This window comes from Stegostoma tigrinum, chromosome 41, assembly GCF_030684315.1.
Source record: "Stegostoma tigrinum isolate sSteTig4 chromosome 41, sSteTig4.hap1, whole genome shotgun sequence".
Taxonomy (NCBI): Eukaryota; Metazoa; Chordata; class Chondrichthyes; order Orectolobiformes; family Stegostomatidae; genus Stegostoma; species Stegostoma tigrinum.
Window position 1 is genome coordinate 6,278,041 of NC_081394.1, and position 56,441 is coordinate 6,334,481.

At 43.6% G+C, this 56,441-nt stretch overlaps 1 protein-coding gene across 8 annotated transcripts; it reads left to right on the top strand.

Annotated features, from left to right (window-relative positions):
- The first annotated feature begins 17,631 nt into the window (after positions 1-17,631).
- LOC125448549 (sialic acid-binding Ig-like lectin 10) lies at positions 17,632-45,133 on the top strand. 8 transcript variants are annotated; one of them, XM_048523925.2, is made up of 12 exons: positions 17,632-17,698; positions 18,403-18,470; positions 24,016-24,372; positions 25,152-25,439; positions 30,303-30,584; positions 31,918-32,199; positions 38,968-39,249; positions 40,163-40,438; positions 41,120-41,413; positions 42,932-43,028; positions 43,315-43,396; positions 44,868-45,133. In XM_048523925.2, the coding sequence occupies exons 2-12, from the start codon at positions 18,431-18,433 to the stop codon at positions 45,099-45,101; spliced, it is 2,514 nt and encodes an 837-aa protein (XP_048379882.1). In that variant the 5' UTR covers positions 17,632-17,698; positions 18,403-18,430; the 3' UTR covers positions 45,102-45,133. The 8 variants fall into 8 exon arrangements, with proteins under 8 accessions (XP_048379882.1, XP_048379883.1, XP_048379886.1 ...); XM_048523926.2 differs by having other exon boundaries at positions 18,406-18,470; XM_048523924.2 differs by having other exon boundaries at positions 17,640-17,817.
- The last annotated feature ends 11,308 nt before the right edge of the window (positions 45,134-56,441 follow it).

Sequence of the window (56,441 nt, forward strand, 5' to 3'; positions counted from 1 at the left end):
TGCCCTCATCTACGTCATTGATGGCAAATATAATAAGCTGGTGCCTCAGCACACATCCCTGTTGGACCCCACTTCTCACTTGCTGCCATTCAGAAGAACAACTATTACGCAAACTCTCTGTTTTCTGCTCTAGCCAATTGTCCCTCCATGCTTATGTTTACTCCCTGTACAATACAATTCTGTTATTTGCAATGACTTTTCAAGTGGCACATTGCCAAATATCTTCTGTAAATCCAAGTACAGTTTGCCTGAAGGATTCTCTTTATCCATCACACATTTTGTTCCTTGAAAGAACTGCAATATAGGATCATGGAGAATATTGTATGGAAATAGGTCTCTCAGCTCAATGGATCCATTGAACTAGTCCCATTTGCCTGCATTTGGCCCATATCCCTCTGAACCTTTCCTATACATGTACCTATCCAAATGTCTTTTAAATGTCCACTGGCAGCTCATTCCATACATGCACCACCCTCTGCTTGAAAAAGTTGCCCCTCAAGTCCCTTTGATCTCTTTCCCCTCTCACCTTAAACCTGTGGCCTCCAATTTTGGACTCGCCTGTCCTGGGGAAACGACCTTAACTATTCACCTTATCTATGTCCCTCATGATTTTGTAAACCTCTGAAAGGCCATCCCTTCTATAGTCCAGGGAATAAAAGGTCCCAGGCTATTCAGTCTCTGCTCGTGACCAGTCTCGATAACATCCTTGGAAATCTTTTATGCATTCTTTCCAATTTTATTCCATCCATCCTATGATAGGGCAACCAGAATAATATTGGCCAACATGACTTCTCTTTCACACACCAGGCTGACTCTGGCCAACTCATTTAGTTTGTCTCAGCACACAATGTCACGATCCACTTGGGAAAGTGGACTGTTTTTCGAACATAGCAATCTTGTACAGTTGTACAGCCTGAGAGTCAGAAAGGTCACTTTTCGAGGGCCTGTACTGAGACAGTGCCACAGTACTGACCCTCAGAACTGACCCGCCGACTGCAGCACACCCTCAGTACTGACCATCTGAGAATGTTGAACTCCCATAGCACTGACCGACCGAAGCTACGGTACCACCTCAGCACCGACCCTCGAACTCTCTCAGTACAGACCATCGACATGTTGCACACGCTCAGCACTGAATGTCTGATAGCGTTGCTCTCCCTCAGTAGATACACTCCAACAGAGTGGCACTCCCTCAGCACTGACTGCTGACCGTGTCACGCTACCTCACTACTGACCCATTGACAATGCAGACAACCCTCACTACTGGCGCTCTAAGAGTTTGGCACTGCCTCATTACAAACCCTCCAAAAGAGTAGCACTCCCAAAGCACAGACCATCTGAAGGCGAGACGGTTCCTCAGTGCTGACCCTCTGATTGTGCAGCACACTCTCAGTACAGACACGAACAGTATGGCACTCCCTCATTAGTGACACTCTGACAGTGTGACACTCCCTCAGTAGTGACACTCCGAAGGTGCGATATTCCCTTCGCATTGATCCTCTAATAATGTGGCACTCTTTCAGTATGGACCCTCTGATTGTGCGGCACTCTCCCAGTACTGACCTGCCGACTGTGTGGTAATCCCTCAGTAATGTAACCTCTAACAGAGGGTCAGCACCTCACTTCTGACCTTCTGACAACAGCATTCCCTCAGCACTCACCCTCCAACAGTGCAGCACACCCTCAATACTAACCATCTGATACTGTTGCACTCCGTCAGCACTGACCCTCCGAAACTGTGGTATGCCCTCAGCACACCTTCTGAGAGTATGGTACTCCCTCACTTCAGAACCTCTGTAGCGCGGCGCACCCCGATTACTGGTCCACAGATAATATGCTCTCCCTCTATAGTGACCCTCTGACAGTGAGTTACTGCCTCAGTACTGACCCTCTGACAGTGCAACACCTCCTCAGCAGTGACCCACTGATAGTGTTGCAGTGCTTCAGCACTGGCATTCTAATAATGCAGCACTCCTTCAGTACAGGCCGTTTGAAAGTGCGGCGCACCTTCAGTACTGACTCTCTGATAGTGCAGCGCACCCTTAGGGCTGACCCTCCAAAAGTGTGGCACTGCCTCAGTAAAGACATTGCGACAGTTTGGAATTCACTCAGTAGTGACCCGTCAACTGTTCAGCACAGCCTGAGTGCTGACCATCTGATACACTCGAACTCTCTCAGTACGGGCCATCAGACGTGTTGCACACCCTCAGCACGGAATGTCTGGCAGCGTTGCTCTCCCTCAGTAGTTACCCTCCAACAGAGTGGCGCTCTTTCAGCACTGACTGCTGATCGTGTGGCTCTCCCTCAATACTGACCGTTCGACAATGCACTACACCCTCAGTACTGTCTGTCTCACAGTCTGGCACTGCCGCATGACAATCCCTCCAAAAGAGTTGTACTCCCTCAGCACAGACCATCTGAAGGAGAGGCAGTTCCTCAGCGCTGACCCTCTAACAGCGCGGCACTCTCTCAGTACAGAAAGTCTGAAAGTGCAGCACTCCCTCAGTTCTGAAACCTTTAACAATGTGTGGCACACCCTCAGGATTGACACTAACAGTATGGCCCTCCCTCATCAGCGACAATCTGACAGTGTGACACTCCCTCAGTAGAGACACTCCGAAAGTGCGGTATTCCCGTCGCTCTGAACCTCCAATACTGTGGCACTGTCTTAGTATGGACCCTCTGACTGTGCGGCTCTCCCTCAGTACTGTGTGCCACTCTGTTGGAGGGTCACTACTGATGGAGTGCAACGCTGCAAGATATTCAGTGCTGAGGGTGAGCAACATGTCAGATGGTCTGTACTGAGACAGTGCGAGGGTATCAGATGGCCAGTGCTGAAGGGGTGCTGCAGCTTAGGGGGGGGGGGGGGGGGGTAGGTCAGTGTTATAGGAGTTCAGCATTCTCAGATGGTCAGCACTGAGGGTGTGCTGCACAGTTGACGGGTCACTGCTGAGGGAGTTCCACACTGTCGGAAGGCTGAGGCAGTGTCAGACTGCCAGAGGTACCAACACCCTATCAGAGTCAGTACTGAGGGTGTGCCGCGCATTCAAACGGTCTGTACTGAAGGAAGGAGCGCTGCAGTATCAGAGGGGCAGTGCTGAGGCACTCCAACACTATCAGTGTGTCAGTGCTATTGAAGTGTTGCACTAACAGAGGGTCAGTACTGAGGCAGTAACTCACTGTCAGAGGGTTAATACGGAGTGAGAGCACATTATCAGAGACCAGTAAGCAGGGTGTGCCACACTATCAGAACATCAGAAGTGAGGGAGTACCAGACTCTCAGAAGGTGTGCTGATACACCAATAGTACAATACTCCCTCAGCACTGACTCTGCCACACTGTGGCCCACCCTCAGTACTGACACTGACAGGGATGGTACACCCTCAGCACTCAACCTCTGATTGTGTGGTCCTCCCTCAGTACCGGCCCACTGACAGTTTGGCACTGTCGCACTACTGACTCTCCCACAGTGCGCGCAACCTCAATGCTGACTCTCGGACAGTGAAGTACACCCTCAGCACTGAATCTGATAGTGTGGTGCTCCCGCAGTGTGACCCTCTAACAGCGGCACTTTGTCAGTACTGACGCCACGACTGTGTGGCACAGCCTCAGTTCTGACGCTCCGACACTGCTGCACTCGCTCAACACATCTCCAAATTTGATACTCAAACTATGACATTAACACTGAAGTGAGAAAGTGTAGAAACTCGGAGGTGGAGAGAGAAATGAAACAGGGATTGACAGAGAAAAACAGGGAGAGAAAGGGTTGAAGGAGGTTAAAGCCCTGGTTAAACCTCTGAACCAGGGCTGCCTCTCACGAGCCTGTACAATAATTCAAAGCTATGTTTACTGTGCCAGTAAATGAACATAGAACATTACAGCACATTACAGGCCCTTCGGCCGTCGATGTTGTGCCGACCTGTCATACCGATCTCAAGCCCATCTAACCTACACTATTCCATGTACGTCCATATGCTTATCCAATGATGCCTTAAATGTACCTAAAGTTGGCGAATCTACTACCGTTGCAGGCAAAGCGTTCCATTCCCTTACTACTCTCTGAGTATAGAAACTACCTCTGACATCTGTCCTATATCTTTCACCCCTCAATTTAAAGCTATGCCCCCTCGTGCTCGCCGTCACCATCCGAGGAAAAAGGTTCTCCCTATCCACCCTATCTAACGCTCTGATTATTTTATATGTTTCAATTAAGTCACCTCTCAACCTTCTTCTCTCCAATGAAAACAGCCTCAAGTCCCTCAGCCTTTCCTCGTAAGACCTTCCCTCCATATCAGGAAACATCCTGGTAAATCTCCTCTGCACCCTTTCCAAAGCTTCCACATCCTTCTTATAATGCGGTGAAGGTCTTCTGTTTCCATTTCTCTGTAGGGTTCGCAGGAGAACATGATGGTTACTGACCCTTAGAACACAACCAGGGACACAACTAGAGATGGGGAGACACCAGCTTCCCCAGGATGTCTTTGAGAGTCCAGTGGGAAGAGATGCTGGACAGCAAGACAGAACTAAAGACCTTCTCTATGTCAACATCAACATATCAAAGCCACCCGGCAGAGACAGGGCTGTGCACAGGGGTGAGACCAAAGAATATGAAGACATCAGATTCCACCCAAAGTGAGAGAGAAAAACAGGGACAGGGTGTTAGAGATGTGTGTAGTCATTATGATTTAGTAATAATGAAGAGAAAATGACAATGCTCAACTTTGTTGTTCATTCTGAATATGCTTTCCAAATGCTGCATCTTTTTCATGCGGTCAGAGATTGTACGAAGCTTACGAATTGTGTATAATTTTACAGATACTAAGTGAAGCAATTATGATGAAGCTTCACAATATCTGATTGTCATTTGGGAAGGTGGATTCTGATGTGTAGGGCTTATGTTTGATTTGCATTTCTATTCTGTGTGTTGAGAGGGGGGAGGATAGGCTTTTAATTTCATTTTGGACATTCTCTGTAAGTGGCTTCATGGTGCCTGATGATTTTGAGTTTTCCCAGCACTTTCTGATTTTATTTCTTATTGTCCGCATCTGATTTTCTTTATTTTTTTTAGCTTAGTAAAAACCTGTTTATTGATCTGGACAGCTCTTTGCCACGGAGAAATTGTTGAAAATAATTGTGAATTGAGAAATCAGTACAAAAATTGAATGAAGTGTGCACTGGATCCAAGAAAAATATTGAGAGAAGGTGCTGCAGGAAAAAGGTGTCATGAGCTTTATTGAATGGGAATCTGCTATTATAATATCAGATTAATATCTAGAATGATGATGTAGGTCATTTGGGGATTTTGAGAATCACTTTTTTTTTGTTCTGGGTTAAGAACAAAGCCAAAGCCTGGGTAAAGACAAAAAATGTGAAATTCTGAGAGAAATAGGAATGAGTTTGAGGTTTTGGTGTTGGAATAGGCAGCCTTAAACTGAGCCAGTGAGTGCAAATGTGAGGGAGACAAGAAAAAAGATGATCTGGAGAAGCTGGTGGAAAGCAAGAGTAGATGATTCGGGAAAGTATCCAAACTGAAGAAACAACCACAGAAGATTGAGTACAGTTTAAAAGTGTGGCTGAGACTCAACTGTTTTTGAGAGACTGTACTCTAATATAACCAGATTTTGTTTGAGTTCATCACCATTGCAGAAGACCTCTTTGGACACATCCAAGTTTTTGATCCATTTGCACTGGACAGCCTTTTAAAATTTAAGTTAAATTGCGTAAATTAAATAAACACTCTTTGTTGAATCCATTGCTTTAAAAGTAGAATAACCTCATAATTTATACAATAAACAAATCAAAGGAGCCCCTCCAAAGCATATCACATCGTGATAATGAAATACATTCAATAATATATTCAAACATAATAAATATCTTAAATTTTGAAAACCTCTTCATTCTCTTACCATTACACTTTTCCTTAATTATAAATGCACTGGAAATTTTACAATTTCGTTTGGTCGTAATTCTTGCTTATTGTAATACTGGACATAAAAATTTGAAAGTGTAACATGGTTTGATGGATCACAAGTTTTATTTTCGGAGCTATTTTACTGTGATCCTTAGTTAGACAAAATTTCATTTTGAGATTGCAGTTCTTTATCAAGGCATCACATACAGGAAAGTAACAAACATATGTATATTGCAACATAAACAGCAAAAAACAATAGTTTCTCAGCAATATCCTTAACAAACATTCAGTCCCAGTGATATCTATTTCTAACTTTAACTTTCTTAACAGTTGGTCTGGAGATTTCTTTCCAGTTCTGGGGTTCCAGTTCTGAAAGCCACTCCTACAAACTCTCTGAACTTGGAGAGTGTACAAGTTAATACATTTATTTTCTTCTCGGATGAAACAATGCTTCTAACGGAAATCATACTCTGCTGAAATCAGTCTACTATGGACCCCAACTATTTGTTTTTTTCTACTTGTGATAGAAATGCAAAGTAATCATAATCCTACCAGATTATGGGACTGCTCTTTCATTTGACAGAAATGACTTGTGGTGGTTTAACCTGAGAGTCACCACACCTCAGGTGAAGGGAGAAGTTTAGAAGGAGAATCTTACACCGTAACCTCAGCCAGCGTGTGAGTTGAACTCAGGCTATTTGCATCACTTGCATTGCAAACCAAGTATCTCGCCAACTGAGCTAACAAACCCCAAAGCCATAAAAATCAGCACAGTAAATACTTTGATATAGTAAGTGCTGCAGATTCTGGAGTCAGAGATAACACAGTGTGGAGCTGAAGGAACGCAGCAGGCCAGGCAGCATCAGAGGAGCAGGAAAGTTGACATTTCAGGTTGGGACCCTTCAAATACTTCGGCAATTGACTTCATTGTGTCTTGTGAGACACTCAGCCTAAGTCCTAATGCCATTGGAAATAATATATTTATTTCACTTTTCCAAACTACACTCTAACCTTTAAAGAAAATTGTTTCTCAGAACAGAGATCACAAATTTATTTCACCACTACTTTAAATTAAAATTCCCAAACGATCTTTGCATGCTCAGCAGAATTTTGTCTCATTAGTAATACTGATAGAACTCTCTCATTCTTTGCATCTGCTTTCTCACCCGACCCTCCCTTATCATTAACATTTCGTAACTATTTCTCTGTCATGCCTTACTGTAGCCTTTTTGCACTGTCACTAATTGCTTCCTTCTGACTATGTACAAATCAATATTGTTGTTAATATGTGATAGTGATAATGGGAACTGCAGATGCTGGAGAATCCAAGATAACGAAGTGTGAAGCTGGATGAACACAGCAGGTCAAGCAGCATCTCAGGAGCACAAAAGCTGACATTTTGGGCCTAGACCCTTCATCAGAGAGCTGATGAAGGGTCTAGGCCCGAAACGTCAGCTTTTATGCTCCTGAGATGCTGCTTGGCCTGCTGTGTTCATCCAACTTCACACTTTGTTATATTGTTGTTAATATCCTGTGTTTGCCTCTGTTCACCAGCTCTGTGATCATTGATTCTAATCTCATGGTCAGTTTGTTCAAAGTTACAGCCTCTGTGAATACTTGAATGTTGCTAGACATCACCCAAGATTCCACTTATTCACTGATACTGTTGCCTGCTATCATCTACAACATGGGATTGAACATATATGAACGTCTCTTCCAGATCCATCTCAGAAGACTGGAAATTCCTTCTCCTGTAGTTATAAAGTGTAATGCTAGATGGCGTCATTGATTGATAAATGATACACAATAGCAGCACTGCCATTTATAGGTGATATAATTCCAGCAGATGTGATGCAAAGTGGTAGAACATCACCAAAATCAAGGTCGAAGTAGTCACAAAACAAATGAGTGATGAAGAATAAAGATTTTGGTCCAGAGTTGGTGCAAGAATAAAGGTCAGCTCTGGCTGAAGGCAAGAGCATAAAACAAAAATAGAGACAGGGATGAACGATCAAGAATGAGGCCAGCTTATAGTCTGAAGGCTCAACAGCTTCTGATGGTCTTGTTTCTCCCCTTGGCACAGAGATGTGATTCTAATTCGTCCAGGCAAGAATAACCCAGTAAGTAACTGTTCCATGATCAGATCAACAATAATCATCACTATTGTGAGGCAGATCCTGCAAGGACGGAAAAGGGGATTCCACAGCAGTAACAATGAAAAAAAAAAGTCTGAAATAATACCAAGCACAGCAGCAAAACAAAATGACACTGACATAAAACAGTGCCAATTGTGATAACAACTTACCAGTAATTCCAACAGCTGCACACACAGGGAAGTAAATAGCTTGTATCCAAATGATGACAAAATCTCCCATTCCTGTGAGAAGCAGCTTCTGTGTGCCAGCAGCCCACTGCATTGGCATGCACTCGATTTCAATTGTTTATAATGGGTCCTGACTTATACAGAGAATAGCTCTTCACTGATATGGATATATCTCTGAGCATTGTTATAAATTACATTCACTTGAACAAACAGCTCTGAGTTAATGTCGTAATTTGCTGACTGCAAAGTAAACACTACAATGTTGAGGATATTTTTCTATTTAAACATCTCTTGGGAACAAACTCAAACGTTGTGCTCTTACAGGAATGGTTTCACTCACAGTTTTACATCAATGTATTTACAATGTTCATTTCTGCGCGTTACATTGTGAATATTACTGGTTTCTCTGTAGTTTATAATGAATCTGATGACATAAGCAGATGCATTTCACTCTGTTGCTGCAGTTCTCCCCTGTTAACATATGAGCTTTGATTCTCCAACCCTGTGAAGTTACAGACCATGTGCAGGATTACTGTGGCTGATATGAAGGTATGGAGGATGGATGAGTTCCCAAGACATTTCTGTCTTCACTAACACCAGACATGTTTCCTTCTTCGTCCATGTGTTAAACACAGGAGTAGGAGTAAGCCACTCAATCCCATTTTGGTATCCAATGAGATCATGGCTGATCTGTTGTCTAACTCCACATCCCTATGGCATTTGACCCCAGTCCCTTGACACCTTTGCTTTAGGTATCTCTCTCAGATGTAAAACAAACAACTGATCCTGCATCATCTGCCATTTGTGGAAGAGAGTTCCAAACATATCCCACACATTGTGCCTAGAAGCGCTTTCTAACATCTCTCCTGAATGTTCTGGCCCTAATTCTGAGATTGTGGCCCCTAGTTGGAGAATCTCAAAGTAGTGGAAATAGACTATCATTACCTACCCTGTCTTTTCCTGTTAAAGCCTTCAATCAGATTTTAAATCCTCAAGTAAAATTAGAAATAATGCCTTACAAAATTTGCTGATAATGCCAAACACAGCGGTACAGCAACACGACAGAATCCCTACAGTGTGGAAACAGGCCATTTGGAAACAAGCCCACACCATCCCTCCAAAGAGAATCCCACCCAGACCCATTCCCCCCTACACTTTCCCTGTAAGCCTGCATTTTTCATGTCTAACACGCTTAACTTACACAGCCCTGGGCACTACGGGCAATTTAGCATGGCTAATCCACCGACTTGGCATATCTTTGGACTGCGGGAGAAAGCCTGAACACCCAGCAGAAACCCACGCGGACATAGGGAGAATGTGTAAACTCCATATAGACAGTCTCCTGAACGTGGAACTAAAGCCGGGTCCCTGGCGCTGTGAGGCAGCAGTACTAAATACTGAGCCACTGTGCTGCCAATCAACTGCTGCAGGGTATAGACAGATACATCGGGCACTGTAGCTCACTTCTTGCATCAGGAGCGACTTGGAAGAAATCCATTTTTTTCAGGTGGCAAAGACATTGAGACATCTGCTATGCTCAGCTCTGGTTCTCAGGTAAATTCAATGCTTAGTGAAGGACAAGACCCCAAGGGTTCTGGAACAGTCAGAAAGGCCGCTGAGTTGCTTGGCACACTTTGCTACTGCGCTGTTTGTGCGTTTGCGGCTTTCATATGGTCCACATGCTTTTTCAGGGCCATCACACCTAGCTGAACTTTAAATATCATCAGCCTGTCCTCACACTGACCATGTCTGTTACCCATGCGGGGCTATTCCTGTCGTTTCTACACCAAGCTTTATCCCCTGAACTAAACTATCTCTCTCACTTAATGGAGTCTTGTGTCTGCCATTGGTGTTTCTGAAGCCCTTTCGCACTCTCCCCACCCCAGGTCCAAGAAGATCATATTTAACCTGGTGCAGAGTCTTCTCCCCATTAACTCTGCTGGAGCTATTCCTGTAGTTGCTTGGGTTGGGGGGGTGGGGATGTTGATCCTATAAACAAATAGGAAGTAGGACAGTTTGGTGTCTTGTGAAACTGTAAATTGTTTCTTTAAATCTGCCTTCAAAGTTTGGACTGCTGTTTCTGCCAGACCATTGGATGACGCATGGTTTAGAGCTGTCCTTATATGTTGAATACCATTAAACTTTAGGAAATACTCAAATTCCCTGCTGAGGAATGATGACCTGTTATCTGGGACCAACTCCTCTTGGAGTCCATGTATTGTATTGCAAAAGATGCATACAATTTTCTATCATCATCCCCGTGTTAGATGAATGAATTCATCAGTGTTTCAGAGCAAAACAGCTACCCCCATTTCTCTCAAGCCTGCTTCACATTTTCACAAAGATAGTCCATGAAGTTGAAGACCTTGAGAGATGTACAGTGTGAATGCATTGATAGAAAATGCTACTTTGTACAATGTCAGTAAACTCGGCAAAAGTATAACGAGGACATAATGAGAAATACTGCAAGTAAGTGAGAACAAGAGACAAAAGTAGAAATTACTGGAAAAGCAGGTCTGGCAGCATCTGTGGAGAGAAATCAGAGTTAATATTTTGGGTTCAGTGACCCTTCCTCAGAACCAACGGTAGCTAGGAAAATGTCAGTTTATATGCAGAAGACAGGATGGTGGGAGGGGCTATGGAATAAACCATAGGTGAGGATAGAGCCCAAAGAGAGAAAAGAAGTCAGACAGACAAGGGTGTAGATAATATAGATAATAATCTGACTAGGAAGGCGAATAGCTGTTAATGTGAACTGTTAGTGGTTCACAGTGGGTAGTGTGTAATGGCAGGCTATGTGATAACAAGGCCTGGTTGTAGGGGTTGCGGTAAGGACATGGGAGAGCTCAAGACCTAATGTTATTGCAATCAATATTGAGTCCAGAAGGTTGCAGGGTCATAAGGCAGAAAATGAGGTGTTGTTCCTCCAGTTGTGCTGAGCTTCACTGAAACACTGAGAGGTGGCAAATGGAGTTTAATGCAGACAAGTGTGAGGTGATGCACTTTGGTAGGAGTAACCAGAAGGCAAAGTCCTGGGCTAATGGTAAGATTCTTAGTAGTGAAGATGAGCAGAGAGATCTCGGTGTCCATGTACACAGATCCTTGAAAGTTGCCACCCAGGTTGACAGGGCTTTTAAGAAGGCATACAGTGTTTTAGCTTTTATTAATAGAGGGATCGAGTTCCAGAACCAAGAGGTTATGGTGAAGCTGTACAAAACTCTGGTGCGGCCGCACTTGGGGTATTGTGTACAGTTCTGCTCACTGCATAATGAGAAGGATGTGGAAGTTTTGGAAAGGGTGCAGAGGAGATTTACTAGGATGTTGCCTGGTATGGAGGGAAGGTCTTACGAGGAAAGGCTGAGGGACTTGAGGCTGTTTTCATTAGAGAGAAGAAGGTTGAGAGGTGACTTAATTGAAACATATAAAATAATCAGAGCGTTAGATAGGGTGGATAGGGAGAGTCTTTCTCCTAGGATGGTGACGGCGAGCACGAGGGGGCATAGCTTGAAATTGAGGGGTGAAAGATATAGGACAGATGTCAGAGGTAGTTTCTTTACTCAGAGAGTAGTAAGGGAATGGAACGCTTTGCCTGCAACGGGAGTAGATTCGCCAACTTTAGGTACATTTAAGTCGTCATTGGAGAAGCATATGGACGTACATGGAATAGTGTAGGTTAGATGGGCTTGAGATCGGTATGACAGGTCGGCACAACATCGATGGCTGAAGGGCCTGTACTGTGCTGTAATAGTCTATGTTCTCTGTTAAGTCCGAGACAGACAATAGACAATAGACAATAGGTGCAGGAGTGGGCCATTCGGCCCTTCGAGCCAGCACCACCATTCATTATGATCATGGGTGATAATCCACAATCAGTATCCTGTTCCTGCCTTATCCCCACAACCCTTGATTTCACTATCTTTAAGAGCTCTGTCCATCCCTTTCTTGAAAGTATCCAGAGGTGTTGGCCAGAGAACCGGGTGTTATGTTGAAGTGGCAAGCAACTGGAGGTTCAGGGTCTTTTTTTACAAACAGAATACAAGTGTTCTGCAAAGCAGTCACCCAGTTTATGTTTTGTTTCTTCAATGCAAAGGAGACATTGTGAGCAGTGAATGTAGTGGACTAGATCATGTGACGTTCAGTGTAAAGTGCTGCTTCAATTGGAAGGTGAGTTTGGATCCTTGGATACTGAGGGAGGAAGGAAGCAAATAGGTGTTCAAGCTTCAGCAGTTGCAGGGGAAGGTGCTGTGAGGCTGTGGCGAGGTGTTGGGAGTGAAAGGAGAGTGGACCAGGGTGTCCCAGAGGGAACAGTCCCTGAAGAAGGTTGACAAGGGAGGGGACAGGAATATGTGTTTGGTAGTGACATCTCACTGGAGGTGGTGGAAATGATGGTTATTGATCCTAAGGGAGAAAACAGATGATTGAATTCAACCAGAGGTTCTGTAAAGAAATAGAATTTTCCATGGGGGAATATCCGTACAACAAAATCTGTAGGAGTGAGAAAACTGCTTTGTTGAAACTGAAAATAACATAGATAAATACATAGAAAAGCTGCAGAGCTGGGCTGAGAGGTGGCAAATGGGGTTTAATGCAGACAAGTGTGAGGTGATGCACTTTGGTAGGAGTAACCAGAAGGCAAAGTCCTGGGCTAATGGTAAGATTCTTAGCAGTGCAGATGAGCAGAGAGATCTCGGTATCCATGTACACAGATCCTTGAAAGTTGCCACCCAGGTTGACAGGGCTGTTAGGAAGGCATACAGTGTTTTAGCTTTTATTAATAGAGGGATCGAGTTCCGGAACCAAGAGGTTATGCTGCAGCTGTACAAAACTCTGGTGTGGCCGCACTTGGAGTATTGCTTACAGTTCTGGTCACCGCATTATAAGAAGGATGTGGAAGCTTTGGAAAGGGTGCAGAGGAGATTTACTAGGATGTTGCCTGGTATGGAGGGAAGGTCTTACGAGGAAAGGCTGAGGGGCTTGAGGCTGTTTTCGTTAGAGAGAAGAAGGTTGAGAGGTGACTTAATTGAGACCTATAAGATAATCAAAGGGTTAGATAGGGTGGATAGGAAGAGCCTTTTTCCTAGGATGGTGACGGCAAGCACAAGGGGGCATAGCTTTAAATTGAGGGGTGAAAGATATAGGACAGATGTCAGAGGTAGTTTCTTTACTCAGAGAGTAGTTAGGGTATGGAACGCTTTGCCTGCAATGGTAGTAGATTCGCCAACTTTAGGTACATTTAAGTCGTCATTGGAGAAGCATATGGATGTACATGGAATAGTGTAGGTTAGATGAGCTTTAGCTTGGTATGACAGGTCAGCACAACATCAAGGGCCGAAGGGACTGCACTGTGCTGTAATGTTCTATGTTCTAAAATGTCTCTGTTCATATATTTTCGCTTTCTTCATCCATGTCATTAATATATACTAACAAAATTATGTCTTCAGCATGGACTCTTGTCAAATACAGTCATTGTAGGTTGCCATCCTGAAAATGGACCCACTATTCCAACCTTTTGTCTTCTATCCAAGTTCATGTACAACCACCAATACATAGGCTCTTATCCTTTTAAGTGGCTGAATGTGATAATTTGCTACGTGGCTTCTGAAAATCTAAATATATTCCATTCAGTGTTTCACCTTTACCTATTCTGCTTGATACCTCTTGAAAAATAGGAGCACTTGTCATGGGGAGTACTGTTACTTCCAAATCTGCAGGAATGAGAACATTTCTCTGATCACAAAACAGAGTTTGCATTTTTCATTAAAGGCATTTAAAGGCCTTTGCACTTCAATAGGCATTAAAGTCTTGAAGCACATGTCACACAGATCTCCTTGAGTTTATCCGAATGACAACACTGACTTTATTTGCGCTTAAAACAAAATTAAACAGATTTCCAAGTTCTGTAATGCGCATGTGCATAAACAAGCGCATACACACTGATATATAAGCAGTGTGAAAGGGCACAGGGAAAATAGAACGATTGGAAATTTGAGGGGAATGTACTGAAAGTCGGTGTTGTTTGTTCAGATACTGAAAGTAGTATCCACCTTACAGAGACTGCACTGGTTAAAGAAGCTTGTTCACTAATATCATTCTTATGAGCAACTCTGAATGGACAAGCAATGTTGTTCCTTTCATCGACGATCACGTTTAATAATGAAAGTAATGATGAAGTAGTCATTGAAATGTTAAAGTGATTGCATGAGGAGGTCATGACACCAGGAATCAGCTGTTTAAATATTAAAATAATAAATTTGAAATTGGCTAAGCATGTTGTGCTGAATATTTATTTTTATCATTCATGCTATGAACTGTGAAGGTCAGCATTCTGTAGGAATATAGCATTCAGGGTAGAGTCAGTCGCAACTGTTTGTTACTTTGGGATGTCCCAAAACATCAATTATGTATCGTTTTGCCCAGAAATGGAAGCTGGTCTAATTGCAAATTTTTGTCTGATCTGTTCAGGACGGGTCTTGGAAAGAGAGTTTCGAGATGGAAGGCGGTGAGGCTGGAAGTTATTGAGTCCATCACAATGAATTGTATTTAGCTGTATGTCCGGGATGACAAATGAACTATTGAATGCTGGTGTGTGGAACACCGTAAGAAGGCCCAAAGGCAGCTGGCTATCACACTTGTTAGAGCTCAGGCAAGAGGTTTGAGGAGTTGTCTGGCAGCTGATGATGTTGACGGGGTGCCTGACAACCTAATCAAGCTCTAGGAGATCAGCGGGAATCTGTGTATCTCATAGTTCAGTGCAAGAGAGAGTGGGTGAGGAAGCATAAGATCATTTTCTTGATGCAACTGAGCAAGAAAAGAAGATCCTCGGTGGGGAGGATTTTGATGCAGCCCTCTGTCAAGGAGAAAAATGGCTGATCTGTACTTGTGAAGCAGCGCAGCAGTATCATTTTAGATTTACTCTGAAGGAAGGCCCAGAAGGTTAGGGTACTCAATTCAAATGGAAACATTCATTGAGGTATAGCATGATGCAATTTCTCGGCAGAACATTTCAAGGTAAGGTTGGCAAAAGTGAAGAATTGCAAACTCTTTGAAGATAAATCAGATGTACCTTTATCCAACATATCTATACAGTCTGTGAGCATAAATTTAGAAATGTGTGCATCATGATCACATTTATGAGTTGATTATCATATCTTTTTTAATATAGTTAGATTTCATGTTATACAGGTATTGTACTATTTCTCAAATGTTGCAAAGTAAACTTTATTTTTACCTGTCTAAAACGATGTGTTGTATTTTATTGGTGTCTTAAGACTGCTGCATACCACCCTTTGTCTCCTGTAAAACAAAAATTGTTGCCCCTCCTTAGATTATAGCATTCAGTTGGCATGCGTCCATGAACATGCTGAAAAAGCTTTCTTGTAGAAGCAGATACATTTGTTTTCTATTTGTAACTCAATTGTCATGACTTAACTGTTATCCTCCAACAGTGCAGCACTCCCTCAATACTGATCCTCCAACAGTGTGGTATACCCTCAGAGCTGACCCTCCAACAATGCAGTAATCCCTCAGCATTGACCCTCAGTGCAGCACTAACTCAGTACTGACCCTCTGACAGTGCAGCACTAACTCAGTATTGACCCTCCGTCAACGTGGTACTCCCTCAGTACTGACCCTCCAGCAGCGAGACATTCTCTTAGTACTGACCCTCCAAAATTATAATGTTTCCACTGTTTGGTTCACACCCGCTTAGTTCTGCACCAATGCTCCTTAGACAGCATCATCGAAACCCATGGCCACTTCCACCTGGAAGGACCAGGACAACAGATACACGGGAACATCATCCCCTGCATGTTCCCCACCAAGTCACTTAGGGAAATGGCAATAAAGTGGTTCTGCGGAATGTGTGATCGGCCATGTTCTTTTTGAATAGTGCAGCAGGCTCAAGGGGCCAAATGGCCTATTCCTGTTCCTATTGCTGATGGTCATAGATCATTCTCCGTTTTGAATTGGAAATAAATCACTCTTCTTTAAGTGTCACTGTTGAAATCCTGCAACTTCATCTCCAGCAGGTATACCTATAGCACATGGTCAGCAGCTTCACAGGGACAATTATGGACAGGCAGTGATGCTCATAAAACTTGTGAATAAATATTCAAATAGCCCGTGTGGATTGTTAATTTGGATCTCATAAGCTGTTACGTGGCAAGATGGCAGTAGTGTGGGACACTTCGGTCGGAGTTCCTCTGCTTGGTGTCTCTTTACATCTTTCCCCTTTTTATCCCTCTCCTCTCTGTGGTTTTCTGTTTCTCCCCCCACCCTCTGGAGGGTGGAGTCGCAGACTGGGCATGGGGCGAGTCCTGGGGCAGACTGAAGCGGTCATAGGTTGAGTCTCACAGCGGAACCAGCACAGGCAGCTGGCGGTCTGCAGGCTCGCCCCGTGAACGCCAGAACACGGTGAGCAATGAGCCCTGGAGCAGCGCGGGGGTGAAGCTCTCCAGCAGTGCATGGGAAGCAGCCTCGGAGCAACGTACAGGCAGAGAGTCCTGGATGGAGACTGCTGTGAGGGGACAGTCCCTACCTTACAACTTACCTTAGAATACTGTAATGCTAACCCTTAATGTTCTCCTATTTTTAACTTATTTTCAACGCTGTAATTTAGATAAGATTAGATTAGATTACCTTCGGCCCAACAAGTCCACACCTCTCCTTGAAGCATCCCACCCAAACACATTCTCCTTCCAGCTCAGCGAGCAAACTCACATCCAGAACCTCAACCTGAGCTACAAATCTTCTTAAAACTCGCTAACATTCTCCTGAACCCACACACCCCTGAACACTACGGGTAATTTAGAATGGCCGATCCACCTAGTCTGCAAATCTTTGTACTATGGGAGGAAACCGGAGCACCCGGAGGAAACCCACACAGACACGGGGAGAATGTGCAAACTCCACACAGACAGTCACCTGAGGCTGGAATTGAACCCGGGTCCCTGGCACTGTGAGGCTGCAGTGCTAACCACTGATCCACCGTGCCACCCCAAATTAAATTAAACAACTGTTTCTATTTCTCTGCTCTATCCAAGAATTGTACTTAGGTACTTGTACATAAGATATCGCCATAAAAACGCAGACATTGTAAAAGTTTTTCATTGTGTAAGAGTTCCATTCTTACAATGGAATACGCATTACAATAAAAGGATATTATAAAAGAATATTATATGCATTCAGATTCTGGACTGGGGGCTGTAGCAATTGAATTTCCACATCGGGGCTAGGTCAGGTATTCCATGTGAACAGCTGCCCAGCTCTGAGCTTGGGTCAGATGGTTCAACAATTTGCTTATAGTGCAAACTATCATGGAAGTGATCACTGGTATCCTACTTCCTCATTTTGACCTGGTGTATCAGCCCTTTCTAATAAAAAAACACAGCAGAGGAAAGTGGCATTCAGTCCAAGCAGAGCATCTCAGCACTTACTCCCCAGGCAAACTGTCAGGCCGGACCTGGGTAAGGAACCTAACGGTTAGAATTCACTTCCATGACCAATGTCATCCTTTCTTTGGAGGTACATTCACCTGGAAGATTCCCAGTGTGGAGGGACTGTGTTCTGAGCAACGACTAAACAGGTTGGGACTGTGCTCATCTGAGTTTAGAAGAATGAGAGTTGATCTGATTGAAATGTATGGGATTGTTAAGGGGCTTGACATGGTAAATTCTGGGCATATGTTTCACCTCATGCGACAGTCTGGGACAGAGGGCACAGTCTCAGAATAAAGGGGCACACACTTAAACTCTGATGAGAGAAGAAATTCCTTCTTATGGGGTTGTGAGTCTTTGGATCTCTTTGCCAGAGAGAGCTGTGGGGGAAGAGTCCTCTTGTATGTTCAACACTGAAATATATTCTTGATCATTCAAAGGATCATGGTTAATGGACAAAACGCAGGAACGTGGTTGAGAAATATTGGGTCAGCCGTGATTGAATTGAATTACGGAGCAGGCTCGAGGGGGAAAATCACCTGCTCCTGTTCCTAATACTTGTAGTCTTAATTTTAAAATCAGATTCCAACAATTGATGTCTTTGACACATTTTTACTCACAAGTAAGATCTGAGAATATGGCTCAAGTCTGCGAGGGCAATGTCTCAAAACAGTTCTGATCTGTCAACAGCTGTCAGAAAAAGGTGAGGTCTGATTAATTCCCTTTTCTTTCAGAAGCTGATGAAATATCTGGGAGTGGACAATGATTGGGAAATCTTATGTCCTGCTGTTTCTTCTTCAAGGTAATGTCATTGTCAGCTCGAACAGATTTATGGTTAATAGTTTTTTTTATAGATCGTTTTTATTGAACTATGATTTGGAACTAATTCAGCAGTGAGCCAGTGTACAAACTCATACCATGTCCTGTTCACCAACAACCCTGTGCTCACTGACATACACTGGCTCCCAGTCTGACAGCAGCATTGGAGGAGCAAAGAGATCTTGGAGGGTTCAAGAGTTGGTGGAGATTACATAGGTAGAGAGAGAGAGAGAGAGAGAGAGAGAGAGAGTGGAGGGTTTAGAAACAGATGGAGAGAATCATAAAACCAAGGTGTTGATGGATAAGGTACTCAGGTCTGTCAGTGAGTGTGGGATGACTGGGACATTTCAGAAGTCTGGATAACAACTGGATGGTGATGTAGATCTAGACACCAGGACTCTGATGGCAGTGGCCTGGAGTTTATGTCTTTTCCTGATTTTAATCCAAATATCCCACAGCAACTCTAGGACAGACAAGATAAGAGAAAGCCTGATTGTCTCTGATCTGTTGCACTTTATAAATTACACAGACTCTGAGAACATTGCAGCTCCAGAGGAGATCAATTCATTGCAGATGATTGCAGAGGAAATTTGAAAAGCAGGAATTGGAGGAAAATTGCAAAGGGAAACATTTTCATGCTGTGGGGAAAACAGGAGGTCACGGGGACTAATTCGAGAGATCTTTCAAAGAGCTGACCCAAGCAGAATGGACAGAATGGTCTCCATCAGCGATGTACAATTCTGCAATCCAATGATTTGATTTCCTTCCCAGAGACCGTTCAGTTTGCTGATGAAGTCAGAGTTGTTCCAGATGGACAGGAAACAATTGGCTTCCAGTATCAGCCTCGTGTGTGGGGCCAAGTTCCGTTTGAATGACAAAGACTGTGAGACCATCTGTGAAAGCTGTGCACCCAACACAGAGAAAACTCCATCACATGAGGAGCTCAGACTAGAGGCACTTTGGTTGATTGTTTCATAGTGTCTGCTGGAGTAGGGTCGATGCTGAGCTTGGGGACAATTCAGTCTCCAACATTGCATCAGAATCACCAATACAGCAATGTGAGGTTTGGAACAGATACAATCCCTTAAACACTGAGGATCCAATGAGACCACTCAGTCAGTGTGGAACTGAAAAGTAAACGGAAAAGTAAATCCCTCAGACAAAGGGAATCCAAAGGGATCTCTTAAGCAACAATGATGCAAAGACAATGATGATTCAAATAGTTCTCTTAGACAATGGAGTTCCAAAAAACATCCTCAGACAATGAAGACCTAAAAATTCCCTTAGAAAATGAGGATCTAAAGCAATTCTTATATTATCAATCTGAGGGCAATAACTTCTTAAGAGTCTTCAACAGATTCATTCCATCACTCGCTCTCTCTCTCTCTCTCTCACACACACACACACACACACACACACACACACACACACACACACACACACACACACACACACACACAGAAAAAACAGAGAGTGAATGTAAAACAGCTTGGGGCTGAGTGGCTTGGAGGGGAACTTGCATCTTGCTGATGGTACACACTGTTGCTTCTGAGCACCAGTGGTGGAAGGAGTGAAGATGCCATTAAAACTGAAATGAAGATGAATTTTGAATGTTTGGAAATCTCACCTGAAAATGGAAGCAGATGGGTCATTTGGTATATTCAATGCTGAGAGGAGACTTCTTATTGACATAAATAAAGACATTAGAAGGGGTGGGCAGGAAGGTGGAGTTCAGTTCACAATCAGATCAACTTATTAACTAGTGGATCAGGCTGGAGAGGCTAAATGGCAGACTCCTGCTCATATTCCTTGTTAAATATAAACAGAAATTACTGAAGAAACTCAGCAGGTCCAGGCATATCTGTGGTAAGAGAAACAGAATTATCATTTTATTTCCAATATGACTCTTCCTCAAGATGCCTTTTATCTGTGGTCTTGATTTATCAATGACTTATCGAACCTTTCTCCCTCATTCACAAACATGTAGATCTCCGATGATCACCGTCACATGTTCCTCAGATTGGCACATTTCTGTTTGTGGTCAGTCATAGTGTTAGTGAAAAGGAAACTCGACTTGTGAGGCAAACTTATGTTCTTTAAAATTAAAATTGAAACATTCTTTGCGTCTATTAATCATCTCCATGGGGCGAAATTACTGTAAATGTAGTTTGACACAGACTAATGCAAAGTCCTATATTTTGTATGGCGGAAAAGAGAGACATTTTGTTGGAACTTTTCATCTCAGACTTATCAGGGCACATTCAAGAACAGCAAATTTCATACGGTAAAAACGGGCCTGATTGGTTGACAAATAAATAATCCATCAGAGGTGACAGGGTGTAGAACTGGATGAACACAGCAGGCCAAGCAGCATCAGTGGAGCAGGAAAGCTGACGTTTCAGGTCTAGACCCTTCTTCAGAAATGGAGGAGGAGAAGGGGATTCTGAAATAAATCGGGAGCAAGGGGGAGGCAAATAGAAGATGGATAAAGGAGAAGATAGGTGGAGAGGAGACAGATTGTCTGAAATATTCGATCAGAGGCAACTTGTCATTTTTTTCAATTTAAACCATCACTGACAGGCACATCAAAATCACTATTTTGAAATTGCCTTCAATTCCACCAGCTGCACAACAACAGTCAAAATGATATCTCCTTAAAAGACCCCTTTTCTGTCGATCCAATGTTTCAAACTAGTGATTTCATGAGTCATGCTCATCAGGAAAATTAAAACTCCACACATGTCTGGAGAAACTCATCGAAGAACAGTCTTCCAGTTACTACTTATATCAACATGGAAATGATGATGAGGCACATAGCTAATTTGGCATATCACACAAATAACGGCAGCTCTGAAAGTGTGCACTCACTTAGTACTGACCTTCTGAAAGTGTGACACTCCTACAGCACTGACCTTTCAACAGTAGACCACTCCACAAGTACTGATGCTCTGACAATGCAACCTCCCTCAGCACTGACCCTGCGATTGTGCAGCACTCCATCACTACTGATCCTCCGACACAGCGGCACTCTCTCAGCATTGACCCTCTGACAGAGCAGCACTCCCTCACTACTGACTGTCCGACATTGCAGCACTTACAGTGCAACACACCCTTACCACTGATGTTCTGATGGTGCAGCACTCCCTCAGTTCTGACCCTCCAACAATGCAGCACTCTCTGTACTGACCCACTGACAGTGCGGCGCTCCTACAGCACTGATCCTCTGACAGTGCGGCGCTCCTTCAGTACTGACCTTTTGACATTGCAGAACTCACTCAGTACTGAGCCGTCCGAGAGTGCGGCATTCCCTTGGTAATGAAATTCCAACAGTGCAGCAGTTATTCAGTACCGACCTTTTGGCAGTGCAGCACTCCCTCAGCACTGACCCTCCAACAGCAGTCTCTCAGTACTGAAACTCCCACATTTCGGCCCTCCTTCAGCACTGACACTCCGACAGCGAGCAACTCTCTCAGAATTGATAGTCTAACCCTAAGCCTAACCCTAACCCTATCGCAAGTGCAGCCCTTCCTCAGTACTGACCAATTGGTAGATAGCACACTCTCAGTACTGACCCTCCAATAGTGCAGCTCTCCTTCAGCACTGACCCTCAAGAAGTGGGCAACTCCCTCAGTACTGATGCTCTGACAGTGCATCCCTCCGTCAGCATTGACCTACTAGTAGGGCAGCATTCTCTTACTACTGACCCTTCAACAATGCAGCACTACTTCAGTAATGACCATCCAACAGTGCAGCACTGCCATCAGTAATGACCCTCCAACAAGGCAGCACTCCCTCAACACTGACCCTCCGACATTGCAGCACTTCAGTACTTACCCTCTGAGAATGCAGCATTTTGTTGGTAATGACCCTGTGACAGTGCAGCACTCCCTCACTACTGACCAACTGACGCTGCAGCACTCAGTCAGCATTAGATCCTCCGACAGTGTAGCACTCCCTTCCTACTGATCCTCTGATGATGCAGCACTCCCTCAGTACTGACCCACCGACAGTGCGACTCTCCTTCAGCACTGACCCTCTGATAGTGTGGCACTTCCTCAGTACTGACCGTTCGACACTTTAGCACTCGCTCAGTAGTGAGCCATCTGAGAGTGCAGCACTCCCTTGGTAATGAAATTCCAACAGTGCAACATTACCTCAGTACTGACCCTCGAACAGTGTAGCACTCCCTCAGTACTGATCTTCCAACATTATGGCACTCTGTCAGCACTGCCTCTCCGACAGTGAGCAACTCCCTCAGTATTGGACCCTCTGACAGCGGCATTGCTTCAGCACTGACCCTCCCATACAGCGCCGCTCCTCAGCACTGACCCTCCAACAGAGTGGTGCTCCCTCAGCATTGACCCTCCGACAGAGTTGCGCTCCCTTAATACTGACCCTTCAACAGTGCGACAGTCCCTCAGTACTGGCCCTCTGACAGTGCAGTACTCCCTCAGTACAGATCCTATGACAGAGCAGTGTTCCCTCAGCACTGACCCTTCAACACAGCGGTGCTCCCTCAGCACTGACCCTCCAACACAGCAGCACTCCCTCAGCACTGACCTTCCGACAGAGCGATGCTCCCTTAGCATTGACCCACTGACAGCTACCTCATCACTGATCCTCCCACAGTGTGGCACTCCGTCAGCCCTGACCCTTCGACAGTGTGGCACATCCTCAGCACTGACTCTCCGACAGAGTGGCGCTCCCTCAGCAGTAACTCACTGACAGAGCGGTGCTCCCTGAGCACTGACCCTCCAACAATGTGGTTCTCCCTTAGCACTGACCCTCCGACAGTGCGGCACTCCCTCAGTAGAACATCCGACAGTGCGGCACTCTGGATCTCAGGATCTTCCCAGTCTCAACAAAACCCCAATGAGCTATGCTCCCAACCTGCTCAACCTTGTCTCAAGGTCTGTCATAATCATCAGGGGCTTTTGTGACCCAGTAACTGCATTGCATTTTATTCATTTTAGTTTTGAATTTTTTAAGTATCTCTTGCAGTGTTGACAAACTTTAATCTGCTTTAATTTAGCCAATTAAATCTGAATAAAATAGCTCAAAACACTCACTTTATAAGACCCTTAAAATGGAAGAGTCAATGATGTATCCTCTTGTGGACAAGTCCAGAACTAGCTAACTCGAAGTTAAAATTACAGGTCACCTTTTAAAAACAGAGCATGTGTGACTTTGGGACTCTCTGCCTCAGAAGGCAGTGAAAATGGGAACAGTGAATATTTTTAAAGTGGGGGAAGGGGGTAGATTTTTGATCAGCCAAGAAATCAATGGCTATTGGGGAGAGATGGGAATGTGGAATTCTAAACACAAACTGATCAGACATGACCTTATTGATTGGTGGAACAGGATTAAGGGGATGAATGGCCTACTTCTGCTCCAGATTCAGATGTTCACACACACTATGTGCTGTTATCCATGTAAACAGTCAACCAGATTACCCTGTATTCTATTTCCAAATACAATCATAATCGGTTCCGTAATGTCCGGTACCTCTCCCTGTCTCTCTCACTCAGGCGTGGCAACAGAAGAATGGACCATGACAACTGCAGCTCGGAAGGCTATCAGTGGTTCATGTGTGGTTTTACCCTGTACCTTTGACTTTCCTTCGCACCCTTACAAGGCCGTGCAGGGAGCTTGGTTTAAATACTGGTATTACTGGAAATACGCTGTCGTCTACAGCAAAGACCCCAATTATGGGATGCCCACCTTTGTTGGACGTACAGGTATAATTGGAGACTTGGAGCAGAAGGATTGCTCCTTGAAAATTAACAACCTCAGGCCTGAAGACAGTGACAACTATTATTTTTATGTGGATGTGGAAGGATTCGACGTTTACACCTTCAAAGAACCAGCCCATCTAAAGGTTCTTGGTAAGTCCCAGAACATGTGACAGTCCATCAGTTCAGGGGGATATGGGCCATACCTCTTAGGCTGAAAGTTGTGAGTTCAGGTCTTACTGCAGGAGGTATCAACATGAACTTCAAATGGGTGTGATCCCAGACTGCTGCACTGTTGGAGGGTCAGTACTGAGGATGTGCCCCACTGTGGGAGGGTCAATACTGAGGGAGTGCCACACTGTCGGAGGGTCAGTGATGAGGGAGTGCCGCACTGTCAGAGGGTCAGTGCTGAGATAGTGCCACACTGTCAGAGGGGTCAGTACTCAGGGAGTGCCATACTGTTGTTGGGTCAGTACAGAGGGAGTGCTGCACTGTCGGAGAGTCAATGCTGAGGGAGCACTGCATTATTGACAAATTGGTAGATGAGTCTAATAAGTGCCGATTATGTTGGTTCCCACTTCTGCCACATCACTGAGTGATCAGCCATGATCATACTGAATTGTAGGGCAGGTTTGAAGGGCTGACTCCTGTTTTCTAAGTTTCTAAGAGGAGTTGTAATCTGGAACTCGCTGTCTGCAAGGTGGGGTAGAAGATGTTTTGATCAATCATTCCAAAAGAAAACTGGATGGACACTTGAGGGAAATAAATTCACAGAATGATGGGAAGTGGTCAGGATTGCTTGGGCATGGATTGGATTGGGCTATTGCCCTTGAGTTTTTAAGAGTCCAGATTCCAATCCCAATACAAAACTATAGAATCAACCCAAATACATTTCCAAAGAATGCTATCATCTGGCTATTTTCATTTTACAGATGTTCCTGACCGTCCTGAGATGTTACTCCCGAGGGATTTACGGGAAGGGACGTCAGCTTATATAATCTGTAAAGCCCTCCACACTTGCCCTGATAACCCTCCCAAACTGACCTGGAGTGAGCTGCCATCTTCCTCAGTCAGTGACACCACAGAGAGCGAGGGCGAGATTTTTACAGTGCTGACCTTTAACCCTTCACACATACACCACCATCAAACTGTCCGCTGTACTTGTGAATACCCTCAAACCAACCATCGAGTGTTCAACTCGGTCACCTTGAGTGTGAAGTGTAAGTTATTGCTGCCTGTGACTGAGATGGTGTCAATCTTGCATTGAATCAGGTATTGGGAAAGGATTTATAAAGGGTGATCCCAGAACTGACAGGTTACAGCCGTCAGGAGAGACTGAACAGTCTGAGGCTCTTTTCTCTTGAAAAGCGGAAGCTGAGGGGATGACCTTTAAAATTCTGAAAAGGATGTTGTTCGAGGAGACAGAGAGAAGATGGTTCCATTTGTGGGGAGCGGGGGAGACCAGAATAAGGGTCATCAATAGCAGACAGTCCCAAATAAATCCAATGGGGCAATTCAGGAGAAACATCTTCCCTCTAGATAGTGGCTTGAGAATGTGGGACTTGCTGCCCTCGGGAGTTTGCAGGGGGTAATGTAGGACTCACTGCGTAAGGAGTTGGGGGAATGTGTGACTTGCTCCCACAGGAAGTGGTCAAATTCAATCGTGTTGATATGATGAAATAGGGGATGCTGGAGAAGCACACGAATGGGCGAGAGATGCAAGGAGCTGGTGTGAAACAGATTAGAGGGGGCGTTCCTGCTGTGTGGTCTCATTGTAAAGTAATTTGAGAGTCAGGAACCAGCACAGGTTAAACATTGAGTGTCTGCAGCTCGTGAGTATATTCAATTCCTATCTAAATCCGGCTGTTATTCCCTGTCCCTAATTGCTCCTTCAGAAGGTGGCACAGAGCCACCATCTTGAACCGTTGCAGCCCTCATGCTGTAGATGGACCCACAAAGCCCTTAGGCAGGGAATGTCAGGATTTTGACACCAGAGTTCCTGAAGGAATGGTGATATATTACCAAGACAGAATGGCGAGTATCTTGGGGAACATGTAGCTCCTGCTGTTCCAATTGTCCTTGTGCTTCCAGATGGAATGGCTGAGATTTTGGAAGGTTCTGCCTACAAAGCCTTAAGTGACACGGTGACCCAGTGGTTCGCACCGTGTCGGACAGGGGTGGACAAGGTCAGAAGTCACACCATGCCAGGTTATAAACCAGCAGGTTCAATTGAAATCTCAAGCTTTCTGAGTGCTGTCCCTTCAGCAGGTGAAGTGAAGAAAATCACATAGGCACAGAATTTATAGGCAGAGAGATGAATATGCAGACAAATCAAAAGATTCAGGCAGATGGTGTGAGTGGAGTGTCGAATAATGAATCTCTGCAGGTGATCAAAAGTGTCAACAGTGTGAGGAAAGCGTCAACAGCTGAATAGTAGGTGAAGTGGATGATCAATAATCCAATTAATTGAGGCAGAGAGATACAAGAAAAAATGAAGTGGTGCTGGTGACAAACCAAATGGCTGGAATAACATAATAGGTATAAGAGACACATGCCAGCGGTCTAACTAAAGTAATAAGTACTCCAAAACCATACAAACTAATTAAGGTAGTGAGATCATAATAAGGTGATGCTGTCAGAACAGGACAATAAGGAAGGTTTTACAAATATAGATCAGTATGGTGGGGTTATATGTAGCGTAACATGAACCTGAGATCATGGTTGAGGCCATCATCATGGATGTGCTGGTCAGTTTCTGCTCATCAATTCTACATTGTTGTATATCTCTTTGACTGCTAAACTGGGAGGGAACATTTCTCTCTGGCAATTGTTGCACTGTATCCATTCATCCATTGAGTTTTTGGGGAGGATGCGGGACTTACATCCACATGAGTGGGGGAAATAAAGCTCTCACTCCCATGGGAGTGGTTAAGAGAAAGTTGGACTAATTCTCACAAGGAGTAGAAAGGAGAATATGGGACTCATTCTCATAGGGAGTGGCGCGAATGTGGGCCTCACTTCCACAGAAATATCGGGGGCGGGGGGACGATAGAATGTAAGAAGTGGCCAAGGTGAATCGTGTCAATATATTGAAGTGGTGGTGGCGGCTGTATATGTGGGATAAAGGAATGGATGGAAATAGTGATAGGAGGAATATAAGGAGGAGTGAGAGAAGGTTTTGAATTTCTGAAACACTGGCATGGAGCAGAGGATACATTTCTTTCTTGTATTTTATTGTAATGCTGTATTAAAGCATCTGCAGTACAGGGACCAGTGCAGTTTATTGAATGCTAAACATGTACCTGTATCCAAGTTAAATTCTTATCCAAATCCTGTAATTAAAAATCACTCCTATGTAGTCATCAACATAATGTGGACGGCACTGGCTGGACCAGTATTTACTACCTGTCCCCAATTATCCCCTGAGAAGGTGGTGTTGAGCTGTCTTCTTGAATTACTGCAGTCCATGTGCTATAGGTAACACAATTAAGGGAGGCAGTCCCAGGATTTTGAAACTGGCAACACTGAAGGTATGGTGATATATTTCCAAGTTGGGATAGTGAGTGACTCGGAGGGCAATACGTCTGTCAGAATGAGACCGAAAGTCACGGAGCTGATGTTACCTGGTCAAACCATAACTGTCATTCATGGATTTGAGGTGGAAATCTCCTACTCCTGTGTCGTAACAAACAGCTTGGACATCCCAGTTTCTCCCTGTCCAAATTCCAATAGAGTGTGAGCAATTTCACATCTTTTCAGACCTTTAGAATGCTCTAAACACCCTGTAATTTAGTACTGTGTCATTCAGAGCCTCTAATGCTCTCTCAAATGGGTCCTGGTACATGCATTAAATAGACATTTGTAGAGTTGCAGCAGGTGCTTTGGAATCTAAGTGGGATGTTGATGGTTGTTGCAATGTGATTCGGGAATAAAAGTCTGGGAGGTGTTTTCTACAACTGTTTAGGGTGCTGAACATATCTGGGGCACTGTGTGTAGTTGTGGACTCCTAACTGAAGCAGGAGAGATGGTGGTGTGTGAATATTGTCACTGGTCTAATAATCCAGACATCCTGGCTCATGCTTTGGGAGACACAGGTTCAACCCTGTGGCAGATGGCAAAAATGTGGAATAAAAAAAATCTTGTGGCCATGCAACCAGTCAATTTTTGTACAAAGCCCTCAGGTTGACGAATGACCTTCACATAAGGAAATTTGCTGTTCTTATTGGGGCTGTCCTTCTTGTTACCCCAGTCCCACAGCAAGATAGTTGATTCTTAACAGTCCTCTGAAACAGTCCCAACAAGACAGTCAGTGTGGAACTGGAGGAAGACACCAGGCCAGGCAGTATCAGAGGAGCAAGAAAGTTGACATTTGGGGTCTGGACCCTTCTTCAGGAAAATGAAGAAGGTTGTGCATTTGAGTATTATATCACATAATCATACCACAGGTGAGGCAGATAGAGAATGTGCGAATACCTGGCAATCCAAGAGAAACAGGCAGGTAATGCATTAGTTCCCCATGGTCCCACACAGCAGCTGGTTTTCTGTCTGGATGCTGGTGACAGATCTCTGGAGAAGCACAGCAGCACACAAGGCCAAGATACCATGGGTGGCCCAGATCTACAGGGGAGGTGAGGGAAGAGTGGAAGTGCAGTACCAGGTGGGGATTCTTTAGGGATAGACAAATATTTCTGCAGCTGTCAACTCTGACTCCAAGCTAAAATACAGACAGATTCTAAACAAGGCCTCACATCTAACATGCATTGCATGACCTGAGATGTTTCCTCTGGTATAATAATAAAACCTTTAGTTATCTCAGGGCAGTGACTTGAAAGAAATTCTTGGATTTTCATATTTATGAACAGAAATCTGCATCTTCTTTCTAAGCGATTAAAGATTTAACAGTCATCTTAGATTTGTTCAATACATTCATATCAATGATGCGTATAAATTTTTTGCGTATAAATTTTGTGTCCGATGACGGAGGAAGGACAGAGACTCCGAAAACATAGGTTTTCAAATAAGCCTGTTGAACTATAACCCGATATCGTATGATTTTTGACAATGCCACTCTAAGATAGTGTGATGCTCGCCAGAGTCAGGGATTTCATAGGACAATCCTTCTGGGTGAGCGAGAACAGCTGGAAGATGATGTGGCCAAATTGGGTCGACAAGCTCTGTGTAGGCTCAGGTTTGCTCACACAGCTGCTGAAAAGCTAACTGAAGGTCACTCCTTCTGTGCGGTAGCAGCACATGAAGAGGTCCCAGCCACCATCTGAACATCCCATTCCGTTCAACCTAGGAACTTGTCGTTGCAGCTATGTTAGGACTCAGAAGTAGTCCAGGGAGCCAGTAGCTAAATGTTGGAATAAGGATTTAGAAAAAAAAGGCCTGGAATTCATTTATTCATTCAGAATAAATCCAGTGGTATGTCAGAAAGAAATTCGACTTCCATATTTAACATTGAGATATGATGAACCACAGTGTCATTAATATCTGGGGTACTGCTCAAAGATCTGTTTTCACCTCATTTTTCATTAAATGTGCTCTAGAATGTCTTTAATCACAGTTTATTTGTTAGTCATATTGATCTCAGTTTAATTCTGGATGTCAGAATATATGTGGTACATACATTGGAGACTGTCCCTCTGCATCAGAAATCTTATTTCTGTTTATTCAAAACTATTGAATCACGTGGCTTTATTTTCTTAGTAAATATCTGACAAATCAAATGCTTTCTACTTGCTAAAATGAACAGACTGGCCAGCAGACAGATTTTGGCCTGATCTGGAGTGGAGTCATACCGTATCACTTAATAATGCAATGAATAAATATTATCCAATAGCTGACAAGAACCTGGGGTCATACTGAGGACATGAAAATAACTTTTTTTTCTTTCCCAATGGATAGCAGCTCTGGTGGTGAGAGAAAATAATGACAGCTTACGTGTGCAATATCCATTAGAAGTATCACGTAGAAACTTACATAGCTGGAAAGTGAATGAAAAATCAGAAGCACCAAATGCAGAAAAGACAGAGTTATGCTGTGCACTGTTCTGTCACAATATTCTCTTCCTTCACTTTCAGATGCACCACAGAATCTCTCAATTACTTCCCCTCATATAATTCAAGGTTCATCAATCAATATAAATGAGGGGAATTCTGCAGTGCTAATCTGCTCTGTTGAGAGTTTCCCAGCTTCTAATCTGATGTGGAGACATCTTAATGCCACAATGAACAAAACAAGTTCCAACAATGAGCTGTGGTTGGAGATTCCTCACATTGCACACAGTGAAACTGGAGACTATCAGTGTTTGGCAGAGAATGCACATGGAGCAGTGGAGGGCTCTATAACCATCACTTTGGAATGTGAGTGCACACAGACTTCAACATCTGTCAGATGTACACACACATATACACGTTCACCCGTTACCAGCTCTCAGTCTATGTTGGGACAATGTAACCTCCAGTGTACCGAGAAACTATTTAACAAGCAGCACACAGAGAATTGTAGATTTATCTGTTCTTGGTATTTTTTTTCAATTGAATCCATTTGCTGTGTATAACAGCAATCTGAGAATATTGTAACATTCAGAGAACACTGCATTCCATTAATACTGTCAACCACACATTAGTACAAGCATGCTGCTCGTTGCCAATTTTTAAAATAGATCACTCAAATTAATCCAAGGGTTTGGTTGGTTTGTGTTTGAGTCAGTTAGATAATTATGGCATGAGGAGAAGAAAGAGAGATACAAAGAGAATGAGAAACATAGAACCTAGGGGTGAGACAGATTAAAAAAAATGACAGGCTCTGTCAACGCTGAGGTTTGCTCACACAGCTGCTGAAAAGCTAACTGAAAGTGACTCGTTCTGTGTGGCAGCAGCACATGAAGTCGTCCCAGCCACCGTTTGATCATCCCATTTGGTTAGACCTGGGAACTTGTTGTTGTAGCTATGTTAGGACTCAGGAGTAGTCCAGGGAGCCAGTTGCTAAATGTTGGAGTAAGCCTTCAGAAAAAGCCTGGGATTCACTTAGGTTTCAGAATAAAGCCGCTAGTAGGTCAGAAAGAAATTCCACTTCCATATATAACATTGAGATATGATGAACCACAGCGTCATTAATATCTGGGGTACGCTCAAAGATCTGTCTTCACCTCATTTTTCATTTAATGTGCTCTGGAATGTCTTTAATTTCAGTTTGTCTGTTACCAATATTTACTCAGTTTAATTCTGGATGTTAGAATATATGTGGTGCATACATTGGAGACTGTACCTTTGCATCAGAAATCTTATTTGTTTATTCAAAACTATTGCATCTGATAGATTTATTCTCTTACTAAGTAGCCGACAAATCAAATGTTGTCTACGTGCTAACATGAAGGTACTGGGCAGCAGACAGATTTTGCCCTGATGTGGTCTGCAGTTATACTATATCACTTAGTAATGCAATGACTAAATATTATCCAATAGCTGACAAGAACCTGGGGACATGAAATAACTTTTTTCTTTCCTGACGGACAGCAGCTCTGGTGGTGATAGAATATTATGATAATTTATGGTCAATGTCCATTATAAATATGACATAAAAACTTTCATAGAGGGGAAGTTAATGAAAATCAGGGGCATCAAACACAAAAATATCTGCATAGCAGCCTGCTATTTACTGTTCTGTCACAATATTCTCTTCCTTTCTTATCAGATGCACCACGGAATCTCTCAATTACTTCTCCTCATATGATTCAAGATTCATCTATCAATATAATTGAGGGGAATTCTGCAGTGCTAATCTGCTCTGTTGAGAGTTTCCCAGCTTCAAACCTGATGTGGAGACATCTTAATGTCACAATGAACAGGACAAGTTCCAACAATGAGCTGTGGTTGGAGATTCCTCGCATTACATCCAGGGAGACTGGAGACTATCAGTGTGTGGCAGAGAATGAACATGGAGCAGTGGAGAGTTCCATAACCGTCACCGTGCAATGTGAGTTGATTCAGATGTCAACATCTCGCAGGTTGACACACACACACACACACACAGACATTACAGGAATACAAATTTCAGATTAAGAGGATACCGTACTTTGGTGAATTTATTTGTACTGTGTATCACATTAATCTGGCAATATTGTAAATCTCATGGAGTATGATATTATATCGGTTGCTACTGTCAAACATGCCTTGGTCCAAGCTTGCAAGCTGTTTTCAATATGTCACAGAGTTCAGTTCATGAATTCAGAGTCAGTTTGAGTTTGCGTCAGTTAGACAGTTCACGAGAGTGGAAAAACAAGAGACAGCAAGACAGAGAGTGAGACAGAGAAAGAGTGTGACAGAGTGAGAGAGAGTAAAATCAGGCTTGATTCCAACAATGAGCTGTGGTTGCAGACTTCTCACATTATATCCAGGGAGACTGGAGATTCAGTGCTTGGCAGCGAATGAACATGGATTAATGGAGGGTTTCATACATGAGTGTACACAGCCTTCAAAATTGGCCTGTTGCAAAGGTATTACTACAGTTGTTATGGGAGATTTCAACATGCGGGTAGACTGGGAAAATCAGGATGGTACGGGACCCCAAGAAAGGGAGTTTGTGGAGTGCCTCCGGGATGGATTCTTGGAGCAGCTGGTACTGGAGCCTACCAGGGAGGAGACAATTCTGGATCTGGTGTTGTGCAAAGAGCCGGATTTGATCATGGACCTCAAAGTAAAGGAGCCATTAGGAGATAGTGACCATAATATGATAAGTTTTAATCTGCAATTTGAGAGGGAGAATCGGAAATGTCAGTATTGCAGTTGAATAAAGGGAACTATGGAGCTATGAGGGAGGAGCTGGCCAACGTTCAGTGGCTCAATACCCTCGCAGGGATGGCAGTGGAACAACAACGGCAGGTATTTCTGGATATAATGCAGAAGGTGCAGGATCAGTTCATTCCAAAAGGAAGAAAGATCCTAAGGGGAGGCAGAGCGGCTGTGGCTGATGAGGGAAGTTAAGAACTGTATAAAGATAAAAAAGAAGTATAACATTAGCAAAGATGAGCGGGAATCCGGAGGACTGGAAAGCTTTTAAAGAGCAACAGCAGATAACTAAAAAGGCAATACACAGAGAAAAAATGAGCTATGAAGGAAAACTGGCCAAAAATATAAAGGAGGATAGTAAAAGCTTTTTTAGGTATGTGAAAAGAAAAAAAAAGCTTAAGACTAAAATTGGGCCCTTGAAGACAGAAACAGGTGAACTTATTATGGGGAACAAGGAAATGGCAGAAGAGTTGAATAGGTACTTTGGATCTGTCTTCACTAGGGAAAACACAAGCAATCTCCCAGATGTTATAGTGGCTGAAGGACCGAGGGTAATGGATGGACTGAAGGGAATTTATATTAGGCAGGAAATGGTGTTGGATAGATTGTTAGGTCTGAAGGCTGGTAAGTCCCCGGGACCTGATGGTCTGCATCCCAAGGTACTTAAGGAGGTGGCTCTACAAATGGTGGACACATTGGTAATTATTTTCCAATGTTTTATAGATTCAGGATCAGTTCTTCTGGATTGGAGGGTGCCTAATGTTGTCCCACTTTTCAAGAAAGGAGGGAGAGAGAAAACAGGGAATTATAGACCGGTTAGCCTCAGTGGTGGGAAAGATGCTGGAGTCAATTATAAAAGATGAAATTACAAATCATTTGGATAGCAGTAACAGGATAGGTCAGAGTCAGCATGGATTTACGAAGGGGAAATCGTGCTTGACTAATCTTTTGGAATTTTTTGAGGCTGTAACTATGAAGATGGACAAGGGAGAGCCAGTGGATATAGTGTACCTGGACTTTCAGAAAGCCTTTGATAATGTCCCACATAGGAGATTGGTGAACAAAATTAGGGCACATGGTATTGGGGACAAAATACTGGATTGAAAATTGGCTGGCTGACAGGAAGCAAAGAGTAGTGACAAACGGGTCACTTTCGGAATGGCAGGCAGAGACCAGTGGCATTCCACAAGGTTCGGTGCTGGGACCGCAGCTATTTACAATATACATTAATGATACGGATGAAGGCATTAAAAGTAATATTAGCAAAATTTGCTGATGACACAAAGCTGGGTGGCAGGGTGAAACGTGAGGAAGATATTATGAGAATACAGGGTGACTTGGACAGACTAGGTGAGTGGACGGATGCATGGCAGATGCAGTTTAATGTGGATAAATGTGAGGTTATCCACTTTGGTGGCAAGAACAGGAAGGCAGATTACTATCTAAATGGAGTCGTTAGGTAAAGGGGAAGTTCAACGAGATCTGGGTGTTCTTGTACATCAGTCAATGAAAGCAAGCATGCAGATACAGCAGGCAGTGAAGAAAGCTAATGGCATGCTGGCCTTCATAACAAGAGGAATTGAGTATAGGAGCAAAGAGGTCCTTCTGCAGCTGTACAGGGCCCTGGTGAGACCGCACCTGGAGTATTGTGTGCAGTTTTGGCTCCAAATTTGAGGAAGGACATTCTGGCTATTGAGGGAGTGCAGCGTAGGTTCACGAGGTCAATTCCTGGAATGGCAGGACTATCATATGTTGAAAGATTGGAGCGACTGGGCTTGTATACACTTGAGTTTAGGAGGATGAGAGGGGATCTGATCGAGACGTATAAGATTATTAAGGGATTGGACAATCTGGAGGGAGGAAGTATGTTTCCGTTGATGGGTGAGTCCAGGACCAGAGGACACAGTTTAAAAATAAGAGGTAGGCCATTTAGAACAGAGTTGAGGAGAAACTTATTCACCCAGAGAGTGGTGGATATATGGAATGCTCTGCCCCAGAAGGCAGTGGAGGCCAAGTCTCTGGATAGTTTCAAGAAAGAGACAGATAGAGCTCTTAAAGATAGTGGAATCAAGGGTTCTGGGGATAAGGCAGGAGCAGGATACTGATTGTGGTGGGGCTGGCTTGAAGGGCCGAATGGCCTACTCCTGCACTATTGTCTATTGTCAAAAGCTACATTGGAGGGCAGCAGTGAGAGATTGTAGTGCATGTTGGTACCAACCAAATGGGGCAAAAAAGGATGAGATCCTACTAGCTGAATTTGGGTGTTCGGATATACACTAATAAAAGGACTTGACATGTTTTAATCCCTGGATTACTTCCACTGCCATGTGCTAGTGAGCATAGAAATAGCAGGTTCATCCAGATGAGTGCATGGCTAGACAGATGGGTGTGTTCTGTCTTCATCTTTAGGTCATTAGATTTCTGGGACAATGGGTCCCCTTTTGGGGATGGTTGGACCTGTACAAGGCAGATAGGTTGGATCTGAATTGGAATTAATTAGACAAGCTTCCTTGTGGGGAGGTTTGCGAGTGCTATTGGGAAAGGTTAATATAAACTTGGTAGCAGGCTGGGATCCTGAGGAATGGATTAGCACGGGGAGATACACAGCAACAACTAGGAGAGAGAGTGAGTGAGTCAGCAAGGATTTGGAAATATTGGCCAGTTTAGGCACAAGGGAGATTGGCAAGATTAGATGGTTTTTACTGTCATACAAAAAAGAGCCTGATGAACAATGCAAACGGGTGAGGGCGCAAATTAAAACTTTGAAGTATGTTGTCATGAGACATGGTTGAGAGAGAGAGAGAGAGAGAGAGAGAGAGAGAGAGCGGGGGACAGGATTGGAAACTCAATATTCCAAGATACAGGGCCTTCAGGTAAAACTACTGGGAAGGAGGTAAAAGTGGAGGAGATCTCAATACTGATAAGGGAATCAATTACAGCAGTAAAGTGGAATGGCATGCTAGTGGGTTCCTAAAACTTTAAATGACACAATGACATTGTTGAGAGTGTCCTTTAGGGGCCCAAGACAATCAGCTGGAAAAAGAAGAGCAGGCAAATTTCAGAGAGTGTAAAAGGAGTAGGATAGTGACAGTGTGAGATTTCTTCCTTTCCAAAATTAACTGGGGTAGTCATTGTGTGAAACATTTAGAGAGAACAGAATTTTTAGGGTAGATTCAGGAGACCATTTTAAGCCAATACACAGAAGGCTTCATAAGACAGGATGCTGTCCTGGACTTAATTTTAGGTAATGAAGCAAGTGGTTGAAATATCTGTGGGACAGTATTTTGCAGACAGCGGTCTTAACTCTGTTTGATTCAAGATTGTTATGGAATGGGTCAAGAATGGGCCTGAAATTGAAGTTCTAAATAAACTGAAGGCCAATTTTAATAACATCAGATATGATTTGGCCACAGTGGTTTTGAAGACATGCTTTTCAGCAAGTCTGTGTCAGTAAAGTGAGTCACATTCAAAAAGGAAATATGGAGATAACAAGAATTTCCAAGAAAGATAAAGGGTGGGACCAAGAAATCTTTGATGTCAAGGGATATACATGATTGAATAACAGAATAAAAGAATTTTACGCAGGTACTGAGGGCTTAAACAGCAGAAAATCTATCTGAATATGGAGTATGTAAGAGGGATATTGAAAAGGAAATTAGGAGAGCAGAATGGGGATGGGAAAGGATAGTGGTAAGTAACATGCAGGAACAGTCTAACTTACTTTACAAGGATCAAAGAATAAGTTGGACAAGAGTCGAGTCCATTAAGAACCACACTGTTTGTGTGGACCCAGAGGATATGGGTCGGGTTCTTTATAAACATTTTATGTCAGTGTTCACCAGTGAGAGGGACCGTGTGGGTATAGAATCAGGGGGAGGGATGAAATAATTGAAGAAATCAGCAGAGACAAGGAGGAGGCTCTGCATGGTCAAGCAGGCTTGAAAGTAGATGAAACAAGAACAAAATTGCTGGAAAAGCCCAGCAGGTCTGGCAGCATCTGTGAAGGGTAAAAAACAGAGTTAACATGTGACCCTTCCTCGGTGTATTAGTTGTGAGGAAGGGTCACCAGACCCGAAACGATAAAGCTGATAAATAGGTAGGGAGACAGCTGTAGATTACTGGAGAATTTAGACGGCTGATCAGTGACAAATAGAATTCAATCCAGACTAATGTGAGTCAATGCACTTGGGCATGATAAAAAAAAGGTAAGGGATTACATGGTGAACTGGGGAGCACTGAAGACCAGAGGAACCCTTCATGTGAATGTCTACCAGTCCCTTAAGAGAGTGAGACAGGTAGCCAGAGTGGTTAAGGATATACTAGGCTTTCCTAGCTGAACAACAGAATACAGGAGCAGGGAGGTTACAATGGAACTGCAAAAAAAAATCTGCTAGGCCACAACTGGAGTATTATATACAGTTTTGGAATCCATATCATGCAATGGATGTGACTGACCTGAAGAACGGGCACAGGAGATTAACTAGGATGTTACCTGGGCAGGAGGATTTTACCTATGATGAGTGACTGGTTAGACTGGAGTTGTTTTCCTTGGAGCAAAACAATAGATAATTTACAAGAGAAATGAACAGGGGCTGTAAGTAGGGGCTTTTCCCCTTGGTAGAAAAGTTCATGAACGGGGGCATATTTAAAAGTAAAGTGCAGCAGTTTTAGAGGGGATGTGAGAAAATATCTCTTCACCGAGGGTTGGGGGAAAGTCTAGAATTCGTTGTCCAAAAGAGTAGTAGTGGCAGAACCTCTGACAACATTCAGATGTATTTAGATGCTCACTGGCAATGTCAAGGCATTTAAGGAATATAGGCTGAGTACTGGCAAGACAAATTATAATCAGTGCTTGTTTTTGATCAAAGATAACAAGGTGTAGAGCTGGAGGAACACAGCAAGCTGGCCAAGTAGCAGAGGAGCAGGGAAGCTGATGTTTCGGGTCGGGGCCCTTCTTCAGAAATTTCAGAAACGTCAGCTTTCCTGCTCCTCTGATGCTGCTTGGCCTGCTGCATTCATCCAGCTCTACACCTTGTTATCTCAGATTCTCCAGCATTGGCAGTTCCTACTATCTTTTGTTTTTGATCAGCTTGTTGAACTGGCTGACGAGCATTTTTTTGTGATGTAATTCTCTATGTCTCTCCGGCTATGGCTGTCACTCATGCACGAACACATACAGAAATACTCATCCCTAAACTAGTACGTCTGCAAAAAATGCATGGGTGACTGAAGTATTTTCTGGTGCTGCTACAATGGTATGTGTGTGTCAGTATTAGCAGTGATTCAGTAATGACCCAATAACAGTGCAGACATTCTGAGCATTCAACGGTACTGCTCTGACAATGCAGCACTCATTCAGTATTGACTGACAGTGCAGTGCAGCGAATCCCTTGTAATAATCCTCTGAAAATGTAGTGCTCGCTCAGTAATGACTGGTCAGCTGTGTGGTACCCAGTATGAACGTTCCCACAATACTGCTATGTCAGAAAGTGCTGCACTCTCTCAGTACTGATTGACAGTGCAGTACTCATTCAGTACTGACCCTTCAACAGGCTAACACACATCCAGTACCTATCCCCGGTCAGTGCCATATATACTCAGTACTTACGCACTAAAAAGGCTGCACACCCTCAGTACTAACTCTCTGATGGTGCAGTGATCCCTCAGTACAGTTCTCTCACAAGGCTACTTTCTTTAGTACTGATCCACAGACAGTGCTACTTTTCCTTAATACTGACCCACATACGGTACTGTCTTCCCTGAATACTGATTCACAGAGTGTTGCACTCCCTCATTATTAACCCAATCAGTTTGCTGTATCCTCTGGTACTGAATTGCAGTGTTTGTCTGGTTTCTGTGCTTTGTGGCAAAGGAACCTACATTGATTACCTGTTCTCAGTGTCTCTCAAAATCCTTCACAGACAAGGTGAGTTAATTCATCTGTATTTGTTTTTAGATGCACCACGGAATCTCGTAATTACTTCTCCTGTTGTGATTGAAGATTCATCAATCGATATAACAGAGGGAAATTCTGTAGTGATCACCTGCTCTGTGGACAGCTTCCCAGCTTCTAACCTGATGTGGAGGCATCTTAATGTCACAATGAACAGGACAAGTTCTGACAATGAGCTGCGGTTGGAGATTCCTCACGTTACATATAGGGAGACTGGAGACTATCAGTGTGTGGCGGAGAATGAACATGGAGTAGAAAACAGCTTTGTCACCATCAATGTGCAATGTGAGACTTCTGTTAGATTTGTTCACTGCCACAATATCTTTAGAGGGGCCATTGATATTATCGTGTTTCATCTCTGGATTTCTTCAAGGCTCCCTCATTGTATGGCTCCAATGTTATCCACTGTCTGATTTTTCTTTATCCCTTTCCTGTATTTAACTGAATTTATCCACAGTTGTTGATAAGACAAACATGGTTCTTCATTTCTATGCCCATACTTATTTGACTATCTCAGTCTAACTGGACTTAACACTGCCTTCTAGCTCCCAACCTTCTACTCTTTCTCTAAATCACTCATTTGTCTTGATTTCCAACCAGCTGAATCTGAGCATCCTCGGCCATACACCCACCCTCCTCTCATCCTCTTTCTGCAGTCTGACTCTCATATCCATCATTAGTGACAGTGCCAACATTTTCTCAGCTTCAGGCTGATGTTTTGTTGAGACTGAAGTCACTAATCACGGTGCCTGCTGTTGTTCTAAACCATATTTCAGACCTGGATGTAAATTTGATATTTATCATTGGTCAAGTATTGGAAATTGTCCACTCTTCCTACCTTGGTGTGACCAATCTTGATATCCCCCTTGCCATTTAGAGGCATTATGTTTGACATTGACGTATTCATGTTCAGTCCATGTCTTTCTGTGTCTTTTGTCTGGGTCTATCATAATCTCCAGCCGTTGCCTTGTTCAGTTTGTGTGTGTGATATCAAATGCACACCAGAGATTACACAGCCACATTTCTACAAACAAATTCATACACCCCAGAGACTGTTACATTTACTGTGTCTTCAGACATCCACATACCTGTCATAAACACAGATACAAATACCTTTTCATGCTTACCTCTTTTAAAGATCTTGGAGGGTTGTGGGGCATCGAGATTACCTAATGATGCTCCTCTACTGTTGTTCCAGATACCCCACAGGAGATCACAGTGTCCACCAGTGCAGCCTCAGGTGGGATCAGAGAAGGAAACAACGTCACATTAACCTGCTCCAGTGAAAGTGTCCCGTCGATATCTCATTACACCTGGTTCAGGATCGAGGGAAACGCCAGCACCCAATTAAACACAAACAGCTGGATTCTCTCCTTCACTCCAGTAACACGGGGGGATGATGCAGGTTTCTATTGCACAGCAACAAACCCATTGGGTAACAGCAGCTCCAACACAACCCACCTGAATGTGGAATGTAAGCAGTTTACTGTCTGTCTCTTCTTAAAACTCAGGGGCTGTCTGGGGGCAGCTTACACACTGCAGTTTAGAATAAAGAGCTCCCTCTCTGCTGTAAGCTGTCCCTCACTGAGATACACAGTGTGATGTTAGGGTCAGTGACTAACAGTTTGGTTGCTAAGGAGGATCGCAAAGCAGGAGAAAGGGGGGCATGGAGGGTTAGGGAGGAAATTTCAGAGCTTAGAGTCTTAAGTAGTGGAAGACACTTAACAATGGTGGAGTGGTGGAAATCAGGGTATGTTCAAGAGGTCAGAATTGAGATCTTGGAGTGGGTGTCAAATGGTGTTCAGCTAATGGTAGAGTGTAATTACTGTATTCAGGTTCACACTTGGGAGCATCAGTGTTTTGGTTGTGGGAGGTGGGAGTCTAGCAGAGAGAGTGTTGAGATACTTGATAAAAACCAAAAGAAATGCGGATGCTGTAAATTAGGAACAAAAACAAAGTTCCTAGAAAGGATCGGAAGCGTTAACTCTTTTTCCCTTCACAGTTGCTGCCAGACCTGCTGGGGTTTTCCAGCAATTTTGTTTTTGTTCCTGTTGTTGAGATACGAGTTCAGAGTGAAGTATGGCACTGATGAAAATTTTAGTGTTCAGGTTGTAATGCCACTATTCTTCATTAATTGCTGTCATTCCCTCCTGAGATGGTCCAGAGCTTTCCCAGGAGTCAGAATGTGCTTGGAGGGCAGATGGGATCGCCTGCATTTGTGTGGCCAGTTCTAACCCTCCTGGAGACCTCACCTGGCACCTGCCCCATGCCAACCTCAGTGGTAACCAAACACGCGGAGGTTTTGTGTCACAGCAACTCAGAGCGGGACATCTGGTGATGAGCTCACTGTTCCTTATGGGACACCAGGATGAAGAGGAATTGATGGCATCATGCTCAGTTCGAAACCCACATGGGGCAACCATGTTCAAGGTGCATCTTTGGGTCAAAGGTGAGAGGGTTAATCTCTGATTAGTTGGTTTTACTCTAAACTCGCGAATCTGCTTCTTCTCCCTCTCTACTTCCTTTAAGTTGCTCTTTCCCACTGGCCTGTTTGACCAGTATGTCCTCGTGTGATAATGACTACACTGGATAAAATTCAAGTCAGGCAGCTCTTTTATTGGGATTGACTGGGAATGTCAGGAAGACCTTCTTCAAATAAATGTGGCGTGGGGTGTGGAATCTTGAACTCCATCCAAAACCAACACCCTCCCAACTGCAAGCAACTTCAATTCAAAATAAATGCAGACAGCACTGGGTGCTGTCAAAGTGGATTATGGGGGATAGTCGTGTTGGGTGGAGGTTCATGGTGGAAGCTGTTCATGGTGGATGTCTCTGCTCTGATGCAAAACAGGGGAATGTGTGGGGGAGCTCAGAGCCAGTGGGTAGGTGTGTTGGAACCATCAGGGTAGAGTATTTCAGGTCTTCCAGAAGGTCTGGCAGTTGGGGGATTCAGACCATTGGCAGGTTGGGCATTAGGTCTGATTCCAGTGGTTCAGGACAGCAATAGGGAGGTCGTGACTCATTTTGAGTTGAGGGCATGTCTAGTTGGGTGGTGCGGTTGATGGGTAGGAGTGTCAGAATGGCTTTGGATTGGTGAGAAGTGGGATGGTGCCTGGTCAGAGGAGGAGTGATTGCCAGAAGTAGGGGTTCAGGTGAGGTGGAACTGGAGACTGTGTTGAGTTGCGATCAGTTTAATAGCTATCCAGGTGTTAGACTAGTTTTCTACTCGTCTGACATTTCCTGGCTGATTATGAACAAAGGCAAAGTGCTCCTCTGCGAAGCCTCTGACTTTAATGGGTTCTGACAGGGGAATTTCCAATCAGAATCTTCAATTTTCTGGACAAGTCCCATGGAGTCAGCTGCTTCTGGATTCTGCAGGGTCCTGACACACAATTCCCATCTGAAGGTTCTAATAACTAAATATCCATTGGAATACCTGGGCCAATGTACATTTAAGTGATACATAAATTACATCCAAAATAAAGGCTTGCATGAATATATTGCTAAGATCATGATAGAATACATTTATAGTCATTGTTGCACTTCATACATGTGGTAATTTTATGAGTGTACGAAGTGTGACTGTCAAGATCCCAGAAACAGCAATGTGATCATGAGGTGATAATAAGTTGTTTGAGAGCTCAGTTGATGTAAAGACAAAAATTGTGAGGTGGGGCACTAACGGCTCATTAGTGAAGGAAAACTGCTGTTTTATCTCAATCAGTCTGTATCGATGGCTCCAATTTCAAACTACAACGTAGTTCCCTCTTAACCATCTTCTAAACTCCTCTCTTGGCTTGTGTCAAACCAATGGTTCAGGAAAAAGCCACCCCACCACCTTCTCAAGGGGCAATAAGTGTCAACACTGCTCAAGGACAAAATGTTTAAAAATGGAATACAGCATTTCTCAAGATACATCAGACCATAATTCCAAACTACAGCGGAGTAATTAATGGTTGTTTTATAGGGAGAGACTCTAACAAATGGAAAGTGGGATTGGGCATGACTGGAATCATGTTGAATGTTTTCCTGGCTGGAATATTAATCTTCCTGTATGTGCGAAAGTAAGTGGAGATGCTTCGTTTGATTTACTCTAAGTTTTTACTTCCACTTTCATTGCCTCAGTCAATAACTGTTACTTTGGGGTGACGTACCAGACATTTCTGTACGTGATTCCTATGTCCTCATGATCCAAAGCAGACCTTTTATTTGTTCTGCATCCAGATGAACAGCTATGAGTTATTGTAATCTGTAACATGCCTGATAGGGAGGTGAAAGTGGATCCAAACATGTAACTGTATCTGTGCTGCACTGAGTCTCTGATATACAATAACTACAGTGATATTGCAGGAGAAAGACAGCGACTGAGGAGACAGCATCAAAGACCAATGAGATTGAATTGACCTACAGTCAACTCTCTGTGAAACACCAGGTACAGAAGCTGTTTATACTCACTCCAATCAATTAATTTCAGGGAATAAACAGCACAGCACATTGCAATCATCAAGCCCAGGGATGTTCTCTCCACTAGTAATAACTTCTTAAAGCCGCCAAACAGTAACAGGACAGTGTATAGAGACAAGGACCAGAATGGACACATCAGATTAGAAAGGTTTGATGTTTGTGTGCAGCCAACATGGTTGAATATGCAACGTGTCCCAGATTCCAAGAGAGACTACCCATGGATTCCCACTTGTAATGGCTCAGTCGGAAGCTCTCTCAGTTGCCCTTTTTCTGAGTCAGAAGGTCATGGATTTGATAACTAACTGCACTAATTTAAACATAACCTAACGGTGCTGACATTTTGGGATGTTTGTTCTGGGGGAGTGCTGGACTGTCAGAGGGTCAGTACTAAGGATGCTGACCCTGTTCTGAAGAAGGGTCATTGGACTCAAAAAAAGTAAACTGCTTTCTCTTCACAGCTGCTGCCAGACCTCCTGAGTTGCTCCAATAATTTCTTCTAGTGTTGTTTCAGACTTCCAGCATCGGCAGTTCTTTGTTTCACTGTTCAAAAGTTGGTTGATTTCACTGTTAATTGTGTTCTCGCTTGTGAGACCTTTTTGTGCACAAATTGCTTCTGCACATCCTACACTACAACAGTGAACACTTCTAAAAGGTTCTGGCTCTGAAGGGGTTTTTGAACTTTCCGCATGAGGGAAGAAGAGAGCTCAAATGCAGATTGGAGAGTCAAACTATAAAATTGTGTATTAGAGGTGAGAAACAGCAAAACAAGGGAAATAGCGAGAGAGAGAGAGGCACAAAGAAAGTGATGATGGAGGGTACAGAGAGAGAGGGAGATAGGGAGAGAGAGATGGAAAAGGTTAAATCCAATAAACCATGAGGCTATGTAATAATTTAACCCAAGATGTGCCAGTGAGTTACGTATCTTCTGTTTCCATTTCTCTGACTGGAAGTCTGTGCTGTTAGATGATTAGATGATAAATTAAACCATTCCATCTGCCCTGTGCAGTGAGGAGTGCCGGGGTGGGTGGGAGGGGGGGGGGGGGGAGGTGGTGTTACACAGCCCACGGCCTCTACCTGGAAGAGAAGCAGTGAGCAGTTCTCGGTTAGCATCCTGGAGCCTTTCATTACCTTCCCCCTAAACAAAACAGAATACCTCACATCAATATTGTTTTCATTCGAATACTGCTGTTGGGAGATTTGTTGTATGCAAATTCGTTGCTGCAGTTGTTGATGTAATGTAGGAAACACTGTTCAAGTGTCGTGGGAGCATTCGGGACACACAGTCTCTGTGAACAATGAGCTCATCACTTTTGCCTTCAAGGTACAAGAAGGTTAAACCAAACACACCACGACTGACTCTCATTAGGCTGTGCAAGAATTTAAATCTATCCGTGCCAGTAAATGATGCGAGAACATCTTCTGTTTCCATTTCTCCACAGGGTTCAGAGAACACGGTGGTTACCGACCTTCAGATCACAACCAGGGACACAACTAGAGAGGGAGAGACATCAGGTCCCCAGGAAGTCTTTGGTGGTGGAGTGGGCGGAGATGCTGGCCACCAATATAGAATTAAAGACCTTCTCCAAGCCAACATCAACTTTCTTAAGCTACCCAGCGGTGATGAGACTGTGCAGAGGGACAAGGATACAGATTATGCACAGATCAGATTGTAGCCGAACTGAGAAAGAAACAACGGCGGGGGCGGGGGGGGGGGGGGGGGGGGTTGTTGTTAGAGGTGTGCGCAGCCAAAATGATTGAACGACAATGAGGAAAAAAATGATGTTGCTCAAATTTTGTTGTTAGTGCTAAACACGCTTTGAAAATTCTGTGCCTTTTTCATGCTGTCAGAGATTTCACGAAGCTTACATAATTTTACATATACTAATTATAGCAGTTGTGATGAAACTTCGCAAAATATGTTTTCACTATTTGGGAACTTTGGTTCTATAATGGATACATACAACAGCATAGTTATAACAGCAGCATATAACAGAAGTGCTCTTCATAGCAGCCTCCAAAGCAGCAGCACTGTGAGAAAATGATCTGAAGATGGTGAAATTTGAATTCCAAATAAAATATGCCCAATGATGATCATGTAACCATGGGCTGACTGGTCTGTTTTTTGCTCCTCTCTAATCGTCTTATAATTTAACCTCTGCTATTATCATAAAAACCCATCTGGCTCAACAATGTCCTTTAGGGAAGGAAATGCACTGCAATATATGCAAATTCAAAACCAACAGCAATGCGAATGATTCTTAACTGACCTCTGAAATGGCCTAGCAAACTACTCAGCTGTGTCAAACTGTGAAAACTTCTCAGAAAAGGAACCAGACAAGCACCAGGCACCAATCTAAACTCTGGAAGTTAGAACGGCAAAGTCCTCCTTACCAACGTCAAAAAGGATGTGCCAAGATTTGAACTGATCCAGCAACTCAAGACTGGATATCCATGATGCACGTGTGGGTCATCAACAGCAGAATTGTACTCCAATACAATCTTCAACCTCATGGCCCAGCATATTGCCCAAACTAGCATTTAAATCAGGCCAGGAGATCAACCCTGACTCAGGGTTGCAAGTGGGTGTGCCAGGGGCAGCATCAGGCATGCCTAAAAATGGGGTGTTCACCAGGTGAAGCAGCAACACTGGAGAACACGAGCAGCAAATATTAAACAGTGCTGAAGCAACAGGTCTGCAGTCCTGCCAAACCAAGTTCTGAATGGTGGTGGACAATTAAACAACTCTCTGGAGGAGAAGGCTCCACAAATATTTCATCTTGAACTAAGGGGAAGCCCTGCACATCAATGCAAAAAATAAAGACCAAAGCTTCTGCAGCAACCTTCATTCAACAGTGCCAACTGGATGATCTGTCTTAGTCTCCTCCTGAGGTTCCCCAGCATCACAGTGGCGCATCTTTCAGCTTGGTTTACTCCACTTAATATCAAGAAATGGCTGATGCCACTGGACACTGCAAAGACTATGGGCCTTCACAATATTCTGAAATTTTGCAGCATCTTGAGCTATTCCCACACATCTACAACAATGGCATCAAAGGAAAAGAATAGTAATTTACTTTCACTTGCATTTTTCCAAAATACATTGAAAATTGTTTAAGTCGCCATACTCCAGCACCTGTATTAACACAAATCATATATTGAAAAAATTAAGACAGGCTCACCTTTGTGAAATTCACATTGGTTCCCAAAGTCAAGGAATAGACAAGGGCCACATTCTCCCCCGTTGCAGAACACCAAAGCCTAAAATTTCAGGTTGCACCACCATGCTGCCAAAGATGCTGCAGAAGCCACCTTAAGGACCCACCTCATTGCCGAGCTGCCGCTGAGGCAGATGACCAAGCTGGGCCATTGGAACCCCAACCGGAAGACATCAAAAGACGCTGCCTCAAGGAATCCATGGCCAAGCCAACCTCATTGCTGAAGACTGTACTGGGCCACTGGAATCCCAAACTGGGCCCATCATGCTGCCAAAGACAATAAAGCCACTGAAGCAGACCAGCACACCACAGCAGCCACTATTGCTGCAGTGGCCATAGGATGGCCTACTGCCTCCACTCCTGCAGCATCCTTCCTCCACCAAAGGCGTTAAAAGCAGCAATATGGCAAATTTTATCTCAGCTTCCGCATCAAACTGCATATCAATAGCAACTTACACAGCCTCAGGATATCCACAATTTGTTTTTAAAGCATAATTTTGAAATATCATTGGTGGATAGTGGGAAATGTGATATCTAAATTATGCCACAGCAAGATCCCATGTGACGATGAATGCAGCCATTTTATTTTGAGTAATGTTGCTTCAGGGTTAATTGCGTAGCGTGGAGAGCTCCCTTATCCTCTTTCATGGAATGATGAACAGTTACATTTAGGAGAATCTTCTAATGATCAATTGTTATAGAACATAGAACATAGACTATTACAGCACAGTACAGGCCCTTCAGTCCTCGATGTTGTGCCGACCTGTCATACCAATCTGACGCCCATCTAACCTACACTACTCCATGTACGTCCATATGCTTATCCAATGACGATTTAAATGTACCTAAAGTTGGCGAATCTACTACCGTTGCAGGCAAAGCGTTCCATGCCCTTACTACTCTCTGAGTAAAGAAACTACCTCTGACATCTGTCCTATATCTTTCACCCCTCAATTTAAAGCTATGCCCCTCGTGCTCACCGTCACCATCCTAGGAAAAAGGCACTCCCTATCCACCCTATCTAACCCTCTGATTATTTTATATGTCTCAATTAAGTCACCTCTCAACCTTCTTCTCTCTAACGAATTAAATAGAAAGGGACCCCATGACTCGATCACAAAAACAACACAACTTCTCCACCTTGGCCTGTCAGGAGTTCGAAACAGCGTTGGGTGCACAGGGAAAGCAGGGGGTTCTGAGGCCCATTGCTACTCGTGAAGTCTTCATTTTTGCTTGTCAGGAAGCCGAACAACTCATGGAGAGCCACAGTGGACAATCGGATGCTCAATTGGAACATTCCTGCTTGTCCGTCCATGGACGATGCTGTGGCATCCCGTCGTCGCCAACCAATTATACTGCCCTGGGCATCTTGAATGGCTTTTGGTCCATCCCCTTGAAATGACAGGACTAGTTCAAATTTACTTTCATGTTCAAGGGCCAGTAGTACACCACGACCTGTCTTTCCCAGGGTTTTCACAAAAGCCCTAATATCATCAGCCATTGCATGGCAAATTGTTTAAAGGGTTTCAGCAGACCCCACCAGCTGGTGCAATATGCGGCTGACCTGCTCCTATTTATGAACACTCAGAAGCACTGCCTATTGCTGGTTGAATTGCTGGAGCTGCTGAGTGAGGAATGGTTCAAGGTGAATCCAAAGGCACAGATTGGCCAAAAAAAGTAAAATTCTTGGGGTTGACGGTGTGGGCAGGAGACACAGCCAAAGGTGAAGATCAGAGGAAGGCCATTCAGGAGCTGCCTGCTGCTACCACTGTCAAGGGGTTAAGATCCTTCCTGGGGCTCAGTGGGTAATCATACCGCTATTAAAGCAACATTGCGTTCAGGCTGTCCTTGCTTGTGGCCCCCTCCAGGAAAACTCACCCCCTCCATCAATGGCCCCTAGGGCCATTCTGGTCTGCAAGTTCTCCTTTAGCCAACAGAATGCTGACTCACAGCTCTCATTCCGCTCCCAACTCACCCCCTTACATAGGAGCTGGAGCAGGGGCAGTGCTGTGGCTCAAGGATTTATTAATTTTACTTTTTAATTTATTTAAAACAGCAAAACACATGATAGATTACGTTGCATACATTACTGTCAACTAACTGATTTCTATGCGCAGCTTGCAAACTCACTAACTGCAGATTATCACAACACACGCAGCGTATCGTGTCAAGACAAGCCAGACAAAGTGAGACGCAGAGACAGAGCGACAGCAAAAGGGAATTGGCGGGAAACAGGGTGTGAGAGAGAGACATACAAACAGAGAGAGAAGGAGAGAAAGACAACGAGACAGCAAGAGATAGCAATGGTTAAAGAGAAAAAGCAAGAGTTATAGAAAGAAATAAAGATGCAGAGACAAACAAACAGAAAGAGAGGGAATTGGAGAGAAAAAGGGACCGAGACAGACAGATAAGATGCATAGCGTGGGGAACAGGTAAACCGATGAATCCATGCTCCCTCTGCTGGACGCAGTGAGGAACTGAGACTTTTAAAAAAATTCGTTGACAGGATTATAGGTGTCACTGAAAGGATTCATTGCCAATCTGTAACTTATCATGAGAAGGTGCTGGTGAGCCGCCTTCTTCATCCCCTGTGATTACTTAACGAGAAATGCACAGAGATGTTAGGGAGAGTTCCAGGACTTTGACGCAGCAACACTGAATGAATAACCATATATTTACAAGTCCGGATGGTGAATGCTTTACAGCGGAATGTTCTATGTAGCCCACAAAGAAATAGACACAACTGAGGTCCCTGCCCACAACTTGGAATATTCCTTATCCCATTCCTACTTCAGCCACCACCCACAACCCTTTCTCCAGTACACTAGAGACATGGTCAGTACTCTGTCCACTTCTCATCCTAGATTAGAAAAATTAATCCATTTTGCTTCCCATTTCCATGCTGCTCTCACCTTCACATTGTCTATTGTTGGCTCCTCAACAGCTGCAACATTTCTGGGGGTAGGTTGGCCACCAATATCTACTACAAACCCACCAACTCCCACAGCTATCTTGACTACACATCCTCACACCTTGCTTCCTGTAAAGATGCTATTTCATTCTCCCAGTTTCTCTGCATCTGTTGCATCTATTCCATTGAGGTCGACTTTGTAGAAGTCTACTTCTAAACTGTCCACCTTCTTCCTCAACCAAGGATTCTCCAACACTGTGGTTGAGTGGGCCAACAGCTGTGACTGACCCATCACCTGCACTTCAGCTCTCACTCCTTCTCTTCACTCCCACAAGTATGGGAGTGGCTGACTTATCCACCAACTGACTTACTAAAGAAGTGCAGAAAATTTAAGTGTACAATGTAATGTCAGAAGGCATTTGACAGCCTGAAAGCTGTAACCCCAGTGTTAGCCCCACCTAATTATGGAAACCATTCAAGCTGACTTGATACAAGTGTTCTGGGTGTCAGTACTGTACTCTTGCAAGAAGATAACAAAAAGATAGAAAGACCTGTTAGCTATTTTTCAAGAAAATTGAATAATTGAAATATTCTACAATTGAGAAGGAGACCTTCATCTTGGCTTTGAAGTTACAAGATTGCAACAATTATATTGCTGGTAATATGTCTAAAACAATTGTATATATTGACCTTAACCCCTTCAAGGTTTTGGAAACTTTTAAGAATAAATGTTCCAGATTGTTTGGATGGAACTTATTATTGCAGCTATTCAATTTGAAAATTATACACATGGCCGAATGGAGAACATAATCGCCAACGCATCAGGATCTTGATGAAGACGAAAGCGTCCGGTGGTGGGACTAAAAACGTACTGAAATGAACTGTAGGAGTAAATTTTCATGGTTGGAGTCAAAATAATGTATGTGTACTGCTGTGAACTAATAGCATAAGACTAAGATTTTTAAAAATGAAGTCATCTTTGTATAGTTTTTTTTAAGTAGGCAGGTGTGATGATACTGTGGCTTTTAGAGGTATATTTTGTCCGAGAGACTGTGTGTGTGTGTGTGTGTGAGTGAGTGAGAGAGAGAGAGAGAGAGAGAGCGCAAGTCAGCCTACTTAGCGCCACCAAAATAAACATTTGTGAAGCCTTTAAGTATTTTAGTTTGAATGTTGGGACAATAGAAGCAACCTTAATGAGTGGGGTCAAGCTGTCATAGAACCAGGATTTTTAATTTTAGTTTCCAAGTAGTAACTGATGGAGTCTTGAAACTGGATGTGGAAATTCCCCCTCTCTCATTTACAGCTAAAAGCTGAGGATTCTCAGCCTGCTGCTAGAATCATGTGAGATAATTTGCTTCACTGAATTTGCCTTTTGCCAAAAGGTGCATGTATGGAATGTTACTGTTTCAAAACATTCACTGTTTAGCAGTTAAATAATCGATTAGTCTGCTAAGTTTTCCAATAAAGTTAAATTATTCAAGTTTCTTCTTTCTTTTGTTGTATTTTAACGCTAGTGTATGAATAATGTGTGTGTTGCTTCAAGGCTGACAGTTTAACCAATCAAATTGCATCCAGAATGCAACACCTGACACTTGCCTTTAAAATAAGTTTAAAAAAGGCTATCACCTTCATATATTTTGAGGGGGTTTGGTCTGATCCGTAACAACAACAATAAGGTCCCCCAGTCCTTACTTACCATCAGTAGAATCTGCATGACCTCCAGTGGGATTCTGCCACCAAAGGACACATATTCCTCTCCCTTCCCTTGTCAGCCTTCCACAGGACCATTCCCTCCCGGACACCCTGGTCCATTCCATCACTCCCAGCCCCCAACCCATTTCCCCTTGACCCGTTCCCAATAACCCCACAATCACAGAAGATGTAAAGGCTGCATGTTCACTTCCTCCACCCTCATTATTTAAGGTTCCAGGCACTCCTTCCAGTTGAAACACCAGTTTACCTGCACTTCATTCAATATAGTCTACTATATACATTGAACACAATGTTATCTACTCTGTACTGGGAGATGAAACACAGACTGGATGACCGCACTGCAGAATACCTACATTTGATCTGCAAAATGACCCCATGTTTAATCTTGCTTGCTACTTCAACTCACGCCCATATTCCCTGGCCAACATTTCTGTCTCAGGCTTGCTACAGCGCTCCAGTGAAAAATTGCATCTCACTTTCCACTTCGGGCCTACAACCTTTAGGACTCAATATCGAGTTCACCCATTTTTCAACCTGAGCATCTTCTCTCATCTCCTTATACCTACGCCCCACACACGAGACCGTCATTATTACATGGGCTGGCAGCACAAACAACCCACTGTCAGCTACTAGGAGCAAGTTACTTCAGATGCAGGAATCTGTACTGAAAACAAACAATGCTGGAGATCACAATGGGTCAGGCAGCATCTATGAAGAGAAAGCAAGCTAATGTTTCGCAGCTGGATAGTTCTTCATCTGAACTTTGTATGCTGCCTGTCCCACTGTGATCTCCAGCATTTTTGGTTTCACCACTGTCAGCTCCTAATGGTTCCTTTCAGCAGCTATTTATTATCCATTCCTTTATCTGCTCAGCTGTTGTTCTGTTTCTCTGGGCTCCATTTCATGCTTATTCCTCCCCTCTTCCCCCTGTGCCGCCTTCAGCATATACATCAATCTTTTCCGAGATACAAACCGTTCTGAAGTAGGTCATTGGACCTGAAATGTTAACTATGTTTTCTCTCCATAGATACTGTAAGGTCTGCTGATGTTTTCCTGCAATTTCTGTTATATACGATACACACTGCTGCCACTGTCCGTGTGAAGCAGAACACAATTATGTAAGAACCACCTTGGTTTCTGAGAGGAAACTGTGGTTCCCAAGTCAGTTTGAGTCATGTGAGGCTTGATTAGCAGTGTTGACATTGGCTGACCAGACGATTTGAAATATTTGGATTTTGACATATTATTCAACCAAGTGTCACACAAAGGTGTCATGAGTCTCTGTGGACTGTAGGAAAATGTTAACATTGCATTCTAACAGCGTGGAAGCATGTGGTACGGCCCATCACGTCCATACCTACCTATCCCTGTAAGCCTGCATTCCTGCACATTCATAACCTGCGCATCTTTGGATTGTGGGAGCACCCTGGGGAAACTCGGACATGAGGAGGCTGTCCACACAGAGAGTCGCCCAAGGGTACAACTGAACCTGGGTCCCTGGCACTGTGAAAAAGTATTGATCCTGTGTGGGGAGTTGGATTTGGCCACTGATGTCTCATTTCCAGGAATATTTTTGCAACATTCAGCTCAAAAGTCCAATTCATGCAATAAAACTTCACTACAACACTCCTATTACATTAAAAACCTCTACATACCCATTTCCCCAAGTTAGACACGGATTCCTCTAAAATTCAATTCATTCAGATTTGATTAAAAAGCTCCCACCTGTTATGATCTCAGCTAATGGGACTGGATTGACAGAACATATCTTAATGCAGCACTTAATCACACAAGGCTTCATATTAACCTCAACAACAGAATAGAAGATAATTAAATAAAAGAAAAAATAAGTAAATAGCAAGCATTACGCCTCACTCAGGTGTTACTCTCAAAATCAAGCCTCACTATTCCTCGAATTGTCACAGAAGTTAAAGGCTTTATACAAGAAAGCAATATTTCACATCGTACCTGTCTTTTTGGTTGACAGAAAGTACTGACAACATTTCTATGCTGAATGTTGTCGATTTATTAATAAATGATTGCAGCTATAGACAAACAATCATGAAGTGTTGGCATGCACTTTTTCAGCTAACACCCTAAATTCTTCATCAAAATACCTCCACACGCACACACAGAGACACAACTACAGAAAAAATTCAACTGCAGTCATGGACAGAGGGATCGACTGCAAAAGCCTTTCAATGTTGAACGGTCGCTTCTCTATTGGATTCACTGAGATGTCACATTTCAGTTTCAACTCATCAAGCTTATGATCTCAGCTGATGTTATTACTGGACACATGAGATCTCGGGCTGCAATTTGGCTTGACTTGTAACATTTTACTTTATTTTTGTTTTGTAGTCTCTCACTAAAACACAAGCACGTAATGTTTATTATACAAAGGAAGTGAAGATAAAATAAAATGAAACAAACTATCTGCACATTGAATGTGTCAAAGATTCTGTAATGTATAAATATGGCTAAAGCATAATCCTATTAATCCTCTAAGCAGTACTTTACAAAATCCAAAAACACTTCCTTACAAGCGCATCGAAAATCTTCCACCAGAAAGCCAAATGACAGAATTTTACAGCACAGGAGGCCATTCAACCTATCGTGTTGTACCAGCTCCCAAAATGGCTACCCAACTAGTCCCATTCTCCAACCCTATTAACTGCACTCTATATTTTCCTCACTCAAAAACCTTCCCAATGGAAACAAAAACCCATCAGTTCTTCAAGACTCTCTCTAAAATTATTTTATCACCATGGTTACAGATATACTCACAAATTAATTATTAAATTCTTTCCAACACAAAATTGACACAAGATTAGTTCAAATTTCAAAAATACAAATTTTAAAATAAGTGACATTAGCATATACATAAATCACATATCACAGAGTTTCTATTTAACTGACTCCTTCCTGTTTAATTTGCCATGGACTGTACAGACAATTCAATGAGCATTCCAAATTTGCCACACAAACTCTTACACACATCTGAAAACAGAAATTAAAGACCTCTGAACTCAATACTGGTGTCTACTTAACCTAATATATAAAAAGAAGCAACTTTTTCTCTCCCAAATAAATTGTTGAAAAGTTTGGTTACAGATTGAACTGAACTAAAAACAAACCTGGTGGTCTTAGATATAGTAGGAACTGCAGATGCTAGAGAATCTGAGATAATAAGGTGTACACCATGATGAACACAGTAGGCTAAGCAGCAGAGGAGAATGTGGTCTTACATGTTTATCCTATCTGTTGTAAACTCACAGAATAAACATCTTATTTCAATAACACTCAAAGGGTTTGCAGTCATCGACAATTTGATTAGGTCACTGTTATAGAAGGATTCTCTAAACACCTTTTCCTGAAGAAACCACCTTACAAAAGTCAGAAATGCACATATGCCACTATTTTAAAACTAAACTCCAAAAATGACACAGTAATATATGTAAATTGTAAATGTTTCATCAGACCAGCACCTTGAGAATGATGGGGCTGGGGTACATTCTCTGCCCAAATACTGGGTGAAACTCCACAGATTGCTGGCGACCACAATGCAAATGACAAGCCTAAGGGAATGAGAGGGGAGAGGGTAGGGAATGAAATCTTTACAAATCTGGGCTGGGAGGACTTGACCTAGAAGCCTTACCTGCAAGTCTCATACTGCAATCTCTCATTAACACAGTCTCTCATCCAGCAAAAGCCCTTTCCAATATTCCTTGGCACGGTGTCAAGTGTTTCATTTTGAACTCATCAGGACAGATGCAGGAATACAAAGTTTCAAAGGGAACAACAATTTATACTGGATGAAAACAGGGACTCATTGGTGAGGAATTAAACTCTTGATTGGTTGAAATGTTGCCATGGAGAATGCATCCGGGAACAGTTACTTCCTCCATGCTGCTTTTGTTTTAAAAAAGGGACCTTGTCATTCCAACGCTCAAAGGCCCCTATTCCCAACAGATTTGAACCCCCTCACAGACCCCTACCTCTCACAAAACCCCTGCCCCTCACAGAGACATTCCAACTAATAGCCATCCCTCACCAAACCAACTCTCCACATTCCCCTTTTCTCCCCCTCACCCCTATGCCACACACCTTAAAGTACCTTCCCCTTCAGCCTAATCCCTCTCACAGGCACCTCCCCCATTCCACCTCCTGTCTGCCTCTGAAATTTGCTGCTCCCTCCCGATCAGCTTTCTCCCCTCACCCCGCCACCATTATAGCCCCATGTCCCTCACATCTCCCAGGCCCTAAAATCCTCCTCCCTCCGTCTCTCTCTCTTCGTCCTCTCTCTCACAGCCCCTTCCTCCTCAATCCTCCCAAATACCCGGCCTTCCAACCCTCTACTCTCCATCCTCCGCCTGCCCCGCCCTCAGATTCCCCCATTTATTCACCAACTCAAATCCCCCGATCCATCTGTCATCTACCATCACTCCTCCTCCTCCTCCTCCTCCTCCTTTAGTTCGATTCCCTCCTGCTGAAGTCACTCTTTTTCTCTAACGGGGGAGAAAATTGACGGTTGACTTTCTCCCGCATAAATAACCGTCACCCAGAGAGGCGGGGCTGGGAATGTGGGCGGGTCCAAGATAAGGGGCGGGGAGAGTGCGGCTGTTGACTTATTGCACATGCGCGCAGCGGCCAGGGTCTGAGGCCTTTCAGTTCCCGTCCCATCCCGGTTGCCAACAGCAACCACTCCTCTTCCACACACGCCAATGGTGATGCGGATTTCCTGAAGAAAATGTGAATGGTGATCAACTGGATCCCTATTGAGATCCAACAAACCAATATATCCCACCATTTGGTCTCCATCATCAATTGTCATCATGTTGAAGGCTGGAGGTGTTGGCATTGACCATGGGCAATAAATATACAGTTGTGGTGTGTATGGTCCACGGTCCTGCAGTTGGCCAGTCATTGTCAGTGACCAATCGGAGAGCACAGGAGAGCACAGAGTTGGTCGGGGTCAATGGGTGGGTCAAGGGTTAAAGGTTAGAGGATGTCAACTCCAGGAATGTGGTCAACTAGAGTAAGCAACATGTTACCTGCTGGATAAGATGGTGAGATGAATGCACTTTTATCTTTAAGACCCAAGCAGTTCCTTCAAAGGGAGGGAGCGCTGCATCATTTAAGGGAAACTTGAAATAATTCAGGACTGGGAGTTG

Excerpts from the sequence above, each read along its gene's own strand:
- LOC125448549 (XM_048523925.2), top strand. The coding sequence starts at position 18,431 with ATGATTGGGAAATCTTATGTCCTGCTGTTTCTTCTTCAAG. Across the intron at positions 32,200-38,967 it reads CATAACCGTCACCGTGCAAT|ATGCACCACGGAATCTCGTA; the intron begins GTGAGTTGATTC and ends ATTTGTTTTTAG. Across the intron at positions 40,439-41,119 it reads AACCCACCTGAATGTGGAAT|ATGGTCCAGAGCTTTCCCAG; the intron begins GTAAGCAGTTTA and ends TTCCCTCCTGAG.